General features: G+C 40.5%; 1 protein-coding gene across 2 annotated transcripts; it reads left to right on the top strand.

The window, feature by feature from the left end:
- The first annotated feature begins 23,600 nt into the window (after nt 1–23,600).
- On the top strand, nt 23,601–53,381 carry LOC147891708 (uncharacterized). Of its 2 annotated transcripts, XM_087388813.1 has the most exons (3): nt 23,601–23,993; nt 52,510–52,654; nt 53,143–53,381. In XM_087388813.1, exons 1-3 carry the CDS (start codon nt 23,835–23,837, stop codon nt 53,208–53,210), a joined length of 372 nt encoding a protein of 123 aa, XP_087244939.1. In that variant the 5' UTR covers nt 23,601–23,834; the 3' UTR covers nt 53,211–53,381. The 2 variants fall into 2 exon arrangements, with proteins under 2 accessions (XP_087244939.1, XP_087244938.1); XM_087388812.1 differs by lacking the exon at nt 53,143–53,381 and having other exon boundaries at nt 23,603–23,993; nt 52,510–53,043.
- The last annotated feature ends 18,708 nt before the right edge of the window (nt 53,382–72,089 follow it).

The raw sequence follows: 72,089 nt of genomic DNA, 5'->3' as shown, positions 1-72,089 counted from the left end.
TGATATGCTAAGTGCATGTGGATGTTTTCTTGATGGGGCAACTTTCACCATGGGCATTGTTGGGCTATTCAATGGATCCCCCTCCTATGCCTACTTTAGGATCATTTTATCTTTGGGGCTTTGGTATAATGGGCTCCATTGGCTTCATTAGGGTTTGGAGCAATTCTCCTAGCTTTTCTTATATTTCATCTCTTTGTCAATGAATCCCCTCAAAGATCGATGACCCTTTGTTAGTAAAATTTCCTTATATTTGTTGTGAGATTTTTTCTCAATATGGGAACCTTACCTAAGGTTAGGTCTACCTGGGCTCCCAAGGTCTAGATACGGTGTTGATTTGGAAATTCTTGTTTTCAATAGGTCTAGGCTCTCCATTGTGAATTTGCCCATGTGTTGCTTATGCTGACTTGCATGCTTCAGCTTCTTGAATTCATCTTTGAGTGCCTTTAATTTATGTTTTTCTTTGGAAGCCTAGAAAATTGATTGGGCTCATTCCTTGATAGCTCTTTCCCCTTCTAGTTACCATCTACCTATTTGGTTTGAAGGATTGTGCACATTGCTCTTAGTTTTTTCATATTTGGTAACACACAAAACACACATTTTTAATGGATTGAGGGAGATTTGGGTCTCCTGGCATTCATTTTGAAAAATACTTCCTGCAAACATTTTAAATGCATGTACTTTATAACATATATGGATAATTCATCCAAGAATATCGCTAGGAATTTGTTGATGCATTCTTGGAATTTGTTAGGAATATTGCTAGGAATTCGTTGATGCATTCTTGGAAGGTTTCCACCATAAAGAGGAGTGTGACTAGCACATTCTTCAACTTGAGTGGAACCACGTTGCTTGAGTATACTCCCCATTTGATGATAAGGTCATATTTTGTTGATCCTCCTTGGCCATGTGATTTCATTGTATCCGATGTATCTATTAATGAATGGATAAATATCATGCCCTACTACTTTGTGCAAGATGCTATATATGAATGGTAACAGAAATGGGTCTTTGCTTGTCTATTTTTTTGAGATTTTTGTACTCTACATAGACTCTCAGCTTGCCATTTTTCCTTTAGCACACTTATGTTTGGGAAAAAAAAATCTTCTATTTACTTTTGGTAAATAAATTCTATCCTTTGCAAGAAATGATGTGTTTTAGCCTTTAACAAGTTGGCATAGTTGGGGTTCATAGTACCTTTGCTACTAAATTGGCCTTACATCTAGAATGAGAGGTATTTGTGGTTGAATTAAACTTAGTGGTACCCCCTTCAAGTCTATGTATTCCCATGCACATACGCCATGGTACTCTAGAAATATGTCTTGGGTGCAACCAAGTAATTTGTTTGAAAGTTATTTGTTGATGTAAATCAACTTTGCTCTTCCTATGAACCCAAATTGGTTTCCTTGGTGGCTTGCTATTTTTTGATTTGGTTGCATTTTTATTCAATTGATCCAGTAGACCAACTCTTATTGTATTTTACTTTGTCCCTCTTCATCTTTGGTGAATCCCTTGCCAAAAGGCCATCTTTATATCTTCATCTTCCATTGGCAGTTGTATTGCCACCATCATTGCATCAATAATGGCTATTGGCATGATGTTCAATGTGACCAGCTTGTCTTTAATGTCCAAGTTGTATGACTCTTCTATTTTAAAGAACTTGGGCGTGGATTCCTTCTAGATGGTTCTCTTTTCATGAATATTCTTACATCTTGCTCATTGTGTGCAATGGTGAGCATGTTGCCTCCCCAATTGTGTCCACCTTAGATCCCTTCAACCATGGTCTTACTAATAGCATTGCATATCCCTACTCATTCTCCACCTTGACCATGATGAACATGACTGTGAAGTATGCTTTTTACATGTTTATGCATATGTCACTAAGCATACCCTTCAGTTTCATCACCCTCTAATCTACCAAGTGAATTTTGAAAGGGGATGGCTTCAAGTTTTTCAAATTGGGGCACATTTGAACTTCAGCATAGAGGATGTCTACTTGAGAGTCTCCATCAATGACAACTCCCTTTAGTAATTGATTCTACATCTTGACATCAATCATGCGTACCTATTTGTCCTAGGTTTTCATCTCAATTGCATCCACCATTGAAGTCAATGGCTTTATTGTAGGTCGTTTGTTGATTCTAAGATTTTGGAAGAACCTCACATACTAGGGATGAGTTCCATTAGTTTCTCGATGGAAATTGTCGTGTTCAGCTATCAAAAAAATTTTAAAGGTGAATGTTAAAAAAGTAAGTGCTCATTTAGGTCTGGGACAACAAGCTAAAAAACCATGGTATTTAATTCTTTTTTGAAAAATATCTATTAATCACCAAAAACTGCCAAGCTTTGACAACCTATATCTTTTGATTTACAAATTAAAATGGTGTCATGTAGCATATCAAATCAAATGGAAAGACATGATTAAATATTTAACATGTTTGTAGTAAGTTATATGCATCAAAATAAGCATCTTATGAAGTTATGGCTAATTTTCTCCACAAATTTAAGAGCATAATCAGCCATTTTAGGCTACCATTTCTCAAGGGTGAGTATAGTAGGATGGCCCCTTAGATGCTCTTTCTTCAAGGGGGTCTTTGAAAAAAATAGTATTTTTTATGCCACTAGAATGCCTTCTTCCTCATCTTCACTTCCTAATGCATTTTGCATTAGAGGGCATGGCTCATTTAACTTCTTCAAATTATTTTAATCTTTTCTTGTAATTTGGTGACCACTTTTGCTAGCACAACTTTGGTGATCGATGAATGTCTTCTTTGGACTTGGTTGCAAGTTTTTTGTAGCTATGTAGTTATGTTTCTCACAATTGGCATTTACTCGTGGTAGTGACCTTCATTTACTCTTTAGTCCTTGTCCTTGATAGGGACTTCTAGAATTCCTTTCACTTTATAGACCTCTGCAATCCTCTTGTGCATGTTGAACCAACACTCATTACTTGCATGGCCCTAGAATTTGTTTCAATACATTTGATACTTGGCCATCCATCTTATACTTCTAGCACCATAATTTACTCTTTTTGGGACCACATCGTATCCCCATTTCTTTCATAAGCTTTTTCAGCTCCTCTTCCTCAATCTTGGTTTCCTTTTCAACCATTGGATCACCATATTTTCCCTCTTTTCCATTAATCTCATGAAAGAGAGTCTTCTTTATTTTGGGCTCATTGATGGACCCTTTCTGGAATACAATTGCTTTGTGAAGCAATTCATTGTACACGTTCATTGGATAGGTGATCTCCAAGTTGCATAATATCATACTCTTAGTGAATCCTCATAATTTGCTAAACTACTACCAAAATATTTTATATGAAATTTAAAATCAGAAACACATTATATGGTTTGGGTTTGAGATGTTATAATATTATAATTCCTAATTTATTTCCCTAATTTATTTCCCTTTTATGTTTGTGAGTTATTATGTATGGTAAATATGTTTGCATAAGTCCTTGATAAATACCAATCTTCCAAAGATATTTAAAGTTTAATAAAGAGTCCTTTGTGGCTCACATTATTACAAATCAAATGGAAATTTAGCTAAAGACAAAAATTCAAATTAATTTTACATGTTTTTATATAGAACTGCTAGAACAAATTAATAAGTGTGAGTGTGGAAGGTTCTAGTGGATGATTGAAAGATTCATGGAGAGATTAGTGGAGTGATTTGTGGATCTAGGATGCTCTCTCTTGAGCTCACATACAATGTATCACTAGCCTATATATTGGTACTTCCTCTCATGAATAAAGTATACTTTCTCCTTCATTGTTGATCTCATCATGCCTTCCTTTCAGTTCCTTCACTTGGTATTAGAGCCACGTCCTCCTTGTGCTCCTAGCTTCTATTTTTTGCCATGTCATCACTCCTATCACCTCCTTTCTCCTTATTCACTAGTTTGCCCTCTTCTCATCCAAAATTGCAAGAGCTTGTTCTCCTTCTACATGTGACTATTCCCCAAACCCTCTGAGCTATAGAACCACCTTGCTAGGGCACACTCCCACCTCAAAGCATTTTGCAAGATTTTGCTCCTAGACAGCTTCTTCACTTGGCAACTTTTTGTAAAATTTTGCCTATAGACTTAACCATTTGAAAAACCCTCTCAGAGGAGGTTGGGCAACATTATGAGCTAGCTACTGATGAAGTTTGAGTGCATTTGGTCCATAGATGAAGGAGAAAGGTAGAAAAACCAGTCAGAATTGGCAACACTCCCACAGACAATGCCGCATGAAAATGCACCTCTTCTTCATGCTAGACACTTTCCACAGTAAGGGCTTCTATTCCACCAGAAAGACCTTTGTTTGCTGCTCTAGAAGTCTTCAATTGAGGCCTCCAACTTCAAACTATTTAGTTTGGGGAAAACAGTCAAATATATGGTCAAAGTTCAAAATTCTAAAGGGGCAAGGTGGTCAAAAGTTTCCCTGTTCATCATTTTTCACTTTTCCTTTTGGTCATCTTCTCATATAATGTCTTCTTGCATCGATTCAAGATTGGATCTTTGGGTTGTTGTCCAGTTTGACTATGTTTGACTATGTCTATGTTTGGATGATGAGCTTCATTGACAACAATTATGTAGCCTATTTGATGCTTGAAGGTGACTCAGTGATGAATGTAGTTTCTATCATGATAGTTAAAGGCTATTTGCACTTGTATGGTCATATTTTTCCTTACATTCATGTATTGCCTTATGAGTCATATGAGCCTTACCTTTGTACAAGAATAGACACTGCTCTTGTAATGACAAGTGGTAAGACCCTCTTCATATTCAATCTATTTGAAGGCATATGGGATGCAAGAAAGATCAAAGAGCAAAGGAGTTACAAGATTGGCTACACCAAGAACCTCTCCAATGACAATGAACTTCACACTATGGTAGCTTGGAAGAAAAGAAGGAAAAGGACAAGACATGCCATCAAAGGGGGGTATTTCCCCACATCTACAATTTATAATTTTTGTGTGTGTGGTCAATAAGGGTTCTCTGCCTTGGGATGTCCCCCTGAAAATATTGTATTGGGTTTTGTAAGGGTTGCTAGCCATTTTGTCAAGAAACCTCCAAGAGAGATTGTAAACCAGGGACCAAAATTGGAGTGAGATCATGTTGGAGCTAGTGTGTCCAAATGAGCCTATTGCCAATGCAACTTAGAGTGAGTCTAGGTTGGGATCATGTGTGTCACCACCAGAGGTGGGCAAGCCATGAAGTTTCCCATAGACTACTGCTAGGGGTCAAGGTCATCAATTTGTGGGGGGGTATTAGAAAAAATTGATGAAGGTATACCTATGTTTGTGTGTGCTTGTGTGTCCATGTGTGTGACCACCTATGTGGTAAGTGTGCCTGTAGTACGTGTGATTAATGATGTGTCAGTCGGTAGGTGTGAGTGTGGAAGGTTCTAGTGGATGATTGAGAGATTCATGGAGAGATCAGTGGAGTGATTTGTGGATCTAGGATGCTTTCTCTTGCTAAGTTGCATTAATTCATTCGAATTTTTTTTTCGATTCAAAAAAATGCAAAAAATCACGATTTTCCCGAATTAAAATGAATCTAACGATTTTTCCTAATTTGTTCATATGAATATGTTATTCGTATGAATAAACCTTTATTCGTACGAATAAACATAGTATAAACTTGAAACAATTGTTATTTTTGGTATTCGTACGAATACATCTAGCTATATTCCTGAGCCACCTACTTGCCTACTTGCCACCTCCCGGTTGCCTACCTGCTACCTCCTGCTTACTTCCATACCTACCAGCTCTTGTCATAGGTACCTTACTTCTATTATAGTCTTTCATTAGTAATTAATGTTTCTCTCTCTCTTGTTTTGTTTAGGACTGGCACTCATCTCTCTTAGGAGAGTTAGTCTTTTTAAATTGTTTAATATTTATTTTGTATTATATTTAAGTGTGTAGACAGGATGGCACTCATCTCTCTTGCGAGAGTTATGTGTTGCAGTCTGTTTTTCAGTGCATCCACCACAACATGTCGAACCCTGTATCCCTTTTTCCTAAGATATTTCATACCCAGAAGTTCCTCCTCCTTTTTAACATCTCCCACCACATGCATGATCACATTTCACCACATCTTTTGTGCCTCCTATTATACCTGTAGACTAGTCTTCATCTCCCATATTTTTGCCTACACCACAAATGCACAATCTATCTGCACAAGCAGATACATTCCCATCTCCTTCATTCTCTCCTGCACAAGCACCACACACATCACATGGCTTGCGTGATCATGTAGAAGTGCCAAGACCCATGTGGCCCATACTACTTCAGTGATGAGACATCTGATTTACACCTAGTGCAGCTGTGGGCACAGGCACAAAAGGAACAGTCAACATGTGCAACATTCTTGTCACTCCCTTTGAAAGGGACAAGATTTATGCATGTAAGGTGCTGAGGGTTTCTGTGTTCGTTGATGCATTGAAGGCCAATGCATTGGAAGAAGCCACATGCTTGGGCGATTTCATACATCCGGGCATCATCCGAGCAATAGGTCTAGTCCATGACGATAACCCAATGATACTATTTTTGTTTTGGAATGGAAATCATTTGGAAAGATGGCTAACCTACGTCAGACATGACAAAAAGTGACCATCTCCGGTGTTTCACAGAGATGATGCGAAAATGGCTGTTAGAGATCCACAAGTGTGTCAGCATGTATTTGATATTTTAAGTGCACTAGTTCACACTAATCATTACATGCACCAACACAATGTCCTGCATAATGATTTGCATGCGCAAAACATTATGCTACACTTCTCAGAGTCATTTGAGGAGTTGTATCTGGGCATTTGTGATTGGGGAATGATGACCCCATGCAGCACTAGAAAGCACTATCCCACATTACTCAGTGATAGCCCCAACACTGTGCAAAGCTCCATTGCTAGGTTTCATCATGTTGCTCCAGAGTGCCTCTACACCAATCCCCCACCTTTCAATGTTGCCCAAGATGTGTATGCCATGTCTCATTACATCCTGAAAATCTTGGACATTTGTGCACCATCGCCAAGTACGGGCCTTGCAGAAGCTCTAATCGAGCGTTTATGACGATTTGCGGTTCACGGAAAGTCAACCGAACTGAATAGACATCCAAGTACTATAGATTTTTGTGGGATTTTTGACATTGCTCCAAGATGTGGTATATAGCTTAGTCCAAACCAAGGACTTAGACCATCCAATGACTGAGTTTTTCTTGGACGGGATGTAACATGAGTGACCGATCATGGAACTTGTAACATTTTTAGTTTTATATATCATCCAAGTTTGGATCCACTCCATTGTTTGAACAGTTTGTATATTTATAGTGACATGATAAATGATGCGATAAGTAATGTTCAAATATTGTTTGTATAAGTAAATGATGCGATAAAAATGATGATCCAATTGTTAAATATGATAAATGATGCAATAATTAATGTTTAAATATTATTTGTATAACTGAATGTTGCAATAAAAATGATGGTCCAATTTTAAAATATGATAAATGATGCAACAATAAATATTTAAATATTGCTTGTATAGGTTTAATATTATTTGATTGTTTAATATTGTTTAAATATTTAATATTATTTATGGTTACAAATTAATTTTATCTTGTTGTCATTTTTTAGGCTAAGTATGAGCATGGAGGGAGAGAACTTAGAGAACATTCTCCCACAAGATCCTCCCCAACTAGAGCAACCTCCAGTCCAAGAGGGCCCACAAGGAGCTTTTTGCCTCAAGAGGCTGATTTAGCAGACCAACTAAATCATGCTAAGGCTCAGGCTATCTTACAAGCACAAAGAGAGATGTTGGGCAGAGAGGGGCTAGGTATTTTGCTGCTAGTCCAGTGGATGACAATACCATGCAAGGCGACCCAGTCTCTCTTCGACAAGTATAGAGACTATGCCCATCAGAGTTCGTAAGAAACACCTTGTTTCTTCATTCAGGAAGTGCTAGGAACAAATATGCACAGCCCAAGTTGTTACACTTGCAAGACAAAACCCTAGCCCACATCCTTCTCCAACGATTCATAGAGGTGGAAGGAAGCATCCCCAATAACCAGCAAATACCCATGTATTTCATCCAATAGGTGTATGTCTACAACGTCTTGCATCAACGCGTGGATTGGAATGACAAGCATCACTTGTCAAGAACAGGAAAGGGATGTCCTACAGAGCGCAAGCGAGCAAGGATAGAGAACAGAGAGCCTATGTCTCAGAGACCTCATGTGCTAACTCCCCAGGCACACAGTGATCTTGTTGACTTGGCCACATCTGCCATACCTCTCCATCAACAAGGTGTTACTGTCGAGGAGTTGCAAGATCATGTTGTATCACAAGCCAAAGAGATCGAGGACCTACAAGCACATGTACAGATGTTGGAGTCTGAGCTTGCACGCTACAGACAATCCTTTGGAGATTTGGATGCAGCTGAGGATATCGATATTTTTTATTTTGAGGACCTCATTAATATAGATTTGCAAGGTGTAGGACCAAGCACTCAGGGAATGGTAGATGTGGATCCTACTGCATAATTATGTACATTGTAAACTTCATATATAACTTTATAATACTCTTCTTCTGCAACGATGGTTCAAGTAATATAAGCGAGTTAAGTGGACTAAGTGATTTAAGTGGTATAAGTGATCTAAGTAGACTAGATTTGCAATGACTTCAGTGATTTAAATGGACTAGGTGATTTAAGTGATCTAAGTGAATTAAGTGGTATAAGTGATTTAAGTGGACTAAGTGATTTAAGTGGTATAAGTGGTCTAAGTGGACTAGGTGATTTATCTTCATCACGTATGACCAAATCTTGCCGTGCACCATGCTTTTGAAGTTTCCAAAAACAAAATGCAAAAAAAACTAATTTGAGTATACAATAGAAACATATTGCAATACACATTTTATAAAAAACAACACATATCCTTTGAAAAACAAGTTCAAGCATGCAATATATTAATTGCCATTCAATCATGCTCTTTTAAAATAATTCACATTCTATTGAAAGAATATTAAATATTCATTCAAAAGAAAGTGTAAGAATGAGACAACTCTTCTAATAACTTTTCAACTTTCAATTCGTACACTTTAAAACTCTTTGTATTCTTTCACATTCTATTGAAAGAGTATTACATATTCATTCAAAGAAAGTGTGGGAATACAAGCACAATAAAATCATATTTCTCACATGAGGGTCTAGGGAACTCAACGAGGAGATCCTAAAACTGCCACATACAAAAATTCCCACAAGAGATCTAAGGAACTCAACAAGGAGATCTTAGAACTCCCACAAATTAATTTAATAATTTCATAGACACGAAAACAAGCCCATTTCTCACAAGAGATCTAAGGAACTCGACAAGGAGGTCCTAGAACTCCCACAAACTAATTTAATAATTTCATAGACACAAAACAAGCCCATATCTCACAAGAGATCTAAGGAACTCACCAAAGAGATCCTAGAACTCCCACATACAAAAATCTATTCACATGAGATCTAAGAAACTCAACAAGGAGATCCTAGAACTCCCACATACAAAAATCCTCACAAGAGATCTAAGGAACTCAACAAGGAGATCTTAGAACTTTCACAAACTAATTTCATAGACACAAAAACAAGCCCATTTATCACAAGAGATCTAAGGAACTCACCAAAGAGATCCTACAGCTCCCACATACAAAAATCTATTCACATGAGATCTAAGAAACTCAACAAGGAGATCTTAGAACTCCCACAGAAAAATTTTATAGACATAAAAACAAGCCCATTTATCACACGAGATCTAAGGAATTCACCAAAGAGATCCTAGAACTCCCACATACAAAAATCTATTCACATGAGATCTAAGAAACTCAACAAAGAGATCTTAGAACTCCCACAAACAAATTTCATAAACACAAAAACAAGCCCATTTATCACAAGAAATCTAAGGAACTCACCAAAGAGATCCTAGAACTCCCACGTACAAAAATCTATTCACATGAGATCTAAGAATCTCAACAAGGAGATCTTAGAACTCCAACAAACACATTTCATAGACACAAAAACAAGCCCATTTATCATAAGAGATCTAAGGAACTCACCAAAGAGATCCTAGAACTCCCACGTACAAAAATCTATTCACATGAGATTTAAGAAACTCAATAAGGAGATCTTAGAACTCCCACAAACAAATTTCATAGACACAAAAACAAACATATTTTTCACAAGACACAAGAGATCTAAGGAACTCAACAAGGAGATCCTAGAACTCCCACAAACAAATTTCAAACACATAAATATCTAAATTATTTTTATCGTAAGAGATCGAAAGAACTCAATAAAGAGAACCTAGAACTCCCACAAACGAATTTCATAGACACAAAAACAAACATATTTCTCACAAGAGATCTAAGGAACTCAACAAGGAGATCCTCAAACTCTCATAAAAAAATTTCTCTCACAAGAGATCTAAGGAACTCAACAAGGAGATCCTAGAACTCCCATGAACAAATTTCAAACACATAAATATCTAAATTATTTTTATCATAAGAGATCGAAGGAACTCAATAAAGAGAACTTAGAACTCCCACAAACAAATTCCATAGACACAAAAACAAACATATTTCTCACAAGAGATCTAAGAAACTCAATAAGGAGATCCTCAAACCCTCACAAAAAAATTTATCTCACAAGAGATCTAAGGAACTCAACAAGGAGATCCTAGAACTCCCACAAACAAATTTTAAATACATAAATATCTAAAATATTTTTATCACAAGAGATCAAGGGAACTCAATAAAGAGAACCTAGAACTCCCACAAATAAAACCTAAATCCAAAGAAGAGACCTCAGGAACTCAGAATGAGATCCTAAAGCTCCCTAACAAAAGGCTATCTTATTTCAGACCTTCTAGATTGCTTTCACAACCTTGAGGACCATTCTCCTTCTTTTCCTTTTTAGATCTCTTATGCTCGGCTAAGGAACCAAGTGTGAGATAAGAAAAATAGTGAAACAATGAGGTTGTATGCAAAATCATAGGAATGTATTCATCCTAATACGAGTTTATTTGTACGAATACTTTATTCGTATGAATAAAAGTTATTCATATGAATATGTGGGAATGATGTGGTGATTTATATAAAAAACGTGACATGTCACTATTTTTTTAACCGATTTTTTCTTCCATTCAAATCATTCGAGTGATTTTCTTAAATTTTTCGAATCATGAATTCGAATTTTTCTACTTAGCTCTCTTGAGCTCACATACAATGTATCATTGGCCTATATATTGGTACTTCCTCTCATGAATAAAGTACACTTTCTCCTTCATTGTTGATCTCATCATGTCTTCCTTTTAGTTCCTTCAAAAACACCATAGCCTAATTTGAAATATTTACAATAGAGCATTAATCATGCATATAAAATTACATAAATCTTAATTCATTTTCTACAAAATATTTGTTGATATTTGTCTAGAAAATGGGGATCCTTTTTTCCTTGAAACATTTCCCATGCATAGAATAAACAATAAATTAATGGAAATTAATCCTATATGTCATAACAAACTAAATTTTTTGATATACTTGCATACTAAAATTCAAAATCCATTGGAAGCATAGTCTTTTATATTATATTTCCTTCAAAATCCATTGGAAGCATAGTCTTATATGTCATTGTTTCCTTTAACAAAACAATGTCTCCAAAGATTATTCAATGCTTAAAATGGTACATATTTAAGATTTTTCAAAGGCTTATACTCAAAATTCTAAGTAAAATGATAAAGTTAAAATTAAGTTCACTAAGAAAAACCAACTCATGGCTAGCTAATAGATTGTGTATGCCTGCAATCCTGACCGGTGGAAGGGAACCCCTTGAAGGATATCATTAGAAGACATATGTAGCCTCCCTCCGGTGAAGAGAAAGGAAACCCAAGCCCAGAGAATCCCACCCTGGTTGCACAGGCTCCGACAACAATTTTCGCCTTGGTAGACATGATGCAAATATGGCAATAGTATTTAGAGAGTCTCTCTACTCGTATGCTTTGGCTAGGAGAAGCGGGATAATTGTGAGCAGGTCGTTAGACAGTGAGAGAAAACTTGGGAGGGAAAAAAGAGCGGATTGCAAATGCTCAAAAAGCCAACGAACACAGAGATTGCAAGGGTTAGGAAGTCGGGAGCACTTAGAGATTGCCAGGCTTAGGAAACCAAGGAGCTTAGACAATGCTAGGCTCAAGAAGCCAAGGAGCTCAGAGAGACTTAGGCACGAGAAGCTAGGGAGCTTAGAGTGTGCGCCAAAGGAACGACGGGACCAATATCTTCCAATTTCTCTACTCTGCCCATAGGGGAGATGCAAAAAAGAAGAGTTCCACGGCCCATCAAAGCTTCAAATCTCGGATAGTTCAATTTTCTTCAGCATGAACCTTAAGTGTTGATTTCATAGCTCAACTAATTGGTGCACCTCACAGGGAGGTGGTCACCTGGTTGCTCAAGGGGTAGAAGGACCACTATCATGCAGACGAGAAGACACCTCATTTTGGGTGGACGGAGTTCGTGAAAGATATCATAACACAGTTTGTCAGTTCTCCAAGACGTGCCAAGGGGACACAGAGATGGTGAATCATTATGCCAATAAGGTTACTCAAGCATCTATACAAGGAAAATAGAACGAATTATTTGAAAGGACAAAAAAAACGATGCCATGTCACATTTTTAAAAGAATTCACCTTGCCATTTCGTATGAATACTTTTTATTTGTATGAATAGTTATTTATTAGTACGAATTCTCACTGCTATATGGCTCGTAGATGAGCGTTCATGGCTCGTCTCACGCTTGGTTCTCTAGTCGAGCAGGAGAGATTAAAGAAGGAAAAGAAAAGAAAGAAGACCTCATAGGCTACTCAAGCAAATCTTGAAGCTCTAATTTTTTAAATATATTTATTTTTAATCAACATTCTTACACTTATTATTGAGAGAACATACTATATTCTTTTAATAATATGTGAATGAGTGTTTTGCATCTTTGTAAAATTTGAGTTCTTACAATTACTTTTGAAAGAATATATGTATTCTTTCAATTAAATTTATGTGGATGAACTTTTACGTATTGACATTTTTACAATTACTTTTTAATGAAAAAATTTTATTCTTTCAATAGTATTTGAATGAATTTTTTACAATTTGTACTTTTACATTTAATAAAGGTTACATTCTTTCACTCACTCTTGAGGGAATATATTTATTCTTTCGATTGGATGTGAATGAATACGTTACTATTTGCATTCTTTCACTTAATTTTGAATGGAAAATTTTTATTCTTTCAATAGCATCTAATGAAATTTTTATAATTTGTATTTGTACATTTACTTAAGGTTACATTCTTACACTCACTCTTGAGGGAATATCTTTATTGTTTCAATTGGATGTGAATGAATACATTAATATTTGCATTCTTACACTTACTTTTGAATGGATATATTTTATATTTAGTCGTGGGAGAGAGCTATCCACATCAACAAGAAACTCAGAAATATATACCAAGTGATTCTTGTACCAACCAAACTACAGCTACTCGCATAATTTCTTAGATGAATACATATTGTACTTTCTTTCAAGAGTATATAATTTTATCATGCATTCTTATATGTGTGTTTGAATACATTCTTTTTCAATAGTTAATGAATGAATGCATAATATTTTGCATTCTTACACCTTGAAACTTATGATTTACTTTATATGTATGGTGCACAGAAAGGTATGGTCATATGTGACGAAAATATAGAAAGTGCATGCCTCAGTCTCCTTTATACAATGTAAATTTTGTGGACATAAGTTTACTGGTGGCTATACGGGGATTAAGCAACATCTCTTAGGGATTGGCATGGATGTTAGATCTTGTACGTGCCCTCCATCCGATGCGTTTGCCTTATTCAAGACATTTCTAGAAAAAGTAAAGAGAGTGGTGACTCCTACTTTAATAAGGAGTGATGGTAGTGTCAATGTTAGCACTAAGGTCAATGAAAATGAGGAAGTGGAAGAGCCTCCCAATACAAGACATGCACGAGCACATGTTGATGATGTATATCTATTAGCAAATGGGTCAGAGATGGTACACGATGCCTTAAATGAAAGTTAGAATAGAAAGATTAAAAAAGCAAGACAAACACTTGTGGTGGATGGTCTTCTTAGCATGATCACTTGAGACAGATGGAGATATTTGTAAAGAATGATATAGCATTCAATGTCATGAGAGACGAGACGTTTCGTAATACATTAAACCCATGTGCTAGATTACAATTTATCTTGCCAAATTATAATAAAATAAGAATGGTATATCTTGTCAAAGAGATAGTGACAGAATGCATTTTAAAAAAAAGATTCTCGATTTATTCCTATATACGGCTTTTGATGGGTGGACAAGTAAGCAAGCCATACTCGTAATAGATGTGATGTGCATTACTCATAAGGGAATAATGTTTCTAGAGAGTATAAATAGGGAACAATGTTTTTAGAGAGTATAAATACTTCTCTTTTTAAAAAAAGTATGCCGTATATTTATAACGTATACGAAAGAACAACAATTTCTAAGATTGTTGGTCGCAATAATGTTATTCCATTAGCGACAGATAATGCATCAAATTATAAAGCTACAGGTGAGATGATCATGGCAAAGTATCCCACATCCCATGTGGTGCTCATACTCTTATCTTATTGTTGAAAGATATCGGACAATTGCCATTTGTTCAACTAGTGCTACAAGATGCTATCAATCTTGTTAATTTTATAAAGAGCCATCAATATTTGCATGTTGTGTTTAGAGAGTACTTAGTGAAGCAACTACGATAATTTTGTCAGACTAGATTTGCCACATCTTTTCTTATGCTTGCTAGATTGTTGGAAGTGCATTAGCCTTTTGTTGAGGTTGTTGCTACTAGACAATGGGTCAACTGATTTGAGAAAAAGACACAATATGCACTACCTGGTAATAAATGTGCGCATTAGCAACTTCCAAGAGGTTTGTATGAAGTTGCTTCCAAGAGGACAAAGTAAATTCGCCTACAAGCAAAATGAGTAAAGTACATGAACCATGAAAGTAAATTAGCCTACCAGCAAAACGAGTAAAGTATACAAACCATGAAGGTTCATTTGGAGACCCTTGGCATATTAAGACAACCATTGCACTTACTTGGTAAAAGGAATATGGTGGAGAGATGTTAGAGTTGTTGCATGTTGCAACACATGTGCTCTATGTTACTGCATCATTCCAAGTACATGCGATTTTATTCATTCCAAGAGATGCAACTGGGTAAAACCATCAAGAGCTAATGCCTCAGTTCATAGCTTCAAAAATCTACGGCTGTCAAAAGGGTTCAATGTTGCCGCGAGGGCAGCAAGTGGATGCAATGCACCAAGAATTGGTGGCAACAATTAACTACGGAAGTTGTTGCTAAAGGTGCCTTGAGTTAAGAAGATGATGAGTTTGAGCTAATCAGCAAGAATAATGAGGTGGAAGAGATCGATGACATCGTATTTGTATTAATTGCAATATGAATATTATATGATGCATGTGAGAGGATGAATATGTGATTTTTTTAGTGTATGTGAGGGGACATATATGAGAATCTGCTGCGAGTTGATTGTTATAGTCTTTGATTCTGAGTACGTAAGCATGACTAGTTATCCCATTTTGCTTGTGCTCGGGCAATGGCAGGATTTGCTACAGGTGTGGAAACTGCTAGTGTAGCTAGAGATCCCATTGTAGATGCCACTGCTGGTGTTGTGACTATAGGTTTAGTAGAGCTACTGCTGGATGGACCGTCCCTTGTTATGGATGCAAATCAGAATGCTAGACTCTCACAAATGCAATGACTATGATATAATAGATTCAAAGAAATCATGATGGTCTTTAGGTCGCAACCAAAAGAAAAGAATAACATCCAGTTGAATGAATAGTTTTTTATGCCTAATCATCTCACCTTTGATGCAGAGTGGATGCCTCATGGATGCTAAACAAAATGGTAGATTATTCAATACATTATAAGCTTGAAATTTGAAAGGCCGCAAGAGACTTGTATTTGGTCAATCCTACTTGTGAACATACATTTGTTCATTGTGACAATGTATGAAGACAAACACAAGGAAACCATGTAACAAGGGCCACAAGTAGAAGATCTAATAGGTAGGAGACAAAATGCGGACATAATATTGGATGATCTAACAATGAATGAGAGGCAAATAAGTGAGCTAAAATCTTGGAATTATACATTTATTTGTAAGACATTTGTACCAAAAGGCTAATGATATGATCCTACAAATATATATTCTTCCACATGAAGGGACAATAGTGATGGATAAAGCTCATCAAGGAGTTATAAGAGGTCATTTATTTCTTGGCCCCAGTCATGGCCCTAGTCAAGAAGATATTTAATGCTGGAGTATGGTGGCTGTTAACAACTATAAAACCATGGTATGGGCCACTTGGACAACATTCAAGATCACCATCAGGCACATGCCTTTCCAACTAGCATTTGGTTAGGATGATGTATTGCAAATGGCACATTCTTTCAGAGATTTTAAACCCCAAAGTTTTGGACTAGTACCAATAGGGTCAGAATGAATCAACTTACTTTCCTTCCAAGAAATAAATTTTTTCTCATCTTTGTGGTCTTCATAGGATACTCAAAAGCCTCAAATGGCAAATCTCTATAGAGATTCTAACGCTTGTCCTCTCATGAATTTCCCATGTATAGTGTCTAGTCTCTAACAAGTATTCTCACATCATGAGAGTCGAAAAACACACATAACCCAATAAAATATTATATATATTCAAATTTCCAAGGGCAAGTTTCAACCATAAACATGAATCATAATCTCCTTTCATGTATGTCTCTATGTTTCATTGTTTGTATGTATGTATGTATGCATGCATGCATCCGTGCACATGCATACACACATGCACATGCATGTAGGCACGCATGTGCACACACACAGATAGACAGATAGATAGAGAGAGATAGATAGAGAGAGAGAGAGAGAGAGAGAGAGAGAGAGAGACAGAGAGGTATATTAGCATCTAGAAGAGGCCAAAGTGGCCCGTGAGACCAAAACCAATACATTTGTAAACTGATGGAGTCTCAACAGTGGAAAAAAAAAAGATGATACTAGAATCAACTCTATTCAAACTACGGGTAGAAATGGAATGAAGAGAAAACCTCTATAGATCTATACTATTTGAGATACTGCTCTCTCCCTCTCATCCTAGTGTACCCATGATGATGCTATGTAGGTCAAAGAGATCAGCACATCTCGATAGATGCCTCTGATGTCGTGCAATGATGGCCTAAATCTATCCATGGAAAGGGCGCCTGGAGCATGGCCTGGGTAGTCAAGGATGCCGTGCTTGACTGAGTGCAAGTGCTCTATCCAAAGTAATCCCGCTTGAAGAGGATGGTGGTTGCTAGTGATTGAGGGGTGTTGATGTAGAGGCTACTACTGGTGTAGGTGGCATGATATCGGGCAGAGGGACTATTCTAAATAAATCAGTGAGTGACAAGACCTTTGGCTTGGTGGAGCATGTTTGACAAAGGTCCGCTTCATCAAGATGGCCAATCAGCGATGTTGAATCTCTAGCAGGAATAGACCCAAACATCTCTGTTCCTCAAACTCCATACCTAACGCAAAGGCCTGAAATACTCTTTGAACAAGAAATGGTATCTCCCCTAGATATCATAGTAAATGGTGCATCTGCATATGTAATGCTCCTCGGTCTTAGGCTCTCTCCCACAAAACTAGAAAATTCTACTGCTCTACATCCACACGAGTCCATCTGCTAGTCTCTACATGTAGCTTGTGCAATGAGGTTCGTAGCTATCCGAGAGAGATAGAGAGAGAGAGAGAGAGAGAGAGAGAGAGAGAGAGAGAGATTGCCTCATGTTATGGAAGGTCATTTCTTGGCTGGTCCTAGTCAAGAAGATATTGAATGCTGGAATATGGTGGTCACAACAACTACTACAAAACCATGCTATGAACCTCTCAGACAAGTTTTTCTATTGTTGTCTAATTGGCCCCCTGCTACCACTTGAGCTTCTCTTTTTGGTTGGTAGAGCCAATATCCTTTGACTAAGCCTAGGATTCATTCAAAGAGGAGAGTTAAAATGCACATGAAAAAAACATTGGAGACACACTATGGCCATGTGATTGATCTACATACCTAAATTGGGTGTTGTAGTACTATATGGATAAGGTAATATCATATTGCCACTATCTCCCCTTCTCCTTTAAACATGAATACTACATGGAGTGTATTGATGATGCTAGTGGTTACTTGCTTTTGATGATGCTACTGGTGATGCTAGTAACTAATTTATTATTGTCTTTTCCAAGGAGCATATGCAACCTATGACACTTGCATACACATTGACCTTGTAGATCTATGAGGATGCTTATGCATAGCTTACATCATGGACATAAGATTTTTGGTGCTAAAATGAAATCATTATAATCAATTAGGGGACATTGCAACACGTTGAATAACGTGGCAAGCTGAAGTAATTATAATTTTATAGGACATAAATTTTATAGATATAGGTGGCATTGTGTGTGCCATCTCTCGATCAATATTTTATAGGCCGTTTAATTTGTTAAACGTCAATTGTGTTCATAAGATTGATTTCTAGGTTATGTACGCCTTCAATGTGAAGTAATAGTGACACCTTGAACTAGAGTTACTCAGGCATAGATTGGTGATGACAAGGTGTATGGCTCTAGACTAATTGTTTAAGGTGGTATTTAGTTTTGGATTGCAACGTGTGGAAATGTGTGCATGTGTATTTGTGATGGATAGGAGGCTCAGATGGGATTCTATACTGCAACGGTAGATTTGGTGTGCTTGATGGGCACTAGTTGCATAGGAGAAAACTTGTTACTTATCCTTACACTAGAAGGGGCTCTTACTTCTTCTTCTTCTTCTTTTTTGGCGATCAAGATGATGCTGAATGATCAATTTGAACCCTGGACCTTGATAATAGAGCACAATGATGCTATTTATTGTTCCTAGCTCGCTTCAGTGGTCGAAGATCACGTGATTAAAAGAGGCATTCTTGCAAGGTTGAATAGTACCAGCGAGAGGGTTCTTCTCTATGCTTGATTATCCACTCTAATCAAAGTCTAACTCTAACTCCTATTTGTTTTGGACCATGGAGGTTAATTAACTTATGTTTGTCCATGGATTAATTTACTTATTTGGGTTAATAAATTTATTTTAAGCTATGTCTAAGAGGAGTGCACATTATTTAAGAGGGTAGGAATTGAACCCACAATGTTGTCTTTCCCACATGTGAGCCCCACCACTAAGGTATAGAGTGAAAGAGCATACCTATTGCTATCTAAACTAGATTTGTGATAGGAAACCTTTCGGTTGTGGAGCATGTAACTACTAAAACAAAATTGAACCTAAATCCTAGCATTTTATCAAATTTTAAAGGGAAAAAGCGAATGAGTAAAAATGTGGACATGAGACATGACACAAGGTCCATTAGGACCCAATCCTCCTTGCAAATGTCAGGGGTGGTGATTTATTCTTGACTTGGCAATGTCCATACTGTTTGTGCAATCTGGGAGTTTGAGCCCAACAAACACATGAATGAGGCGATGCTTACAAGAGCTCATAGCTGATCCTCATTGTTTGCAGTCTATATAATATTGTCTCATGGACTACAATTATATGAATAAAGGTGTCGATATCTTTCGATCTTGCATCCAGCTTGGCTTTCCTTGCTCCCTCGCATCGAAGAAATGCATCAAAAGAGAGGAATGTTGTAAGAATTCAGATTGAAAACAAGTAATTTTGAATGGACGAGCTATTGAAAATATTTGTATGATAATATAATTGTTATGACCACACATAGTGTGGGTGGGGAGGTGTCACACTTCCTTCCCCAAAGAGTTATAAACTGAAACGCTCTAGCCCGCTCCATCATACATCTCCTGCTTAGCCGCCACAACTCCTAGACCTACGCAATAGTTGTCTTCATTTGCAACATCTCTCCAGAGCTCATGACGTTCCTACAAGCCTTCGACACCCAAGCAGTTCTCCATAAGGTAGCGTCAACACGACTAAACAGCTCCAGATTAACCTCAAGGCTGCTCTGAATGGCAGAGGAGGTCGACCTCCAATGACCCCAAGGCAGTCTTAAGGCTCACAGCTAGCTCCTTCACCAACAGCTCTCGTGACGGAGACAGAACATGCCATCAAACAAAGCTTGGCTAGTGACCTCCAAGATCACATTGAGCTTTAACGAAGGCTCATGGGCTCCCTACGACATTCACAAAACTACAGCACCATCGCCAACGAAATCCCAAAACTGACTCTGAGAACACCTATGACTAGTGGCTGCTCCAAACAACGCTACTGTAAAAAGCTCAAATGCCTTTAAGCGGCTCACTCCTGCTCTTTCTTGGCTACCTCACTGCCGTCGACAGCTTACTGTGCATCTTTCTTCCCAAAGGCTGAAACCTTAGTCCCGTGGTAGATAAGGGTGGTCAAATTTACCACTATGGTAAAGATTCATTATGGTTTGGTTACAGTGCCACATAAGCACAAAGGCCTTTACTAAGCACAGTGTGTCTGTAGCATATGAATAGACTCTACCACATCATTAATTGCCCCTCTTCTTCACAAAAACTTCGACAAAGTGTAACTTCCAATCTAGGAAGAATCTGCACATGCTCCAAAAAGGAAAAGTGATCGTCTTTTTGAGCTCTACGCGCCTATCAAGCCAAAATCATTATTAGCAATTAGACACTACTATTGAAGCAAAACAAAGCTCATGGTAAGACCTTTGTAATAAATGGAAAAGCGATGCATGAATGCAAAAAGCATGCCAAAAGCACAAGTGCGTGAGATGACCATAGCCCTGAACCATAGCCCTGAACATGGCATCCACACATAAAGCATTAAAAGCACAAGATGAACAAAGCATCATGCATCAAGCTACATCAAGCAAAGAAGAGAATGCCATCGACATCAAGCATTGAGAAGCAACAACCTTGCCGCCTTTAGCCCACACATTTGTAAATCAAACCTGACCACTTGAGAATGGCTACGTAAGCACCCAAGGGAGGATTTGATCTTGTAATACCCACACTTGACCACCTTAAGTAGCAATGTGTGCACTAAGTGGAGGTGATGGAATGTAAACTCACATCTGACCACCTTGCAGTAGCCAATGGATCATGGCACCAAGGGGAGGTGTTGAGATATGGTGCCATGAGCATATAGATTAAAGGCTAAGGTATGGTATAAGAAAGAATTAAAGTAACCACCCTAGGATGTGGACTACATGATGTGGAGATATGGATCAAGGATGTCCAGAAGGAGAGATGTGGATCAAAGGATCCCACAAGTGTTGACTATTCAAAGGGCACTCTCTATATAAGAGGCCTATCATGTATTATTGAATAGAGAAATGCACATTCACTCAAGATTCTATTTATGAGTCCAAGCTAATCTATCTTTGAACCTAATTGACTTGAGGTACATGTCATGAGCACTCTCTTCATCATGTCTCCACATAGGTTCCATCCACCTTAGAGCGCTCCATCGATCTTGAGGCATGCATGTTTTGACAATTCTGTCGCTTGATCTCGTTTTGGCTGCACAAAATTCATGACACTCTCTCTGCCCATTGCCTTTGCAAACATTGTCATCTTGAGTTTCTTTCCCACAACCTGACCTGCATACACGGGAACCCCTATTTCCCATGAAGTGGTATCATATTCAATTGAGAAAGTTGTTAAGGTTGAAACACATATCACAACAAAGTTTCAAGATCTAGTCTTTCGTTACATAGGGAATAGATAGCATGAATGGCATGCTCTTTTCTGAATGGAATATATCACTCTTTTCTGTAAAATGGCGTGCTCTTCCCAATGTTGCGATCTAGCAAACAAATGTTGGCTGACAAGCATTGAAATGCAAAAAATTTAGCTTCAGTGACTTTCCCACTTGTTGAAAAACACAAGATTCCTCTTTCAATAATCATCATTTTATGTTATCAATCCTCAACAGCTTCAAAAAAACATGACTTGACCTAGAACATCCACTTCGCGCAGCGGGTGCTGAAAAATTGAAAGATCATGTTTCGCAACAAGCACTAGCATTGAGACTCTTTGCATTGCAAAACACTCAAGTGTTGAGCTTCTTTAATTCATAGAACATCCACTTCGTGAAGCAGGTGCTGAAAATTGTTTCGCAATGAGGACCAACATCGAGACTCTCCATATCGCAAAATGCCTTGTGTGTTGTACTCGTAATTCTTGGTCTGCCCTGATCTTCACTTCTTTTGATCGCCATCGAGCTGGCAATATGGAGTTTGATGAATATGGGAAGAAATGGGCAAAACACATCGTTGATGGCAATGCCATCGAATCCAAGAGAGTGTTTGTAGGAATAAAGTCCAAGCGATGATGCTACAATTCTAGAATCGCACTTATGGGGGTTCCTTTTCTCAGATCGCCCAACTCAATCTCTATATTCTGTTTATCATGTGTATTCTCGAGAAGAGCGTGAAACCACTAAGCGGGCATGATAACTTTGCCAGCTCCCTTGAACATTCCGTTGTGTGTAGGTTGATCTTTGATCAAACATATCTACTTGCCAGCAGGTCTTAGTGTCTGAATGCGCTCATAAAAAGTCAGTTTCTCATTCACAATGTCAATGTTGACCTTGAAGTCGAACCGATGAACCTCAATTATGCAACTTTTATAAGGTTGAAGGGGATAGAGATCTTGCTATTTACATTGTCGATGACACAAATTGGGATATTAGCACAGAGTTTGTCTCCTATACTACAATTATGTCTTCACAGATTTTTTGGGTTATCGTAACGTCCCTTATATTGAACCTGTGAACTCCTCACATTTGGACACTGACTTGCTCTACCACAATTATGTCTTCACAGATTTTTTGTGTTCGGTTCTTCTCCAAAAAGATGCAAGAATCAATCTTAGCACACAAACTTGTGTACGCTTTCCAGTTTGGAATAGAGTGAAAAGCATGATCTACTATAATTTTAGGAGCTTTTTAGGCTTTCCACTTTGGAAGAGAGTGAAAAGCATGAATTACTACGATTTTAGGAGTTTTTTTAGAAAACTTTCTAGCCCTTAGGATCAATCCATGATCAAGGGTTAAGAATGGTACTCGTGGCTCAAGGAGAGCTGAAAAAACATTGACGTGCTCTACCACAATTATGTCTTCATAGATTTTCTGGGTTGGGTACTTCTCTAAAAAGACGCAAGAATCAATCTTAGCACACAAACTTGTAAATATTATAAATGGTCACTCTTTCCCCTTCCCCTTTAATACGTGCCTTCTTCTTTAAAGCCCTCTTCAAATGGTCCCTATTCCTCCTCTCCCTTTAACACTTACATTCTTCTTCTTAAGTGGTCCCTCTTAATTGAAACTCCTCCATTCCTCCTTTATCCCTTAATTTAATCATGCCTTTTCCCTCTTTATCCCTTAGTTTAATAATGCCTTGTCCCTCTTCCTTTTCACTTTTCCTCTTCTCCACAACTAATTAATGCTCTAATCAAAGTCTAATTCAACTTCAAAGGCTGATTAGATACTCGAAGTAGTATGTTACGAGCACCTCTCCCAGGACTGAGGCCTGAAAAATTGAGTATCAGTTGGCCTCATCACCATTCCCGAATCTAGTAACGTTTGGAATTGCTCATGCAGTGTGGATATATCACAGATAGATGGCTTGAGAAAACTTTGTCTGAATATGAATCCAGCAGATAGAGGATCGTTCTGAGGAGGGACGCCACATTCTTTCGTACGATCTCGCAGGATACAGCACCCCGTCCTCAATGTTTGGACTCAGTAGAGAAAAGCTCAGAGTGACAATGTTTGCTACTGGCCTGAGACTCTTTTCAGAGAACGCCGCGACACGCCCCACCAAAGTTGTAGAGAATCTTCTGAAGCAGCATGGACCCAAAACAGCCAATGACTGTTGGAAACTAGCACAGGTGAGACATGTGCACTTTCCTCGCCTTCATGTCTATTCATGCATTTTGTTGCATAGCATCTATCCGTGGACACAGTTGAAGGGGTCGTATCACGGAGTAAAGGAAGCATGTGATAAAATTTACAAGCTTGTGCCGTGTGTCCATATTTTTGGGAGGTAAAACCAGTGGGCATTTTTGTCCATGTTAATCAGCTATCGTTACTCTATGCCCCGGTGCAGTATGGATGCGTTGCTTTCTGGAATTATCCTGCTCATTTACACTCTATTATTACCGAGGGGCGTGGAATTTGGCAATGTATTAAACCATATACAGGACTAGAAGAATCCACACCAAAGATGTCGATCATTCAGCCTTTAAAAAAAATTTAAATTGCTTGTATGAAAATGAAATACCGCAAGTTTACAAGCCTTTGCAATATGTGGCAGTGGGAGAAGACATATGACTGAAAAAAGATCTCCATCTTCTTTATATACATACATACATTCATACATATATATGTGTGCGCGCGCGCTTATTTAGCATTCAACTTTTCAAAAGGGAATTTGAAATGCGAAGTGTTTGCACGCTGTGTACTTTTCTTCATTTCTTTGTGGTTGGTCCTTTTTTCATTGTTCTTGAGTTATCTTATCTAATTGGCTCCAAGGTTATAATGAAAAGTATTTGTATTTTGTGAGCCATTCTTTTGCGACCTTTGATTCTGTGTCCTGAAAATGATTGAAGTTTTATTTTATTTCACCATGTTGATGCATAAAACGCATCAATACTTTAACCATCCATCTGCAAAGGACTTGCTAGTGTCCTAAATTGTCTGAGAACGGATGAGGTTGATTATAAGTTCTCTCTGCTTGAACAATGGAAAGTTCTTCCATAGTTAGATCAATCTCAGTTGAAGTTCATAATGGATGTATGAAATCCTTGTTAAAATAATAGAAGGTTCTGCTCTTCCATTATAAAGCACTCTTATGATACCTAAAGAAGAAATTGCATCAATAGATTATGAGCATCTGTTTAGTGAACGATCGGGCTACAATAAATTGCAAAGATGAGAGAGGTAAGCAGCCTTAAGGCAACACAAAGGAAAAAGGAGGAGCAAACACCCCTATAACATGGTTCCCATTGTGTCAAAAAGCAGGTGCTAAGCACCTAAAGGATGTGTTTCATGGTTTGAACACATGGTTAAGGGGTGTTGTGACTATTATTGGGCCAAGAGCTGTGCCAAATGGGCTCTTGCTTGTGTCATGAAGTCCAAGGTAGAGTGAGACAACAATATTATTAAGCCTCAAAGAACATGTCTTAAGTATGGTCTACTTTCAACTAATTTAACTCTACTTTATTAACTTATTTCGAACAATCCATCTTCTGTTCTTTTAACTTATGGGTGTTGGGTGTTGGAAGCAATGGAAGAAAGATGGAGAAAAACGAGATGTTGTAATAGATTGCTGCAAAACTGAAGTGTGGAGGCTCAACGGAGAGCCAACATAACAAAACCCTAGAGCTAAATGTCCTAATTGGACTAAGTGTCCTAACTGACCTAGATGGTACATAAACTAACTGTACCAATAGTCCTAATTGACTATAACTAGGCCTACAAGGATAGCCCATGAGATGGCCTACAAACCCCCCTCTATGGTATGGGCTGAAGTATCTTGGACATGGCTCAGGAGACCTAAATATCTAGTGTCACGGTTGCACATGTTCGTCCCGTAGGGATATAGCAACTTATGACTGTATAGAGTACAACAGATCATGTTACAAAAGATACTAAGCTTGCTGAAAAGCCTCAAACTAAGGTCGAGGTAGCCTTCGTAAACAGATCTGCCAAGTTGTCTTCAGTGGGAACATAGGACAACTCAATATCACAATCATTTTGAAAGTTATCTTGATGACATAAGGGCTCTTCATTGCATGATGTAGCAACCAAAGCATAAGCAACAAAACTAGCATGCTCTCATACGGGCTGGCAGAGGAGTATCTTGTTTGTTGTCTTTTAATGTGTCAAGGAGCCAACGGGGTACCTTTTTGGGCTCTTGAATTTCTGCTCTTTCCTGGTCAAGAGTCCTGTGCAAATGATCCTGATCAATGAGAGACATATCAGGCTGAATTTCTGGCTGCACATGTGACTGCAAATGACCAACAGATGGAGGAGGTACAACCTCAGATGGAACATCATCCCGAGCATCCGATGGAAACAAAGGCATCAAGCTGTCAAATATGTCAGGGGCATCAACAATGGGCTGTTTTTGGCAATCCAAGAAAGGCATAGTGGAAGATTCATCAAACACAACATCCCAATTGACAAAACACTTACCCATGCGGGGCTGATATAGCTTATAGCCCTGCTCTCTGAACTATACCCAAGAAAAATGCATTTAACATCTTTATTATCCAACTTAGTGGGTCTCTGTGAAGGCACATGAGCATAAGCTAAGCATCCAAAAGTCCTTATGTGGGAAATGTGAGGCTCACGACCCATCCAAGCCTCATAAGGTGTGATAGTCTACAATGCCTTTGTAGGACATGTATTCAAGATGTAATTTGCACACATGACCGCATCCAACCACAACTTATTAGGCAAATGTTTGCCTTTCAACATGCATCTGGCCATTTCCATCGTTGATCTATTCTTCTGCTCAGCCACGGGATTCTGTTGAGGAGTATATGGCACCGTGCATCGATGATTGATGCCACGGGAAGCCCAAAAAACAGCAAACTCCTTCGACATGTATTCACCCTCCCTGTCTGTATTAAGGTGAGCAATGTGCAGCCCACTCTCATTCTCAGCCAAGGCAATAAAGTGCTTGAAGCATGAAGAAACTTCAGATTTGGATTTCAATGTGAAAATCCAAGTGTACGTGGTGAAATCATCAATAAAAGTGACAAAATAGTAGAACTCCCCAAGTGCTGCAACCCTCATGGGTCCACTAAAATCACTATGAACCAGATAAAGCTTGCATGAAGCACCAACTCTCCCATCCTTGGGAAACGCAGTACGGTGCATCTTACCAAGCAAGCATGGTTCACAAACATGTTTGGTAGGCATATGCATTTTGGGAAGATCCACAACCATATCTTCCTTATATAACTTCATCAGGGCTCCAAAATTGAGGTGTCCAAACCTCTCATGCCACAAATGAGTATGTGCCATGGTAGAATCAAGAGCAAAGGCTTGTGCATCGGCAAGTGCAGCATCATCATCCAAACATCTGTCATAAGCATCAACTCTATAAAGACCTCTAGACAATGTGCCAATCAAAACCATAGTAAAGGCATGTGTAGCATCATACAATGCACACCTCACACCATCAAAAAGAACCTGAAAGCCATATGTAGTAATGGATGAAACAGAAATGAGGTTCTTACGAATGCTTGGAACAAGCACATGCTCTAGAGTAACAATACCACCAGAGACAGAAGTAAGAGCAACTTGCCCAATACTTTTCACGGTATATGATGCATTATTGGCACATGTGACACTGCCCCCCTGAGATGTAAGCTCCAATGAGCTGAATAACTTCCTACAGGAAGTGATGTGCTTGCTAGCACAACTATCAAAGAACCAGAATATCTGAAACTGCCATACAAGCATCATGAACATCAGGATTATACTGACATGTAATAAAGAAAACCCAATGCTGGTCTTGTGCAAAATTAGCGGACTCATGTTGATCTTTTGCACTAGAAGAACCAGATACTGCAAGACCAGACTCTTTCTTCTTCTTTTCAGATGCTATGCTTTTCCTGCATTCAGAAATATCATGCCTAGGTTTCCTGCAATAATTACATCTCTTCTTCTTTTTGTTATTCCCTGAAGAAGAGGCACCATGTGAATGATCAGCATGGGAATGAGAGGGTTTTCCAGCTGAAACCTTGCCTTTACCTTTGTGTTTGTGATGAGCAGCAAATGCTTGATCACTAGCGATAGAAGCATTTCGATTCATATGACTTTGCTTCCGCCTGAAGAAGAAGAGCAACCAGCTGGTCAAATGAGAAATGATTGGCATCACCCTCTGCAACCAACCTCAATGTAGTAGCAAAGCCTTGATATGAATCAGGCAACCCATCAAGGGTATTAGAAACAAGCTGAGAATCAGGCATAATCTCATCAATGTTGGCCAACTGTGCTTTCAAATCTTTCACATTAGTGAGATAGGCATCCATGTTACCACCCTCATCAAGCTTCAAATCTTTCAACTACTTGCGGAGATAGGCAACCCTTGCCTCATTCCGCATTTGATACAAAGATTTAAGTTGATCCCATGCTTGCTTAGCTGTCTTGCAAGAGCGAATATGAGGGACCCGTTTCACTGAAAGAGCAATCAAGGCATGTGCTTTGGCATCACGACCATCCCATTGAATTTGCTCCTGTGAAGGAGGCAAAACACTTGGAGCAGGAGGTGCAGGTGTCCTAGCAGTAGCATTAGAATCATCACCTGAAGAAGTAGAGGTTGTAGGTATAGCACCAGAAGTAACAGTGTGTGTAGGCCTGGCCTCATGACACGACCCCAACACTCCTGAAACCTCTAATCTGTAAGCAAACACAAGAATACACCAAAAGTAAGGAAACTGAGCAGGTTGCTCACCATCCAACCACGACATCTGCGGGATGCGATCCTGAATCAGGAGATGTCCCCTCCAAGCCACGAGCTGAGCTACTGGCATGAACTCCCAACCAGATCCTAACCAGTCTGGTGTCCCATACCACCAGGTGGCGCTATGAAGCTTGGGATCTGCTGCTGGGCCTTGGGCTACGCTATGATGTAGGCGTGCATCCGCAACTCACCTAGCACCTGGGATTGAGACTTGCTCCCATCAGCTCTCTGAGAACTGAACCTCTAGGCCTCTTATATAGACTCGGGCCCCAAGCGCCAAAAATAGTGAAGACCTCTATTTGGTTCGTATCCTTGCCACTCAGCCCGAGAATCAAGCCTGCCTAGCTCTAAGCTTCCCCAGGCTACCTAAGCTAGTCTTGTGTACCTAGTACATGTCAGATACCAATCCGTGCACATGACATACTTCCCCTCCTCTAAGAACTCACTCCTGAGTTCGCTAAAAAACCCGGGAATGTCCTCTGGAGGTTTTGTAATGTCTCCCATGTTGCATCCTCCTCAACACGATCCTTCCACTTGATCTTGTATTCTGTGATAGTTCTATTATGAATCTGTCTTTCACGAAATTCAAGAACACTCTCGGGCTCATGTGGAATAAAATTCAAATTTGTAACTTTATTATTTCTTGAGGAGAAACAAGTTGATCATCCGCACCCAGTAACTCTTTTAGTCTACTGACATGAAATAATAACCTTGAACGGACCATAGTATCTGAGGGATAACTTCGGAACCAAACCAGTACTTAGGCTCTTGGATTCCTTGGGAATACACAAATATACCATCGTTCTTTCAGAGAACTCTCTAGGTGAACGATGTCTATTAGCATAAAATTTATCCCGATCTTGGGCACTTCTAATAGATTCCTTGGCAAACTGCAACATTTCTTGTATGTCTTGCAAGGATGTCTTTGCAGCATCATTTTGGATTCCCTTTAACCCAACCATAACTGGTGACTTAGGTTGAAACCCGTACATAAGCATAAAAGGACTGTAACCAGTACTTGAATGCTTTGCACTATCATAAGTGTTAGAAATGACCCAACAGAGGGTATGCACAGCGGAAGACTGATAGAATAGCCCAGGAGCTCACACAATGTGATGTGGGGTGTGGAATCACAAACTTCTTAACTTACGTGCATAAAATAGATGTGCAGACTTATCAATAGACAATGAACCAGCCAGATAGAGAAACCACCAAAATAATATATTTCCGTCCAAAGCTATGGACACAATACAAAAGAGATAGATCTAGAGTCCCACCAATGGTGTGGTCCTTTGATCTTACCACAAGGTACTTCTCCTATCTGCTGGCTATCTCTAGACTCGAGCCCGCGTGCTCCACCTTGAGCGTAAGTAGACTTTCTATCCAGATCCCTTCCACCTTGCTGTCTTTGCACCAGCCTAGGTGCGCAGCACTCTGAGCTAGGTCTGCAGCTCTACAGCCCACTTGAATCCTCCTGGATAGAGGCCCACGGGTGGCTGTTCTGCTGCTCTTTCTGCTCCCTGAATTGCTGCTCCAAGTGATGTAGAATGAGGCCAAGGGCCTCTGCTTTTATAGGCCCCAAGGGGCTGGGAAAACCTACCGACCCAGGCCCCTAGATCTGGCCAACCTGGTCGGTTCTTCCTGCCCCCCTTTGCCCACTTTTCTGGCCCCTCCTGGGCCGACTTTACTGCCCTATATAAGGGCTGTTGCTGGGCTCTTTTGGGCTGCTGCCTGGCCCCAAGGGCAGCCCCATTTGGTCCTACTCTTGGGCACATCTATGACCAGGTGGCTGGCCCACCATAGCCTCCATCTCTGCCCCTTCTGTCCTGCTGGTTCTGCCCTCTGCCAGGCTCTCTCCAGCCACGTGTGCAGCGCCGTACTGATCCATACTGCTGCTGAGGTCAGCTGCCATGTGTCGCCATCATGCAGCCACTCCTCACCTCTGTCTGGAGCTCCAAATCACCACTGATTTGCTCCTGTACCTTCTCTAGATGTACTGCCCACATGACAGCCATGATGCTGTCTGTGTGGCAGCCCCTTTCTCTCTTTTCCTGTGGGGTACTGCCCTAGGTCTCCCTCCCCCATGCTCTCCTCATATGGGGGCTTACAGATGGGGAGGTGGCCATTCCAACAATAAGCAAATTCTATCATAGGTAAATAATCTTCCCATGAAGAGTGTCTCTTAGAAACATATGCCCGAAGCATATCTTCAACCAATTGGTTGACCTTCTCTGTACTGCCATCAGATTGTGCATGATTTGAGGAACTCATACTTAGAGTGGTTTCCAACTTCTCAAAAACAAGTGTCCAGAAGTTACTTGTAAACTTTGAGTCCCTGTCGTTGACTATGTCAGAGGGCAAACCATACGGCTTAAACAAGTGGTCCACAAACTCGTGAGCTAGCTGAACAGCTTAGATGGTTGTTCTAGTAGGTAAGAATCTAGCCATTTTTGTCAGACGGTCCACTATGACCCAAATGGAGTCATGACCCTTGCGTGTTCTAGGCAAACCGGTAATAAAATCCATGGAAATACTTTCCCATTTATTACCCGGGATTTGCAATGGCTGTAATAAACCCGCGCTTCCAAGGCGTTTTGCCTTAATAACCTTACAAACCCGGCAACCTACCACATAGTTTTCAATAAATGCATGCATCTTAGGCCAATAAAAGGTATGCTTCACAAGACACCGAGTCCGATGTATACCTGGATGTCCAGCACTAGGAGCATCATGACACTCCTAGAGAATCTTGGATCGAAGATCCGAAACATCTGGTACACATATCTTTCCATTCCAGAACAGCAATCCGTTCCTAATCATCCACTGAGCTCCCGCCGCCCGTACCGTAGGGGGCACAATCCCTGAGTCCTGGTCAACCATGGAGCTCCCATCTTGGACTTTCTGCCAATAAGAACAAAAATGACTATCAGTTGCACAAAGCCCTCTCAAGGATTGAAATAGGTCTGAGGATATTTTCGTAAATGACATAGCATTTACAAACTTGACTTGACTTAAGGCATCCGCCACACTATTCAACGAACCCTTTCGATAACGTATTTCAAAATCAAAATCTTGCATTAACTCTGCCCATCTAGCCTTCCTTCCTCTCAATTCAGACCCGTCACACACATACTTGATTGATTGGTGATCGGTCAATACAAGAAACTTCGAACCATACAAGTAGTGTCTCCACACCTTCAGAGCATACACAATTGCATAGAGTTCTTTTTCTAGTGTGGGTCAATAATATTGGGTGTCGTCTAGCTTCTTACTCTCAAAAGCTACAGGTCTGCCCTCTTGGAATAAAACTGCGTCAATCGCAAAATCACTCGCATCGGCCTCTAAAACATAAGGCTAGGTAGGATTGGGTAATGCAAGAACGGGTGCTTCCTTGATATTTAACTTCAAGGTTTCAAAAGCCTTGTTCAATGCATCATCATTCCAAGAGATCGGCTGTGTAGACCTGCGTCCACGACCTTTCAATATGTTGGTCAGGGGTGGCGTGATGGGTGAATAATCACGCACAGACTTCCGTAGAAAAACCCGTGAATCCTAGAAAAGAACGAAGTTGTTTCACAGTCTGAGGGATAGGCCATTCTCAAACCTTCTGGATATGATCGAGATCAATGCTAATACCTTCAGAAGAAATCTTGTGTTCGAAGTAAATGATCTCCTTCATAAAGAAGTCACATTTACTCATCTTGGCATAGAGCTTATGCAAGTCTTAGGATAACTAAGACAATCCGGAGGTGTCTAATGTGATCCTCTAGTGTTCGGCTATATACCAAGATGTCATCTAAGAACACGACAACGAATTTGCCCAGATAAATCGTGCATCATTTGCGGGAAGGTGGCAGGAGCATTGGTCAAACCAAAAGGTAATACGAGAAACTCGTAGTGGCCATACCTAGTTCGGAATGCAGTTCTATCTATGTGTTTAGCATAGATACGGATTTGGTGATAACCCGTACACAAATCAATCTTAGTAAAATACTTCGCTATGGTCAAACGGTCTATGAAATCATCGGAACGAGGAAGAGGTTATCGATTCTTAATTGTCACTTTATTCAATCGTTTATAATCTATACACATTCTCCACGAATTATCTTTCTTCTTTTTTAAGAGGACAGGTGCTCCCCAAGGTGATTTACTTGGGCGAACATAGCCCATATTCAGATAATCTTGTAGCTGTGAAGCTAACTCATCCTCCTCAAGCTGGCTCATCCTATAAGGTGGAACACTAATAGGTTGAGTCTTAGGTACTAAATCTATGCGATGGTCTACTACCCGTTCTGGAGGTAAACCTTCCGGCAGTTGAGCAGGGAATGCATCCATGAAATCATCCAACGACATTCTCAATTCATGGTGTTCAAACACGCTTAAATCATTTTTGTTATTAACAGAGACAACAAATGAAGAAAGCGGAATCAAAACACACTGATACACATCAGAATGAGAAGTGTTTATTATATTCCGAAGCTGCATCGCAGATACAATAGGTGCCTGAGAAGAGGAAATATAATCACACTGAATAGAAAATTGTGTGTCCTTATCCAAAAAAGAAAGGGTATGCTCTTTCCATCCAATCTGAATATTGTGGGTTTTAAACCACTCTATTCCATTAACAAGTCCACATGTTCCAAGTGCATGACATAGCACGTAAGAACAGCTGTGTAGTCCGGATAGAAAGTGCCTCAATCTTGCGATCCCAAAACTGCTTCCCAGTTGGAAGTTGTACCTCGTAGGTGTGATCGCTAGGTATCATGGACAGCCCCATCCTCTGCACAAGTTTGTAATTAACAAAATTGTGAGAGCTGCCCGGGTCAAAGAGAATGTGAACTCTTTGGTCCCTTACTTCTCCATAAACTCGAAAAAGATCATGGGAACCCAATAACGAATTATTAAAAGTGCAATTACAAGAAAGTGGGAAGGTAATGACATTTACATAAATACCTGTCATCGAAACTTGATTAGCTCCCTTAGCTTTGGTACTTGGACCCGCACGGAGCTTTGGTCCTGTTGCTTGCATTTGGTTCTTGCGCTTAGGACAGTCATTCCTAGTGTGGCCCTGCTCCTCGCATATGAAGCAACATCCTTCTGTCTTTTCTTTTTTTTTCAAGAAATAGACTTCTATTAAGTAAGAGAAAAAACCCGCGAGAGCAAGCTCTAAGCGGAATACATCATGAAATCATGAGGATAAATAAACCCCCTCAAAGTGAGGTGGAAAACAACCAAGGCTGAGGTTGTAAGTGCCACCTCAACCCTGTAGGAGTCTTAGAGAAGAAAGGAGAATCCTTCTATTCCCTGAAGAAAGAAGCCCTCCTAGCTGAGGCTACGCGGGAGTCTCCCTGCATACTTGTCCATACGGCCATCAAAGTATGTTTGGTGTCTGTCCAGATACTAGCCAATGTGTGCGAGGGATGAACCTGAGTTCCCTCCAACGCCTCTGCGCATTTACAAGAAAGTGGGAAGGTAATGACATTTACATAAATACCTACCATCGAAACTTGATTAGCTCCCTTAGCTTTGGTACCTGGACCTTCACGGAGCTTTGGTCCCGTTGCTTGCATTTGGTTCTTGCGCTTAGGACAATCATTCCTAGTGTGGCCCCGCTCCTCGCATATGAAGCCACATCCTTCTGTCTTTTCTTTTTTTTTCAAGAAAGAGACTTCTATTAAGTAAGAGAAAAAAACCCGTGAGAGCAAGCTCTAAGCGAAATACATCATGAAATCATGAGAATAAATAAACCCCCTCAAAGTGAGGTGGAAAACAACCAAGGCTGAGGTTGTAAGTGCCACCTCAACCCTGTAGGAGTCTCAGAGAAGAAAGGAGAATCCTTTCATTTCCTGAAGAAAGAAGCCCTCCTAGCTGAGGCTACGCGGGAGTCTCCCTGCATACTTGTCCAGACGGCCATCAAAGTATGTTTGGTGTCTGTCCAGATACTAGCCAATGTGTGCGAGGGATGAACTTGAGTTCCCTCCAATGCCTCTGCGCATCTAGCTCTCCAGATATGCCAGGATGCTATGCTTGCTAAATCTCCTAAGAGGTATCCACAGAGGCATGTACAGCTGCAAAAGGAAGGTGTGGTATCACATCCAACGAACAGGACTCAACCTGAAGACGTCGAATCGAAATGGCCCGAGAGCATAGTTGCACGAAACGGCCGTTTCGTGGCAGGAAACGGAAACGACGTTTCTTCAAAACGGCGTTTCTTCAAGAAACACCGTTTTGTAAAACTTGTTTTTGCCCTAGACCCCAAAAATCGCGATTTCGCCGCTTGGCTCCCATGGGAGGAGCTGGACATATACACCATGTTGTATGAGGAGCTGTCAGCACCAACACACCACACACGATCATACACTCAACCATCTGGAGATGGTGCTAGTACTTCAGCTGCAACCGATGGTCCTGATCCTCATGTTGATGATTCTTCTTCAGGTAGTGACACAGATGCCTTAAGCTCATCTGAGGAGGCAAAGGATCACGATGACGAGGAGTCCATGGATGATGCAGATGATCAGTAGTGATGTGCCTTGGTCCTTGTCACCTGACTACGACTGTATAGACTACAGTGCTAGCCTACTCCTAGTCATGACACTTCAGATGCATCATGCATGCAGCCTGCAGGCTGCAGCATGATGCATCTTGATTCCTAGACTATGTTATTTCTTTTTTTATGATAGTAGATACAGTACTTACTACTGAGTATACTTTGGACCTTGGTGCCAGGTGGCAGCTGCTTTTTTTTATATCATCCATGGGTGCTTTTATTTTGAGTCTTGCATGATTCATGAGTCATGATCATGAAATTTGTGGATCATGAATCATGATCATCTATGGATTCTGGACATTGGATGCTTTCAAGTTTCAAGTTTCAAGTTTCAACTTGTGTGCTAAGTTTAAAGTACTTCAAACTTCTAAATTTCAGATTCTTGTAATGCCAAACTTGTTAGTCATGATACATGTTGATTTCAGATTATTGAAGCATCATTCAAGAATTTAGAATTATAGAGGCATGAATGATGCATTGATGCTTGAAGCTTCAAGTATAGATAAATTTTTATACATAAATTGTATCATATTGCCGTTTCTTCCGTTTTCGTTTTGGCGGGGGCCGGAAACTCCGTTTCTTCCGTTTTCGTTTCGGTTGGTAACTATGCCCGAGAGGAGCCAAGTCTCTCATAGAATATGTGAGACCTTGTAAGAGAAAGCCAAGCCACTGAGCCCCATGTCATAAAGAATGGGGAGTGGGCAAAGTGACTGAAAATCTTGGCTACCCATATCCAAATCATCCTCGCCTGTCTGCAATCCCATAAGCAATACTAAATAGTCTCCAAAGCAGAGAGGCAACGAGGGTAAGTAGGGTCGGCTTCGAACCTGGATCTCCAAAGGTTGACTGCAATCCCACCATGGATAGAAAGCCAAAAGAAGAGAGTGATATTTCTATTCTTGTGGGATTTCCAGAGTCTCTTCCAGAAGCACCTTTGCAAATCCGCAATAATATCAAATGTCTCCCAATAAGGAACTTTGGAAGGTCTCCAACCTCTACTACTGAGCTGGAATCTCTTGGCATTACTGACTGTGTAACAAAAGAAGGGGATGCTCTTCTCTCGATGCCCTGTGTCAATCCACTCCCACTCTCCAGGGTCCCATTGTAAATACCTAATGGGAACTCCCTCGTAGAGCCAAAGCCTCCAAGATCCGGTGGAGAGTAGCTGGGGGTCTGGGTCGAAGAACCACTTTGAATCTGATCCCTGTACCAAAAGCCCTACAACCCTAATAGGCTGAAAAGCAGACTCAAACAAGATGTCCTCTGTGGACTTGAGCAATCTGCCACCATCATGCAGACTAAAAACTATAGCATCCTCATGTGCATCTTGAAAGGCGAAAACCTGAAGAGGAACACCACCTCTCGTAAAAGTACCTGCCCAAGTGGAACAAGTGAGTGGCATATCATCTGTGTCTACCCAATCCACTGGAAGGGCTGCCTCAATCTGCAAGATCCTCCCTGCACTCCCTCTAAGATGTCCTGTCAACTGAGATTTGGTCTCCTCTGGAAGCCTGCGGAAAGCTTTCCATGACCCCAAAGATGATGCGGGTCCCCTCTCCCACCTGGACCACTACATGTTGAGTGAGGCACCAAGTGGTCTGCCATGATCATCCAATATACTGTCATTCCACATGATCGGTTGCCTATCAATCTCTTCACGAGAGGAAGGAGGAATCCGTCGAAGAGTGCTCCTGAAACTGGCCCATGCTTTCAGTATGGCAACCATGAGAGGGGACGAAGGTGATCTGAGGTGTGCTGTGGTGAAAATCCACCTAATAATACTCATCCAGTCTCCTCTTGAAGAAGGTGTGCACGTCTGTATGCTGCTAATAAGAAATGCCTTCCACGGCTCCTGCCCTGGCATAAGTCCCCGCACCACCATCTTGCAGAGTAAGGCTCATGGAGGCTGAGTGGCTCTGATACCACGTGCTTCTTTCTTTAACTTCAATGTGCGGAGGAAACGGGCACGGCCATTCTTTGTCTGAGTCGAGTTCTTCTTGGAGGCATTGTCTATAGACTTCGACTCCCCGGTACTAGTGGTAGACTGGAAGAACTTCCTCTTGTTCTTCCCACCCATGTCGGCAATGGTGGTTCCCTTTGCGCTGGCCATGGTATCATGATAGATGTGCACGTAATTCATGGCCTCTTGCAAAGTGGTACACTTGTTGTTCTTGATCTGTAGCTTGTACGAGTTAGGCAAACCATCCACAAAGAAACCTAACAAGGTCACTGGATCCATCTTTGTAGCTCTGGTTTGCAAATCCCGAAATCTCTGAAGATAAACCTCGAAAGTCAGATTCAGCTTGGACATATCGAGGGCTTTGAGCTTGCCTACAATATCGTAATCTTCCTCCTCTAGAAACTCTTTCTTGAAGACCTCTTTGAATTCTATCCATGTTAGAGGCTTGGGTCGGAGTTCCTTCCACCACAATAAAGCCTTCCCTGACATAAACCCTGCTGCAAGCTGCATTTTCTTGTCATTTGGTTAAGGGTGAAACTAGAAGTGTACTTGCCACTTGTGCAACCAAGTGTCAACCACCTCCTTGGTACGAGACTTCTGATCTCCGGGAAAAGGATTTGGAGTGATGTTCGGACCTAACACTGAAGCCAAGGCATCCGCATGTGTGAGCGCCTGAACAGTGCTAGTCAAAAGTGAGAGTGAAGTTTGAATCCCTTGGAGTTGTTGTGTCAACCCCGTTTGATTCGTATTAACCCCCTCAAACTTTTCATCGAGAGCAGTGGTGAATTCACTGAAGGTAGTCTTCGTAATCAAATCCTTGTAGAGACCCTGGTCATCATCTGCATGGTAGTTCATATCCTGGTCTCCCATCGAAAGCCGGGGGTCTACAGAATCAGCCATGACTTAAATCTGATCTGAAAAAGAAGATGGGCTAGAGAAGAGAAACAAGCAGGTGGCCTTGGAGCTAGCAGGTAGAGACGAAGTGAAAGCTGGCCAGGGAGGAGACGGCGGAAGAAGGGAAGGCTGGCCGATGAAGAAGGTAGGCTGGGCTGAGCTGACGATCAGCTCGGATTCCTAGACCCGGGAGTCCCGCTCCTGGCTGTCTGTACAGATTTCTGCAGCAGGCCATACAATGTTTTTGGCTCCCGAGCGTGAAGACGTAGAGGGGCTAGAAGGCTGCGCAATCCACAGGCTAGGAGAGAAGGCAAGGTGGCCGAATTAATAACGGGAGAGCCGGCTTTCAGTAAAGCCCTACTTTTCAAAAGCTCACCCTCTTGGATGGGGGTAGCCAGGATTTTCAGTCACTTTGCCCACTCCGCATTCTTTATGACATGGGGCTCAGTGGCTTGGCTTTCTCTTACAGAGCCTCAGGTATTCTATGAGAGACTTGACTCCTCTCGGGCCATTTCGGTTCGATGTCATTGGATTGAGTCTTATTCGTTGGATGTGGTACCACACCTTCCTTTCACAGCTGTACATGCCTCTGTGGATACCTCTTGGGAGATTCTAGCAAGCATAGCATTCTGGCATATCTGGAGAGTCAGATGCACAGAGGCTTTGGAGGGTACTCAGGTTCATCCCTCGCACACATTGGCTAGTATCTGGACAGACACCGTACATACTTTGATGGCCATATGGACGAGTATGCAGGGAGACTCCCGTGCAGCCTCAGCTAGGTGGGCTTCTTTCTTCAGGGAATGGAAGGATTCTCCTTTCTTCTCTGAGACTCCTCCAAGGTTGGGGTGGCACTTTCAGCCTCAGCCTTGGTTGTTTTCCACCTCACTTTGAGGGGGTTTTATTTATCCTCATGATTTCATGATGTATTCCGCTTTGAGCTTGCTCTCGCGAGTTTTTTCTCTTACTTAATAGAAGTCTCTTTCTTGGAAAAAAAAAGCTCACCCTCCAAAAACGGAGGGATAGTGCTTTTTAAAGCTCTAGGCCCCCCCAAAAAGCATTTGGCCTTGCGCTCCTCTTCTACTTGCCATCACATCCCCTGAGCAGTCAGCCACATGCGGAATTTCCCTCTGTTCGCCCCAGCTCTACGCTCTCTCACGACTCCCTTCTCACTCCTCTACTCAGGGGCCGGACCTCAATACCTCCTCCTAACTACTCCTCTCTCCCTCTCTCTCAGCTGGTCACATCTTGCAACGAAATCACCCTTCTTACTCTCTCTCTCCTCCTATCCCAATCCAGTACCACTTCCCTTAAACGATGAACCAGCAGTCACTTGCAAGGCATGAACATGAATTTCGAAATTGAGGCATACCTGGAGAAAAATTCGTCCGAAATTCTCGCAACAGAAATTCCCACCTGAGGAGTTGGCTCTGATACCAACTGGCATGACCCCAGCATTCCTGAAACCTTTGATTTGCAAGCAAATATAAGAACACACCAAACGTGAGGAAACTGAGCAGGATGCTCACCACCCAACCACGACATCTACGGGATGTGATCCCGAATCAAGAGATGTCCCCTCCGAGCCACGAGCTGAGCTACTGGCACGAACTCCCAACCAAATTCTAACCAGCCTGGTGTCCCATACCACTAGGTGGTGCTGTGAAGCCTGGGATCTGCTGCTGGGCCTTGGGCTACGCTATGATGCAGGCGCGCGTCTGCGACTCAATCCAGGAGTAGACCTAGCACCTGGGAACGAGACTTGCTCCCATCGGCTCTCCGAGAACTGAACCTCTGGGTCCCCTATATAGACTCGGGTCAAGCGCCAAAAATAACGAAGACCTCTATTTGGTTCGTACCCTTGCCACTCAACCCGAGAATCAAGCCTACCTAGCTCTAAGCCTTCCCAGGCTACCTGAGCTAGTCTTGCGTACCTAGTACACGTCAGATACCAATTTGTGCACATGACACCTCAGAACTTGAAACAATATGCCTTAGATTCTTGCCAATCAAAACATGTCCCATCATGTATGACCACATGGGATAATTGGTGCCATCAAGCTTGTCATCAGCCCCAATCATCCCAAACAAATCATCTTTGCCACCAGACATGGTGCTGAAATACAAGACAAATGCACCAACTGGCAAAGCAAATGAGAGAAAGGCAACCCCTCAGAATCAAGTAACAAAAATCTGCCCAAGCTTCAAAGCTTATGCCTGCAAGAGACTCTGCTGTCCCAAGGTGTACGTGTTGCAAGAAAAATCCCCAAAGGCAACACAAGGCCTTTCCAAAATGCAAATGAAGCAAAAATTGGAAAGAGCCAATGCAACAATGGCTTACCCAATGATGTAGCCCAAAAGGACAGTAGTGTAAGGCTTTGAATGCGAGCAAAAGAGGGCTGGAAATGAGAATTACAGCAAAAGAAAGTGCTCCCACGAGGAGAAGAGCACTTAGAAATGAGAGAAGAGATCCAATGGAGGGGAACTCTCAGCCCGAGGCAAAGGAATGCCAAATGAGGAAGAATGGGCTCAAGGAGTGGACTCCAGATCACTTCAACATGCTCCAAAAGGCTCCAAATGTCGGCGCGCAGTTCGAGGCAGCCCCAAAATGTTGGCACACAACTGAGGCAGCTCCACAATGTTGGCACGCACTCCAAAACAGCTCCAAAATGCTGAGAAATCTTCAAACTAGCCAGCACGCATCCCGATACAGCCCGTACAGCATTAAATGTTGGAAGAAGAAGAACAGGTCCGTACAGACAATAGATGCAGCTGCTGATTGTTTGGTGTGGATTGGGTTTCCCAATCTCCCTTCATGGTTGGGGGAAAGAATCAATTATCCGGCGACATCCTTGGGGAGAGTGCTGCAGATCCCGCCGGAGTCTAGACAACCGGGGGGGAGGAGGAGGGCATGGATCCTCTGGGACAGGACCCAGGACACACCGGATTTCGTCAATATCCAATTCTTGGATATCCCACTTATTGCACAGCACGTCAAGTTCAGCCCCTTTCCGGATGCGTGCTATGTTTGTAAGTGCTTGGGTCATTTTGCTAGAAATTGCCCACTTAGGACCGCAAACACGACGTTGGCCGTTGGAGAAGGGGAGACGGAGGGGATTGAGGTGCCACCTCGACTTGCGGAGGGAGCATTCAAGGAGAAGACGAGTTTCCATGAAATCTTTTTAGCTTTAGGAAATATTTACCCACTATAGAACTATTTTGTTCAATGCTTGTTCCAAGGCTGTACCGCTTTAAATGCAGTAATAAATGCCGTTGCCAGTCCGTACAAAGGCCGTACTGCAATAAATGCTCCACCAGCAGGTCTGTACAGCACCAAAACAGCAATAAATGCGGGCAAAACTGTTCCGTACAGTCTGTACAGGCTGTATGAAATCACACGTGTGGAGCCGCCTCGCAATAAATTCACTGTACGGAGCAGGAACAGGCTGGAATGAGGCGGCTGCAGCAGAAAAATGCTTCAAAAAGCTCCAAAATAGGTCTTCCTTTGTAATGGGCACTCCAAAATGCAAACTTCCTGCGACAGAAATGCTTGGAGAGGCCACAGATGCTCACAGGTGTGTAGAAAACCAGCAAACCAGCAGGAAACAGGCTGTCAAACAGCTCCCAATGGCTCGAGAAGGGCTCCGGATGGCTGGAAATGGCTAGAGGGTGGATCCCTGACCTGCTCTGATACCACTGTTGGGTGTTGGAAGCAATGGAAGCTCAAAAATGGAAGCAAGAAGGAGAAAAACGAGATGCTGTAATAGATTGAATGGAGAGTAGTGCTATGCTTCATGACGAGAATGGTGTTTTGTTGCTACAAAAGGTTGCTCAAAATGGTGTGTGCATGCTTGAGGAGAATGAAATAGTTTCGGTCTTTAATTTGATTTCTTTAACCATCAGGATTCACCAGTGTATGGATGTGTCACAGCAAGAGGTTGTGTTTGAAGTGCCATTTGCAATGAGAGGAGATGGGAGGGAATATACCTTGGACATTCAATTCGGGAATAAGTTCATTGTGATTGGGGATAGATTGCCTTCAACAGAAAGAGACAAAGATAAGCCATTTCATAGTGTCGTTGACTTGTTACGTAAATTGCCACCTTCTAATTCTCTTCTTATTTCTTTTCAAATGGTCTCTTCAATTAAATTTGTCAAGGAGCTACCCAAGTCATATGATGGAAATATTCTGTACCTCCAACTTTCCAGGAGCAAAAGACAGTAGGATTGGAAAACAAGTTTGATGGTCATGTCTAGAGTGAGGATGTTACAACAAATATTGCTAGCTTCAATGGGATAGTTAGATTGAGGAAATGTGCAGGTCGATTGCAATGTGATAGTAAGATGTGTCCTTTCTTTCTGAGATCAGGTGTTAGAAATGAGAGTCATTGGAAGGGACGATTAATAAAGATTCTAGAGATCCACTAAGTCACAGGTGGTACTCTCAAATGCTATCATTGCAAGACTAGTCCACTTTGCATTGCCAGCGTGGAGGCTCAAGGGAGAGCCAACATAACAAAACCATAGGGCTAAATGCCCTAACTGGACTAAGTGTCCTAAGTGACCTAGATGGTACATAAACTAACTGTACCAATAGTCCTAACTGACTATAACTACGCCTACAAGGCACATACCAAGGTATAAGTGGCATCTATGGATAGCCCATGAGATGGCCTACAATGGGCAATCCATGTTTTATATTTTTTATCAAAGATGGAGCATTTATCAGCAGTATCTTCCTACTTTGTAGGGCCTTGAGGATGAGTGTGCGCACTAATAAGATCATGAAGCACAAAATGGAATGTGGCAACCACAGCCTTAGCAAGATAAGTTATTGTATCCAAAGAGGGAAAAATCAAGAGTCAAGTACGACTAAGTATGATTACTTGTCCTAGAATGGAGATTTTCACAATCCCTTTGCAGTTGCTTGCAAAATTTTACTGAAATATCCATAAACTTAAGCGCAAACTTGTTGAAAACTATCAGAGAAAGGTCAATGTCATTTTGATGAAATTTTCAAGTTGCACCTTAAAGGGGTCGCGCAATCGTTGGCCCTCTGACTGATCAGGCCTGTCAGCAGTAAGGTGCCATTAGAGGGCCCATAAGGAGCCCTTTAGTGGCTATTTAGGACACTTCCAGGCATACATGGAGGGTAGAATGAGGTAGGCTCCTCGTGAGCTCTCTTTGAGGCTATTGGCTGTTTTAGATTGCTGCTATTGTTTTCAAATTGGGCAGAGGCATGTGTGGTGCACGTGCATGTGTGTGTGTGCTTCCCTTCTCCCCACTTTTTCATGATGTTTTGTTGGCCCAATGCTTAGTCTTTGTTCCACTGTGCTTAAATAACACATGAACTGCCATCAGATTTAGTCGTTTTTTCATGTTGATTGATGCATGCTATCCTGCTGTTGTTACTGCAATGGACTGCAGAGCTGCCAACCATGCCTTGGTCTACAGATGCCCATGATTGATTTATTAGCACTTTATGCAGGCCGAAGGATATGTGGCACAATGGACAGCCAGCCATGCCATTTACTCGATAAAATAAGGAAAATAAATTTGAACCTTGTTCTATTGGTGCTGCTTGTTGCGTCATCAGTTTGGCTCTGTAGTTTGTCGTTGATGTCATCTATCTCATGTGTGGTTGAGTTCTTACTATTTGCTCTAGCATTGAGTCGTTTTCTATTATGAGCTTTGCCTGCGTCGTTTGTTTGAAGTCTCTGTTTTGAGTCGATGTAGCTTCCCTACGCCACGCATCAGCTACTATAGAGCATGATTGCTTATAGGTTGTTGTAAACACATTGTAGTCAGTTGTTTATGTTGGCTGAGTGTTGTTTGTAGAAGTCTTGGTTGAGAGTCTCGTGGATGCCCTTTGAGAATCCAATAGAAAGGCAGGGGGGAGAGAGAGGGAGAGTGGAACCCCTCTTTGAGGATATAGGATCAAAACCATGATCTCTAAGGCAAGGAGGTAACTATTTAGGATATCGGGGTAATTTAGGTCTGAGCTGAGTCTAGAAATCACAAGAAAAGGGCTGTCCTAGAATAAGGACTTGGATCTAGAAGCTGAGAAAAGGGGCTGCCTATCTTTGTCTACTCTAAGGGAGTTACGTCGTGCGCTGGAAGAGGGCTAGATTGGGACTATGAGGAAGAGGTCACAGCCATACCCTTGCTCTTTGGCCTTGGCACCAAAGGTGATTGAGACTTGGGGGAGGAGCGTGGGAGGATGAAATAGGAGTGAACACTGTAGAGGTGAAACATGAGGGGCCGTTGTAGAGGTGGTGGAAAGTGACGTGGTGCACAGAGGGCTGGTGGTGAAGGTGACTGTAGAGCATGAGGGACAGGAGGAGGCAAGGGTCCAAAGGTAGGCGAAGGGGGGTGTGAGGGGAGACTCGAGCAGGTGGGGGTAGGAGGGAGATTAAAGAAGACCTTGGCCTCAAAGTCTGTTGTCCTGAGGGAGATCCATCTGGCTGCTTCCCTTGAGACGCGGGAACTATTACCCATCCTGCCATCACCTGTTGTCTAAGTCTGGCTCGTTGCCTGTGATTCTTTGCGGCCTCTTGCCAGGCTTCTTCCTATTTGCCCTGGTCCAAGTCCCTTGGGAAGGATCCATGCAAAAAATATTTATATCTCAAAAGGCAATGGCCAATGTTATGTAATAAAGAGCTAGGGGCACCTTTTAAGGTTTTTGACCCCTAACCTCAGTTAGAGGTTGAGTTCGTAGGTGAGTTAGTCACCACACATCTTTTGACCCCAGTTAGGGTTCATTCTAGGGCTTCATCTCTATGACTAGCTTCAACTCCATTCTCCTGCGTTCTCACTTCCATTTCCAACATTCGGTATTAGAGTAGGTTCACCCTCACTTCGACTCCTCTCCCCGTGCCTCCCACGCCCTTTGGCTTCAATTCTGTCGTGAAAAACTTCACTTTGTGGCGAAGAACTTGGCCAAAACAGCTCGTTTTTGCTTGCAGCCACCTCCTACAGGGTCCTCTTGCTTGGGCACGACTTTTGGAGAAGTTCTAGTACTGTTCTGGACCTGGGCCATTAGTTTTTGGAGGCTTTTTGCTGATTTCGACTTGGTTTGGACCAGCCACTGCCTTCTACTACATGTTTAAGGTTGGGTCCCTCTTCTTGAGCACTTTGGGAGCTTCTTCTGGGCTGGGCGATCTCATTGTTGACCCATTTTCAACAAAAACGGTTAGCTGAACCTGTTTTTGTGGGATTTGTTACTGTTTGAATGCAGCAGTCATTCCTAGGCTGGGCGTCTATTTCTTGAGGGCTGGACATGCTTTTCAAGGTGTTTTTTAGGACTGTTTTACTGTTTTCAAGCTTTGTTGGCCCTCATACTTGGGGTTTGTCTTTGCAGGTACAATCAAGCATTTAGTTGGGATTATGCCTTGTTGAGCCAAGCGTTGGCTGGTTTTTGAGGGGAAATTCTGAGATTATAGCACATATCTCAGCACAGGATTTTTCTAGTATATTTGAGGGGCAACCTCCAGCCTAGTATAGGCTTCGGCATTGATATCTATTACTTGGGCAAGGTGTTCACAATAAGTGACCTTTGTTGAGATTTCTTTGCCTTTTTTCGTTTGCTCAAATGGCACAGTAAAATCTGAATGATGTGTTTCCGTTGCTTGCCCATGAGGATTGGTTGGATGGCATCAACTATCCTCTTTGGAGTTTTTTGATTCGCAATCTATTAGTTGTCAACGGCGTCTGGGATTATGTTACAAGTGATGAGGCCCATCTCAGTTCTATAGCACCAGGTACTACTCCACAACAAGGAGGGGGGGGGGGCGGGTTTCCTGGTGGTGGCGCAGGTCGTGGGCAACAAGGACAACAAGCTGCCCAGTTGGCAAGCACCTGCTGTTAGAAATGTCACTGCCCCACCTGTGAGCCCCCGTTTTGAGGGGACAAGGGGACAGGGACTGTAGGGGGGTAGGGGATAGAGGACCTACCAGGCTGGAAACCTGCGCAGCAAAGGAGAGGGGTGTGGCCCTTCCACGCAGCTCATGGAGCAGGAAATGGCCCGGCAGCAGCAACCCATGTGCTGGGCACATGCGCCCTTTTATAGGGCTCGGCCAAGCCAACCGACCAGGTTGGTGGAGTTCAGCCTACAGGTCGGTGCTGCAAGCAGGGGGCCGACCCCCTGCTTGTCAGTTTTTATAGCCCCAAGCAGGGCCTATATAAAGCCCCCTCTCCCCCCCTCATTTCTCATCACCTGCACAGACAGCCTTGCACAGGCAAGTGCGTAGAGGGAGAGGAATAGGCTCAGCAGTTGACAGCATCACGGAGCTGTTTGTACACGCTCATCCTTTGAGCTTTTGTTTGCCCACGTTTGTGGAAGAATATATCTGAGTTTTCACTATCTCTTTCTCCGTCTCTTTGAGTGTTGTATGAGCTAGATCGGGAGTGAGGTGTGAGTGATTCTATCCTCTATTTCCAACATCTGCAGGTATTACTTGTGAGCAAAGGAGTTGGGATACATGTAATGCTCACGCCTTGTCTCTGGTTTCGCTGAATATCAAGAGGTTTATTGGCCCTCATCTCATGTCCTGCTAGACTGCTAAAGATGCCTGGGATATTTTGGAAAATATGTATCAAGCTCATAATGATGCATGAACATGGACCAGCATTCAAGATTTGCGAGAGCATTTCTTGAACATTGATGAGGTCATTCCAAACTCACAGCTTGTTACCATTACTTTGAACTCCTTACTGGAGTCTTATCTTTCTTTTCATACGTCTCTCAATCTTTTGATGCGAGGGAATCAGAATTGCCTCACTTTTCAAGACCCTTGTTATTTATAAGAGGAGAAGTTGCGAAAGAATATGGCTTCACGGGAGCATGCTTTTTCTTTTTTTTTTTTCCAAAGAAAGGAACCTTCTATTAATGCTTGAAAGATTTCATACAAGACAGCCCCAAAGCAGAGTATGGAAAAACTTCACTTGTCATGATATACCTGATAAATGAATGAAAGCCTTCATTATGTCTTCATTTGAGTATCACTTCTTGACTCCCTAGCCTCTCTCTCTCTCTCTCACACACACACACACCATGTTTCTAACATTCACTCTGGCAATATCCACAACCAAGTCCTTTGCTTGAACAATGGGATCCCGTGGCTAACACAGATTTCCAAGGCCTATTGTCTTTCCAAAAGTTCTAGACCATGAGCTCCAAATGAGCTCTCAATTGAGCAATCCTCTGGCAACAATGTGCTCCTTTGACTTGTAGATGTCTTGTGTCCACCATGAAGGTTTCAACAAGCTCACCATGTTCCATTTTGTGTAACTTGCAGCTGGGTTTTGTAGAAGCAACAAGACTTCCCTCTCTATCTCATGGGAAGTCTTTCACCCTCCAGTCCCTCAATACCTGAGAAACACAAAGCAAAGAATTTGCCCATCACATGCTACAAAAGTTTGGACTCTGAATGTATGCACAAAGAATATACATACTGATGAATCTACCTGTTTTGCAACCTACTTTGAAAACAAGCTAGGTAGCTACTAGAGGCATCCACAATATTCCTATGTAACCTTGTTTTGATCCTTGGGGTCCCTTTGAAGACACCTCTCTTATGCAAGTGATGTCGGCTTTGTTCTGAGAACAACTTGGGCAAAGATGGCTCTCTTTACCCTTCACAAAGGTCTCTGGTCCGTCTGACTCATAAGACCATCTCTCAATGTCAGACATACACACACGTACACCCATTTTTGTAGACCTAATCTTAGCAGCACTTGGAGTTCACCAAAAAAAGTTCCCCTATTTGTATTACCACATTGGCTCGTGGAATTTGACTCCTTTGAGTCTTTGATCGGGCTCCTCTTCTAGTCAGCCTTCTTTGATTGGACTACTCCTTTGATTGGATGCCTTCCTCCTCTTCTGTTTAGCCTTTCTCGTTCTGTTGCAGTCCTTTGCAAAATGTCCTGGCTGTTCACAGTAGAAGCATTTCTGCTTTTTCTCGCTTCCACTAGGTAAAGAGTCCTCCTCGTTATCAGGTTTGTTGTTCCTTTTTTTGTTGCTGTTGGGCTTGCCCTTCCCTTATGCCTTGCTTTTGTCTTGTGCAACAAAGATTGTCCTGCATTCTATCGTATTCTCTCTCCCGAGCTTATTTCTGCAGAAGTAGAGGCATTAGCTCCTCAAAAGTAACGGGTGCCAACCGTTGTCCTGCAATCATGGTTGTTACAGACCCTTTATAACTCGTGGGGAGCATGCCAAGCAAAAGCCTAGCAATCTGCGCCAAATCTGTTTGCTGACCAATTGTTGACAGTTGATCCCTCATCAGCTTCAATTTAGTTCTATTGTGTCACCTTCCTCTATCCTCATGCTATATAGTTTTGTTTCTAGGTCGAGGATTTTGGCTGCATTGTTGATCTCACACATATCCTTCAGTGTCGTCCATGGACCAAGTTTGTAGTCATGCCAATAATTATGGTCAGGGCCTCTGCATCTTGCATTACCCACTCTCTGTCTGCATTTAAATCCACTAGTGTCACCACTACCCCAACCGCATTTTTGTTGTCTTGTGGCCTTAGCTCCACTCCCTTCATTATCTCCCAAATCATCCGAACCAGCGCATGGCTCTGCATCTTTCATCTTCCAAGAGGGTAGTTGCTTCCATCATGCTTACTTGATTGCCCAAAGTTTGGGATGGGCAATCTAGCAGCCAAGACAAGGAAATGAAGGGCTTAGGAGGTGTACACTTGTCTGAGTCTTGATCACCCTCCTTGCAAGGGTACATGAGAGTAGAAGTTGAGTTCTACAAGCTTGAACCGAGAACTTCTTTCAAAAGTTCTTACCTTTGAGCTTCGAACACTTTTGAGTCTTTTCAAGGCTCCGATACCATGTTAGAAAACAGAGGTGGAGGTCGCTTGCTACAGGCAATGCTCCCTGCAGCAGCGGAAGATAATGACTCCTTATGCCCAAAAACCACACGTGCTATTTCAAATCTCAGTTCTTTCCTTAATGTGTGCAGAGAGTGCTGGTAGTTATTTAACTATGCTCAAGACAGAACAAACAATAAATATTGTTCGAAAAATGTACCAAAACCTTGTACAAAAGATATGCACAGTGTGCCACCATCTAGCAGCAAGCTGCTAGTCCTGCTCATGTGGGGGATCACTCTATTTTTGTGTCTCATAGACCATTTGGTCTTTCGAAGACTTAAATTAATTTCTCTCTCTCTCTCTCTCTCTATATATATATATATATATATATATATATCTTGCATTTCTTTTTCTTATTTTCTTTTTGTTTCTTCCATTTTGCTATCAAGTTTTATTGTTGGGGTTGGGATTTCAAAGCTTAGGAAGCATTGGATTTACCCAAGATATCTCGGAATCTTTAGAAACCTAGGTGGCAATGTATGTTTGGGTACTGATGAGAACGTAAGCACAGTTTTACTTAGTAAGTTGTTTTTTTTCTAATTTACTTACAAGTTTGTTTAAAGTCGTTACAAGTTTCCTTTTCCCCTTTTCTTTCACTTGCTTTATACAAATTTTAATTTGTAGTCTTATGAAGGTATATGTATAGTATTTGTCAAAAGACTTTGCAGCACCTCGGACATATTTGAATATATGGGAGCCATCAGGTCCCATGGGGATTTGTTAACGAGACTTTGCACATGTAATGCTAAAGCCAAGGCTATTTCATTGTAGAGATAGGACTCAGTCTCTTGAAAAACCATGTCCCTTCTCACCAATGTCCAACCAATAAGCTTTAGACTCCATTGTATCCGGCAAAGAATGCACTTTTTGTTAGAAATGGAAATCCCAACAGAGGGTATCCTGCAACGAAGACTGATAGATGAGCCCAAGAATTACACGCGGAAGTGTTTCACTATGGAATCAAACTTCTTGATATATTTCGGTCCATCCAAAATCAGACACCGTACAAAAGAGATGCGAAGCCCCACCAAACTGTGGTCCTCCGATCTTACCAAAAGTCCTCCTATCTGACTGGCACCTCTAGATTTCTAAGCCCGTGTGCTTCTCTGAGCTTATGTAGACTCGTCATCTAGTGATCCTTCCACCGTACTGCCCGGGCAGTCAGCCTAGATGGGCAGTCTTTCTTGAGCTAAGTCTGCAGCTTTTTGTAGGTCTCCTTCACCTCCTGAATATAGGCCCAAGGAAGATCCTTCTGCTGCTCCTTCCTGCTACGTGGATTGGTTGCTCCAAGTGATGCCTAGTGAGGCCCCAAAGGGCCCCTTTTATAGGGCACAAGGCCCTTCCAAAATAGCCGACTAGGAGGGCCGACTCTTGGGACTGTTTGGGCCGACCCTGGTCTGTGGAAATGCTGGCTGTTGGCAGCCCTTTTTAGGGCCCTGGTGGACCCCGCCTGACCATGTGGCATCCAGCCGATGGCCCAGGCTCTGCAGCCCTAGATCCTGCCGACCACCTGTGGGTCTCCTTTGCTGCCCAGAACCTGCCCATATCATGCGCCTTAAGGTCTTGCTGGTTCCACCTCTGTTCATCCTTCTTCCAGCCCTAGAGACACCTGCCCATGCTCCGTACTATGCCCTCAGGCCTTCCGCACCAGTCCACACACAGGCGCTGACAGGCCATACACATCTGCAGGGTCCTGCGACCCAATGGGGCTGATCCAGGCTCCTAGATCTGCCTTGTACTTCATCGTACAGTTGTAGGCTCCTGCATGGCAAATCCGTACACCCACATGCCTCCAATGGACTCCCTTCTTCCTAGGTACCCTCTTTGTTGTGCTGCCCACATGGCGGCCCCTGTGCTGCCCATGTGGCAGCCCAAAACCTAATACTAATGTCTATGGTCCACCCCCTCGACGCACTTCTCATTTGGGGCCTCACAGGTGGGGAGGTGACCATCCCTAAGCCAATACTTTCCTACTCGGGTCCAACACATTGTGAAAGAAGATGATACAATGTATTGAAAGATTCTGGGGGACTCAGGGGGACAGAGATCCTCTGAGTAGTTCAGAGGTGTAGAGGAGGTCTTGATGAGTGTAGAAGAACGACACTGTGAACTACACATTCAAGGCTCAGATTTGAGTAATGAAGGAGCCAAGAACCTTTGATGAAGCAGAGGATGTTCTAGAGCTGCAGATTGCAATGGAATCAGAAATAAAGGCCATTGAGAAAAACGACACATGGGATTTGGTGCCGAGACCAGCCAAGAGTAAGGTGATTGAGACCAAGTGGATTTATAAAACCAAGTACACTTCAGGTGCAATGATACGTCCATGGAGACTGTTTGGATGTTCATGCATTGGCTGGCCATTACAGTAGGCCCGTTTACCAGACGAATGTGAAGTCTGCTTTCCTCAATGTAGACTTGGAAGTGGAAGTCTATGTGGAACAGCCACAAGGCTTTTAGATGGAGTGGAAGATTATGCATTGACACCTACTTCTCAGAGATCGGTCTTTCTTGTAGTCCACAAGATGTCATTTTTTACCACTGTTTAGAGGGGGTAGGAGTATGTTGGTGATTCTATTAGTGGATGATTGTCTTGACCATGACCTGAATGAGAAGATTAAGAAGGTAAAATCTCTTTTGAAGGAGTTTGAAATGACAGATCTTTGGCTTCATTGTTTTATCGGCATCGAGATGTGGCAGAATAGGACAAGATTTTCTTTTCAAAGATAAAGATCTGTTTGGAGATCCTTGAACGATTTCAAATTGCAAGGAGGCGTCTACTCCAATGGAGGTTGGGACTAGACTGAGCAAGGAGAAGATGACTAAGCTGGTGGATATGCAGAAGTATCGGCAGTTGGTTGGGAGTCTTCTCTACCTAAGCAACAACAGGCGCGACATTGCTTTCTCAGTTGGATTCCTATGCTAGTTTTCTTCATATCGGGGGAGACTCACTAGAAGATGTGTTTGTATGTAACGAAGGTGTCTCAAAGGTACCACATATTATATTATAGGATCAATTGCCAAACAGGAATTCACTATTATGGGTATTGTGATTTCAGTTTGGTGGGCTCGAGACTGGGACAGTCAACATTCCACTTCTGACAACAGTTTCTTACTGGGTTTAGGAGTCATTTTGTGAATGAACAGTGAATTAAAGTTCAAATATTAGTAAATTTAAAGGTGCTGCTTCACTAAAATAAGGATATCATACCTAGTATGCATAAAATACAGGTGGACTTCGAGAGAGAGAAGAAGAGGAGGCAAGTTTTTGTCTTGGCTGAATGTACTCAGATGTGTGAGATGGATTTTGCAAGGACTTTATAATTCAAGTAAATCTTCTTGTTTTCTTCTACTGTTGAGGATGGAGGAAAACTCGAACCATGGAGCTTATAAATATTCCTGTGTGATACTTTGTTCTTCTCTTCTTAAATATTTCTCGTTGCTTTCTTCCTTGATGTTCATGAAAAGGCAGTTTTATCTTCTTGATGAAACATAGTTGTCATTGATGGCCATGATATTGAGTCAATCTTAAATGGGTAATGGAAATTTGTATTGATGGAGTTTTTGAGATAAGATCATTGTCAGGAGTTTTAATAGCTACCATTTTCTCTAAATGTATCTTTTTTTTGGAATGCTTAGCCCGCTGGGATAAAGAGCAAGTCGCACATGAAACTGTTGCTGCGGTGGTTGGTTGAGAGGGACCGAGTTCAGGTCAAATGTAATCATCTAAAACAGGCAGGTGGCCAGCATAAAGGAGCTCAACAGAAACGTGGCCAGCACAAAGGTGGTTCCCATGGGGCCAAGGAATTCCTTTTTTCTATTCCTCAAAAGCCAGTCAAGGAGTCCAAGTCTAATATTCCTGAGAATGTTACTTCCACAAGTCCAGAAGATGCTTGAGTCAAAGTAAAAGAATGTCTGGATCTTTTTACTTAGGATAAGCTTAGCTGCAGAATCTCTCATTTTAGAAAATAATTCTTAATCATAAGTTTGTGAATCAAAAGGAGATTTTGTTCAAAGAGCAGCATTAGTCGTTATGCTTTCTTTGAAGTTGACTGGTCTTCATTGATCTTCGGTAAAGGCAATTTGCTGTCAATGGGATAGAGCTGCTCCGCTGAAACTCCCTCTAGATTTATTTTTTAGAACTACAATGGTGCCTTCAATTACGAATTGTCATATTTGTCACATAATAGGTCTTGACTAGAATATCATCTTAAGAAACTCAGGTTCATGACATTTACTGGAAACTGAAACTGTTCTGTGCATTGTGAGTAGGTGCTGGATTGAAAATTGAGGTGACATGCACAGTCCCTCATACACTATCAAACCCTTATTTTGTGTAAGGGGTAAGCGGTAGATGCTCATATAGAAATTTAGTGGGGAAAATGGCATGATCTAGGCTTTGTGACTTGAACAAGTATTTGTCAGCCGAACGTCAACCTTACTTATCTTGACCCGTCATTGTAGATAAAATTGTTATAGTCTGACAAGATTTGTTGGTAGATAAAATTTCTTTTGATTCTTGGTTTCCCGCCATGACTGATAACATAATCGAGGCTCTTTGTTTCATCTATCCTTAATGGAGCATGTACATGCAAGTGGCTCTTTGCTTTTATCATTTTAGAGAATGTATATGCATACTAGAGGCTTTAATCATGAATTAAAGAGAGTAATTCAAGGGTTGTTGAATTCAACATACTATACGTGGTATAGTTCATTATCATGTAAACTCCAAATTTTTGTTCAATTTCAACACTGTGAAAGTCACCTACACACCTTTATTTAGTATTTGATAATGAAAATGTGAAAACATGTTGCTTACTAGAGACTTTAATCATGACTTAAACAGAGTAATTCAGGAGTATATTGAGTTCAGCCGAGTATAGGTGGTGTAAAGATACACCTTTTGTTTGGAATATAGAAAGTGTCTAGATACACCATTTGTTTGAAACAATGCCCTTGTCATTCATTATATCAATGTCAATCATACTCCTTTTCAGAATGTCGATTTCCTAATGATACCACAAGGGAAATAGTCCAAGTTACACATTCAACCACCTTAGAAAAAGGAAGACAATCTACCTAGTTGCTCAGCCAAATATTAAACACAATACATTGAGACCATTGAATTTTAGCTCAATCCATACATTTGTTGATCTACTTCATCAACTCCTATCAGGATTGCTTTTGCTTTGTCATGTAGAATAGGTGGTTTTGGACTTCTTGGGATTCCTTCCTTCTTTTATTGTCCAATTCCATACTGTTGAGTTCGCTTGCTCTACATGAATATGATCCTTATCATTGCGTATCTAGAACTTCTCCCAACAATTTGCATATAGTTCTTCCTAGTTTGCATTCTTCTTACGTGAACACAGTGTCCAATATTGTATCAACACATTTGTAATATTTCGAGAGAGTGTTGGCTTTAATGTTTGACTCGGCACACCCAACCAATTGGATATATTTTGTCACTTGGCAACACAAGAACAAGGTCATCCTTTTTCACTTCTAATCAATATTTGGGCTTGTTACATTGTGGACCATAGAAGTGGTCTTCGAGTACCTATGAATGTCAAATCTTCTTTGTTGGCTTTGGTGCTTTGTTCTATTACATGTGGTGTCTATGGTTGAGAGACTTTACATGTACTCAGATTTTGCATTTTTGATAATGTCTCGATCAAGTTTTTCCAATATAGCATCACTTGCGTTATGTATATAAAATAAGGGTCTGATAAGTCTTTCTCAGTCCTATGCTTGTATTAGTATTTTATACAATCCTTTATGCCATTAACTGCTTGTGCAGTATCTTCTATGTACTCCATTGAAAGTACCCATTGGTTTCCAAAATGACAACAAAGGTTTCTAAGAGCATTTATTTTTTCCAATTCTATTTGACTACCCATTGGCATCCAATGATCTTGTGTATGATTTATTTTGCTGCATTACTTGAATTCCATCTTGCATGGAAAAAAAAAAAGTTTATCTTGGTCTTCTCATAAGTAGCCATCAATAAGCCATTTGAAGTCTAGAACTTCCATGACTAGAAAAGAGGCAAGCCTTGAGCTTGCACATTTGTTGAAGGTTTTCATAAGATGAGGGTGAGTGAGTGTGTGGCTTTTCTTAACTGCTTAGAAGAACAACTAAAAAATGCATCAATGTCTTTCATGGGTATGACCAACCATTAAGAAAATCCTCTTTATGCGAAGAAAATCCACCTCGCCACTAGTAAGATAGGTATGCAAAAGCATATCTACTTTTATTCCGCGAGACACAATTGTCTAGTTGCAGCATGAGGCATGGTGGAACTTGAAGTAAATGTGTTAGATGTGCTTCAATGCATCTATTGGCAGTATGGATTTGAATTTTCATTTAGTAATATATGAATATCTAAGGCTTTCCTTGAGGTTACACAATTGATAAACTGGCATGTAGTATTCAAAGCACCATGTACAAGATCACCATATTCATGCTTATCTTGTTGTTTCAAGTTTTGGAAATACAGTGCTAATGACTCCATGGTAAATTTTGGGTTTGTGGAATAAAGACTAGGTGAAAAATGTTCATATGCTTCTTTTGCATTCCCATGTATCAACATTCTAGTCAATGATATTGGCAATTGATACGCTTTATTGTTATCTTCCGCGCTTTGGTATGGGTATCTTGTACTGATTCATCTTATCATGTATCATGCACAAGACTTGTTGAGGGCCCTTCTTTGATTTGTAATGCCATGAAAAATATTCATGTTGACAACTCATTCGTCATTGTTTCATATGCTCTCTTTTCATCAAATAGCTTTTCATGTTCTATTGGTATCTAGTTATGCCACTTTGAATTTTACAGCACTTAAAACATTATACTTTGAGAATGTTCTTGTGTGAGAAATTGAGATGTACTTGAACTCATGTTCTAAATACTATTGGAGGTTGATTTTAGCAACTTCTTGTACCCCAGAGTTTTTATTGTCAGATTGATCCCATGCATTATGTCCACTTATTTGTACATATCTGGAATGATGAGTTATCTTTCTCTCTTGCCATCCAATATTCTTTAAGATTTATGAGGCATCCTTTCAAAATTATTGTCAAAAAAGTCACGTAATATAGCTTTTTCATTTCCACATGATCCCATCCTTTTCTAATTCCTTTGTTTCCATGCACTTTGTGTGTGACACAGCACCTTTTGAATGAATTCATGTATATCATTAGTGAAGCTAGATTGATCCCATGCACTATGTCGACTTGTTTGTACATATCTACAATGAGTTGTGTTTCTCTCTTGCCATCCACACTTGTTCGAAATTCATGAGGGATCCTTTCAAAATTATTATTTACAAAGTCATTTAATATAGGTCTTTCCATCTCCATATGATCCCATCCTTTTTTGTTTCCTTTGTTTTCATGCACGGCCTTTGTGCATTTGGCATGAGATTGTTTCTCTTACCTATAGTATGAAGTTTTAGAAATTCCATGCAATTTGTACTTCAGCATATATCCCTCTTATGAAAGATAAATATGTGTGACATAACATCCTTTGAATTAGTCCGTGTACACCTTGTACACCTTGTACTAATCACACTAACATAGAGCTATATTAGCATTATAGACTAATTGTATCACGAATTGCACTAGCTTTCACAATTGACTACTGCTGCTTTTGGGCATTGGCATCCAAACCAATGGGATTTTATTTTTGGACATGTTGATGGCAGAGTCAAGGGTTGCCCTTTTGCCTCTAGAATGTTTTTAGATTGGAAAGAAATCTCAAATGGCAAGGTCACGAATCCCTTGATGGTATGTGTTGAAAGTATGCATTGGTCAAAGGTGTTTGATCCTCCCCTTGCCTTGCAGGAACCCAATTGCTCGTATTTCATTTTATCCAAAAGCATACAATTAAAGGGTGATGTGCTTCATGCAAATGGTACATTGATATCTTTACCATCAACAACTAGACAATATATATACTAAATGCTGATTGAATTCAGTAGCCTTACGCTGATTGCACTAGCATATTAATATATTCTAATTCTACTAGTTTGAGTACTATGTATACTAACGGTGATGTGTTAGATCTTACTTTGAGACTAATATATTACAAATATAACATAATTCTAGCATTAATTTAGTAGACTACTAATGCCATACTAATATACTACTGGCATAGTACTATTACACTGCCAATATAGTGCTATTTGTTTTATTCCAATACCAATCTAGTAAAGCACTAGTATAGTACTAATATAAGGCTCATATAATACTACTACAGTACTCATATAATACTAATACAATACTAATATAGTAGAGCACTAATAGTACTAATATAGTTTCTATAGTAGAAATAATATAGTACTAATACAGTACTATATGTTTCTTTGTTACAACAACTCTAGTGCTTTATGCTCGCTTTAGTACTAAACTTGTTTCCTGTAGTAAATGCATGTGGTATCTAGTTAGTTAGTACTAATTAGTTGTACATGGTACTAACTGTATTTGTGGTTGTTTTGGTGATTAAAAAACAAGGAAATATGCATGTCTTACCAGGTAAATGATATACGGATCACATAAAAATTTATAAGCATATAGATATTATGCACGTCAAGGCCTTTGCAAATCATCATACTTTACGAGTGCATGCATAATATTTAGGTTAAGGCCTTTACAAAGTATGATTACCATTGGACACATGTTCTTTATGGTTGAAGCACGCCAATGCATATTCTTCGACACTTATGCATGGTGCATGTCTTGCCATGAAATGAAATCCAAATCACATATAACTTTGTGAGTGCATGGATATTACTCATATTAAGTTATTTGTAAAGTATCATGCTCATCAAATACATACGCTTGATGGTAGAAGCACACCGATGCACATAATCTTGACACTTATGCATGATAAACAAACACAAAAATATGCATATATTACCATGTGAATGATATAAAAATCAATTAAACTTTGAGAGTGCATGTATATTCCTAATGTTAAGTAATTTGAAAAGTATCATACCCATTAAACACATATTCTGGATGGTAGAAGCACATCGTTGCATTTTTTTTGACACTCATGCATGGTGCATGATAAAAAAACATAAAAATATGCATGTCTTACCATGTAAATGATATAAAACTCACATGAAAATTTGCAAGAGCATGGATACTATTCACATTAAGGTCTTTGCAAAGTATCATACCCATTGGGCACATACACTTGATGGTAGAAGCACATCGATGCATATTTTCTTGGCATGTACACATGGTGCGTGACAAAAAAACAAAAAAATACACATGCTTTGCCATGTAAATGAAATAAAAATCACATCAAAATTTACAATCACATGGGTAGTACTCAAATTAAGGCCTCAACAAAGTATCATACCCATCATACAGATATGCATGATGATAGAAGCACACCAATGCATATATTTTTTATACTTTCGCATGGTGCATAATTAAAAAAACAAGGAAATACACATGCCTACCACGTATATGATATGAAAATAGTATTAAAATTTGTAAGCACATGTATAATTACCCAAATTAGTTCCTTCACAAAATCTCATATGCATCAGACACACACACTTGATGGTAAAAACACACTAATGCATATTTTCTTGACATGTACACATGGTGCATGATAAGACACAAAATACACATGTTTTGCTAAGTAAATGAAATATGAATCACATAAACTTTGTGGGAACATGTATCTTATATGGCCTTTACAAAGTATCACACCCAGTGGGACACATATGCATGATGGTGGAAGCACACCATACTTATTTTTTTGACACTTTTGCATGGTGCATGATAAAGAAACAAGGAAATATGAACGTCTTACTATGCAAATGATATCTAAATCACATAAATCTTTGCAAACACATGGATATTACTCACATTAAGGCCATTTCAAAGTAACGTACCCATAGGACTTGTACACATATGGTATTCTAAACTATACATGTAAATTTTAATATAAAGAAATATTAAAAGATCAAACTACACTCAGTAGTAGTTCTTATAATTTGATTTTTAATCATTTGGACTGCTTAACTACAATTTGAGTCAATTGAGCGGTTCTTATTCTTTGAATCAATTTAGTGGTCCTTATAATTTGATGTGATTTTAATCAAGTTGCTTAAATAGGATTTGAGGTGATTGATTAGATCAAATGCTTATCAAGGTGATCTTAATCAAGCCATATTACTATAGTTAATCAAACTATATAACCATGCTATATGATTTAATCAAATGCTTGAAATGTTATTTCTGTATAATGTTTTTTCATGTTAGTATAGCTTGCATGCATCCCCCATGCATCCATACAGATATAATGATGTGTCATGCCATGATGCCTACAACTCTTTATGTATGCATGATCTCATGCTCTCCATGCATGCATGATAATGTGGCATGCATAGTGATGATGTATCAAACTACCTTGATGAAGTGGCTTATCAATTTATGGACATGTGAGGGATGAGGTGGCATGTAGGGATTTGCATAGATGATGTGGCACCAATCAAGATGATGACATGTCCCTCATGATGCTTTGACTTATATGACATGGCAAGATGAGGTGGCAAGTGGGGCATTGCATTAGATGATGTGGCAAGAAGCACCTTGATGACATGTCTTTCATGATGTGTCAACATGTATGAGATGGCAACACTAGTTGGCAAGGTGATGACACATAATGTGTGAGGTGACAATAATGTGTACAGTAAGAGGTGTACACATGTCAGGTGTGGCAAATGAAATGTGCTTAATTACATGTTTTTAAAAAAAGGTGGTAGTATGAGGTAGCAATTGAAGTTGGTAGCCATGTTGATTGTGTATGATGATTTGGTAGGTTAATGAGCTACTCACCATTACTGATGTGGTAGTTGGAGGTGGCATGATCATGTGGCAAGAGGACATGGTGCATGATAAGACACAAAATACACATGTTTTGCTAAGTAAATGAAATATGAATCACATAAACTTTGTGGGAACATGTATCTTATATGGCCTTTACAAAGTATCACACCCAGTGGGACACATATGCATGATGGTGGAAGCACACCATACTTATTTTTTTGACACTTTTGCATGGTGCATGATAAAGAAACAAGGAAATATGAACGTCTTACTATGCAAATGATATCTAAATCACATAAAGCTTTGCAAACACATGGATATTACTCACATTAAGGCCATTTCAAAGTAACGTACCCATAGGACTTGTACACATATGGTATTCTAAACTATACATGTAAATTTTAATATAAAGAAATATTAAAAGATCAAACTACACTCAGTAGTAGTTCTTATAATTTGATTTTTAATCATTTGAACTGCTTAACTACAAATTGAGTCAATTGAGCGGTTCTTATTCTTTGAATCAATTTAGTGGTCCTTATAATTTGATGTGATTTTAATCAAGTTGCTTAAATAGGATTTGAGGTGATTGATTAGATCAAATGCTTATCAAGGTGATCTTAATCAAGCCATATTACTATAGTTAATCAAACTATATAACCATGCTATATGATTTAATCAAATGCTTGAAATGTTTTTTTTGTATAATGTTTTTTCATGTTAGTATAGCTTGCATGCATCCCCCATGCATCCATACAGATATAATGATGTGTCATGCCATGATGCCTACAACTCTTTATGTATGCATGATCTCATGCTCTCCATGCATGCATGATAATGTGGCATGCATAGTGATGATGTATCAAACTACCTTGATGAAGTGGCTTATCAATTTATGGACATGTGAGGGATGAGGTGGCATGTAGGGATTTGCATAGATGATGTGGCACCAATCAAGATGATGACATGTCCCTCATGATGCTTTGACTTATATGACATGGCAAGATGAGGTGGCAAGTGGGGCATTGCATTAGATGATGTGGCAAGAAGCACCTTGATGACATGTCTTTCATGATGTGTCAACATGTATGAGATGGCAACACTAGTTGGCAAGGTGATGACACATAATGTGTGAGGTGACAATAATGTGTACAGTAAGAGGTGTACACATGTCAGGTGTGGCAAATGAAATGTGCTTAATTACATGTTTTTAAAAAAAGGTGGTAGTATGAGGTAGCAATTGAAGTTGGTAGCCATGTTGATTGTGTATGATGATTTGGTAGGTTAATGAGCTACTCACCATTACTGATGTGGTAGTTGGAGGTGGCATGATCATGTGGCAAGAGGACTACCAATTGATGATGTAGCATCTGATGTGTCCTTTTGTGTCAACCAAGAAGGTCCTTCTACATGGACAAGTTGCCCCACCCTTTGCTTGCACTAGGATTAGTATTCCCCCAAACATGGATTTCCAAGCCTATGTAGCCTTGGTATTTGGCTAGTGAGGCCTTTTTTCCCTCTATAGAGAAATTTTCATGTGGGGAGGGCATAATTTAGGATTTCCTTAAGCTTCACCAAATTACTTTTCATCACTTTATGACATCAAGGACTATGATACTCATGATTTTGGATATGCTTGGAGTTGTTTACAAATGACTACATTTGTTTTCAATTTACCTAACCAACCCTCTAACAACTTGAGGAACAAATTAAAATTAGATCTCATAAGATCTAACTATTGGATTAAGGATTTTGATACTTGGGCATCTTAAACTTAAGTTTCCATGAACCCTCTATATATTGAAATGTGTGTAAATTATAGTTTTAGTACCTTTAATTAGGGGACAGCATATTTTTCTCATACTTAAAACACTTTTAATTAGAAAACAAATTAACCCTGGACAAGCTTTGTACTATACATAGGTAAACAAAGAATACGTATCTTTTATCTTCAATAACATGGTAATTTTAATTGCAAAACTAGATTTTTAATCTTTCATTAGAAGACTACCAAATGATATTCTTTAAGGAACTAGGTAAGATTAGCCATTAAATATCTAAAAATGCCTAAAATTAGATCTCACAAGATCTAACTATTGGATTAAGGATTTGATATTTGGGCATCTTAAACTTAAGTTTCCATGAACCCTCTATATATTGAAATGTGTGTAAATTATAGTTTTAATACCTTTAATTAGGAGACAACATATTTTTCTCATACTTAAAACACTTTTAATTAGAAAACAAATTAACCTTGGACAAGCTGTGTACTATACATAGGTAAACAAAGAATACGTATCTTTTATCTTCAATAACATGGTAATTTTATCTGCAAAACTAGATGTTTAATCTTTCATTAGAAGACTACCAAATGATATTCTTTAAGGAACTAGGTAAGATTAGCCATTAAATATCTAAAAATGCCTATTTTTTCCCTTCAAATAGGTTGGGCAACCAATCTATGTAGGACACCCTTAGGTTACAACCACCCAATGTCAAAAAAGCGTCAAATAATTTGCAAATTTTGACACTTTTGGATCATTGTGGATTTTACCCCTGCACCTTGCAAACAATAAAATTAAATGTAGATGTTTTCACAACCAAAGTATTTTCATCAATGTTGCCCTCCATTCTTTAACTAATCAAAGCCTCACATGAATTTTCCAAGTTGCCTTGAGAGATTGATGCTCATTGCCTCAATCATCCATGGCCAAGTCTCACACATATTCAACATGTAAATTGGGTTCTCATCATTAGAGTCTAAGAAACCCTCTAAAGAACTCAAACTATCTTCACATTTCAAAACTCTCTTGTAGAAGGAAGTTCTAGCTTCCAACACATTTTATTTGTTGATCTTCCATTTACATGCTTCACTTCTACATCTTTGAATTGTTTCTACATGCAACTTGAATCACAGTCACCATGGTTGTCCACTTGATGGCATTGAAAAACCACCTAAGATATAATTAAGAAAAAATTCATGATATATGAACAAGCTTTAATGAAATCTAGGTGGGAGATACCAATATAAGAAAAATCTAAGTTGCTTGCAGTGCTAGCGTAGAACATATATTTTAGTAATTTCATCCCAAAATTTTGTTTAGTGAATGGTAAAAAACTTGCTTGGATCCTTCCTAAAATTTGGAGCTTGAGCACCTTTGTAGATGAATTTGAATGATTTCACATCAAATATAAATACTTTTGATTGTCTAAAATACAATTACAAAATTTCTTGTATGGTTCCAACATTATCCGTTTGTTTTGCAATGAGATTTGTATGTGTTGCACTAGCTCCACTGTCTTGCAAAAGTTTGGCCATGACTTCTCAGTCAAATGTGTTGTGGTTTACATCAATTTTCTACACTCAAAAGTGAATATGAATATATTGCATTTAATGAATGGTATGTTGAGATATCAAGCTCTACCCCCGATATATCTCCTGGATGACTATCATTTATGTCACTGCCTATGTTAGTTGTACTCGTGGTGTAGTTAGACTACCACGTATGTTTTTGGTTTGGGTTCACATATGAACCACGTATTCTAGGGTTTGACATATAGGGTATTTCCCTCTTCTATTGTATTGTTGTTGTGTGTTGTGAAGAAAGCTGAACTTGAGTCTCCTATCTCTATCCCTTATTCTTTACATGGTATCAGAGCCTTGTTCGTGGTAAGGAGCTCAAGAAAGCAAGCCAAGTTTGTGGTGTCCTGGTAAGAGGACTAGTGTTGCTTTCCTATTTCGAGTTTGGGAGCAAATCTCTGCAGGTAGCACAGCCAGAAGTGCAGGAGTGCACTGTTTCAGATTGAGAGGCCCTTCGCGGTGTGGCGAGAGCGCAGTATATGCTCTGGGAAAGGGTGAAGCCCTCGGTGACTTTATTTTTTTGATTTGAGGCCGTTTCGGGGCCCGTTTTGAAGGCGCAAGTTCTTCGCAGGCACTCAGAAAAAGGCCCTGTTTTTCGCTGGTGCGACCACTGCGCGGCTAGTCGGTGGAAAGGTGCCACAGAAATTGCATCGTATGCCTGTGTGCAGAGATATTGGGAGATGCAGATTCATGCCTGTTGCCTGTTGATGCAAAATCGTCACTAGGAAGTGACTGTGTGGTGAAATACCACTTTCGTCAGTGTTGCAGATCTGCCCCTGTGAGGCTTTTTGCAGAAGTTTTGCTATTTGCCCCTGTGAGGCATTTGCTGTGTTACAGGTTGCTGTTGCAATTCGTGATTTGTAAAATGTCTGAGAATCTGTCTACCATTGTCAGTGAGAAGCTTGACAAGAACAACTTCCAAGCATGGAAGTTCAGGATGACAAACTTCCTTATGGGAAAGGGAGTTTGGGATTACATCAGTGGTGAAACTGCAGAACCAGTTTTGGGTGCCGCTCCCACTCCTGCTGAATTGAAGGCCTTTAAAGAATGGCATGAAAAAGCCAGAAAATGCTTGTATTGGCTGTCTGTTAGCATTTCAGATTCTATGATTGTGCATATACAGGATGTAGAGACGCCTAAGGAGGCATGGGATACATTGGTGAAGCTGTATAGCACAAATACCAAAGCACGAAAGATGCAGCTAAAGTAGGAGTTGCACAATGTGCAAAGGAAAAATCTGAATATAAATGAGTATTCCTTGAAGGTGAAAGGCCTTGCAGATTCTCTTGCCTCCATTGGAGCACCTGTTGATGATGAGGACTTAGTGTCCGTGACCTTGAATGGTCTTGGGAAAGATTATGCACAGTTTCGGACATCCATTGGAGTCCGTGAAACATTTCCTGATTTTCAGGAACTTATTGCTCTCTTGCTAAGTGAAGAGCAAAGGAATGGTGGTTCAGCCACCTCAACTTCTCAAGAGACTGCTTTCTACTCGAATACAGGTAGAGGCAGGGGTAGAGGAAGAGGCCGTTTTGGTGGCCGTGCAGGAAATCAGAACCAACAGCAACAACAGGAAAACCAGTCCTATGGAGGAGGACGTGGTAGTTCTAGAGGCAGGGGGAGCCAAAGAGGCCGTGGTTCATGGCAAAGGAACCAGCAAGTAAATAGCAGCACAGAATGCTATTATTGTGGAAAGCCTGGACACAAGGAGAATACATGCTATAAAAAGCAGAATGACATCAAAAGTGGGAAGTTGCAGCAAAGCAACTATGCATCATCAAGTGGGCATGGTGACGACAGAAATGAGCACCTTTTTGTGATGCAGCATATGGTTAAACAGGTCATGTAGAATGGATGCAGGATGCAAGGAAAATGGAAAGACCAGGATTTGTGGAGGCTGGTGATGATACTGCACATCCTATTGTGCAGATTGGTAAAATTCTTTTGTCTATGCAGGACGGGAAAAAGAAATACCTATCTAATGTATTTCATGTCCCGAATATCACCAAGAACCTAGTTTCTGTTGGTCAAATGGTTGAGCAGGGCTTGTAGGTCAGATTTAATCATCATGGATGCTTTGTTGAGTATATGAAAAATAAAGGTCGCTTGATAGCAAAAGGGAAGAAGAAGGGCACTATGTTTACGTTAGATGCGGACATGCCTGAATTGAGTGCATCAATGTTTGCACATGGGACTGATGTAGTTGCAGATATTGATATCTAGCATAAACGCATTGGTCATGTTAATGTACAACAACTTAAATTAATGCAAGCCCAAAATATTCTTGTAGGATTACCTAAGTTCAAGGTTGCAGACATGCATAAGGTATGTGAAGCCTGTCGATTTGGAAAATAGGCAAGAAAACCATTTCCTAGATATGTTCAAGAGAGTAAGAGGCCATTAGAATTAATTCACTTTGATGTGTGGACTACTAAAGCTGCATCTATTGGAGGCTGTCATTATTTTGTCACTTTTATTGATGACTACAGCAAAAAAGTTTGGGTGTATTTTATGAAAAAGAAAAGTGAAGTGTTTGGGCATTTCAAAGCTTTTAAAGCTATTGTTGAAAAAGAAATAGGCCTACAAATAAAATGCCTAAGGTCAGATGGAGGGGGAGAATACCTCTCAAATGAGTTTGCAAGTTTCCTGCAAGAGCATGGCATAAAGGAGCAATATTCATGCAGTCATACCCCATAGCAAAACGAACTTGAAAAAAGGAAAAACAGGCATATTGGAGAGGTATCTCATGCCATGCTCAACGAAAAAGACCTGCCAGATTATTATTGGGTTGAAGCAGTTACTACAGTAGTCTACATAATGAATAGGACTCCCACTACAACAATACATGGCATGATGCCAGAGGAGAGGTATACTAGTAGGAAACCAGATATTTCTCATTTGAAAGTTTTTGGTTGCATTGCCTATGTTCATGTGCCAAATGAGTTTGGATCCAAGCTAGATCCAAAAGCTAAGAAGTGCATCTTTATTGGTTATTCTCCACAACAAAAAGGGTATAGATGCTATAACCCTTCTACTCATAAGTTTATAGTGAGCAGAGATGTTGTTTTTGATGAGATGAGCAGCTGGTATAAACCAGTAAATGTGATTAATGATGTAGATGCACAAAATGGTAATCCTGCATAGAGTTCACAATAGTAATCACAAAATATTAGTGGACCTGGAGTGTCCTCTAGCAATGGTTCACATACTTTGCCATCGATAGGCAAATTGAGATTAGGAGAATCTCCTCAAAGCAATGCAAATAGTGGTATGTGGGTATCATAAAAAGGAAAAGAGAAAGTAGATCAGCCCATGTTTCATGTGAATGCAGGTCACTCTTATGTGGATGGTGAATCAAGTGGCTCAAAACAAAGCCTTGATGATGAGTTGGGTATTCCTTCTATTGTTACACCTGGAGTAAGGAAGACTAGGGATGTTTTGAGAGCACTTGGCAGTGAGCCTATCTTGTGCAGGTCTACTAGAGCTAGGTATCCTATTGATAGGCGAAAATATGATGGATTTATAGCCATTCACTATGCCTATATGGTCAAAGTGATACATGAACCAGAACCCACTTCTTTTGAGCAAGCCATGGGAAAAGAAAATTGAGAGAAAGCCGTGGATGCCTTGGAAGCAAATGCTACATGGGAATGGGTGCCTTTGCCTAAAGACAAGAATGCAATTGGCTGCAAGTGGGTTTATAAGGCAAAGCACAATGCAGATGGTTGCCATCCTTGCAACTGGAATGAATGTTTCTTCATAATCAATGCCATATGTCTGTGCATACCCCTTGACAACTAATCTTGCCTTGTATTTGTTCATAGAACCTAAGAGCAGTCATTGCTATGGCTGCATCAAAGGGATGGTCTTTACATTAGATGGATTTTCTTGCATGGTGATTTGCAAGAAGAGGTCTTTATGGAGCAGCCACCAGGTTATGTTTATGCTGTTCATCTTGAGTTTGTTTGCAGGTTGAAGAAAGCCTCATGTGGTTTGACACAAGCACCAGAGCATGGTTTGACAAGATAGGATAATATCTTGTCACTATTGGCTTTCATATTTCCAAGGCAGATTTCTCACTCTATGTGAGAAAAACAGAGAAAAGTATTATGCTGTGTTGATGATTTGATCATCACAGGTGATAGTGATGAAGATATCCTTCAGTAGAAGTTTGAGATGAAGGATTTGGGAGAGCTATGTTACTTCTTGGGCATTGAGGTGATTAGATCCACAAGTTTATATGGCTCTTATAGAGGCAGATTGGGCATGCTGTCCAAATATGGGATGACAAGCTGTAAGCCTATTTCAATTCCTTTGGAGCAGAATGTGAAGTTGTGTAGGTGAGCTTCTGGAAGACCCTACTATGTATAGATGCATAGCAGGAAGTTTGATTTATATGACTATTACCAGGTCAAATTTGAGCTATGTTGTTGGTTTGGTAAGTCAGTTTATGCAGGGTCAAGGAAACCGCATTTGGATGCGGCTAGATGCATACTGAGGTATGTGAAGTCCACATTGCAGTATGGACTATTTTATGAGACTGGCGTTCAGATGCAATTGCATGGATACATTGATGCTGATTGGGCTGGTAGTATTTCTAATAGACGATCTACCAGTGGATATATGTTCTCTTTTGGGAGTGCTGCAGTCACTTGGAGCAGCAAGAAATAGCCTATAGTTGCCTTGTCGAGCAAGTGGCTGAGTACATGGGTGCAGCAATGGCTGCATGTGAGGTAGATTGGTTGCATAAGCTACTTTATGATATGCATCATGGGCCAGTTGTCATTTATTAGAGTTCTTTTGGCTTTCACAATCAAGAAGAGGAAAATTGTTTTCAGCCTCCACCTTTGTGTGTATTCCCCCATTGTGTATGTGAGAAAGCCGCAAGTGAGACTCCTTCCTTCTCTCCCACTCTCTTCACACTTCTTGGTCTTCCTCGGGATAACTCGTTGTCAAATTCTACACTTCAAATTAAATACTGTAAAAGGGCTTCTGTCAATACACCACCAAGAATGGAGTGTGACATATAAAAACTTTGAAGGATGTCTTACAATCCCATAAAGCAATCGGTAGTTTCTTATCCCAACCTGCTCATATGAGACAAAACCTATTTCCAAGAGCTTTGCATAGCATCCCATTAACACTAACTACCAATACATTACACTAGGGAAATAAGAAGTCGAATGTGTTAACCTGAGCTTGAGTTAGGCCATCCAAGATTCCACCACTTCATTTCTAAAGCCTATCCCTTAGTCCATGAGTAACCCCAAAGGCACTATAAATCTAGCACAAATGTTTTTGACTAGGAAAGATGCCACTGTCAATCCCTTCTACTTTGATGTTGCCTTTTCCTTGGCCCATTAAGTGGCATAATCATTAGCTACCATGACGTGGGTGTTTTCATGGGAGATCCTAAGTTAAGGCCCCACAAAACCAAGTCCTTGACACTTGAAGGGTCCATGACCTATCTCTATGTGCAAAGGGTCCTATTATGAGATTCTTATTTCTAAACTCATGACATTCTTTACATGTTTTACACCATTCATATTGTGACGCCAAAAATTGATATCTTTTATTTTTGGTATTGATTTGGATGCATGTATCCTCTTTCTCCTTTTTGCTTAAGAATCACTCTAAGAGCACGACAAGTGACACTATATTTACAACAAAAATCAAGTCATTAAAAATAGGGACTCTAAATCATTTCTCCTTGCTAATCATTTTCTTCACAGCCTAGAATGACTCATCTTATATCCCAATGAAAATGTGATAGAGCTCTTAAGTAAGACTTGATAGGATAAGTTACCTCAATAAACTACTCCATAAACTACTAATACTACTTTGTCTGTGTTGAAGTAGGTGGTGGTATACCAAGAATTGCTTCACATTTTGTGGGACCTGTCTGCAACCCTTCTTAAAAAACACATGCACAAGCTATACTAATGTGAAATTTTTTGGGATTTAAAATTCAAAATCCCATTAGTAGCATCCACTCACCCAAGTGTTAAAGATATCTTATTGCATTGATCTTCACAAGAGGAGAAGTGAAAAAATCATCTAAAAAGGAGTCAGATGAACTTTTCAAGATAAGGTTCAAAGACTATGCTCATATATTGGTAACCCATTTTTTACTCTAAATGGCAATACTTTGTAAGGTAACACTGCTCTGGGTGTAATAAATGGCATTACTTTGTAATGAAATGCCCCAAATGGAATTACTATCTAAGCATTATTCTTCAATACAAATGGCATTACTTATTAAGATACAACCCTCAAGATGTAATTATGTCTTTAGATAATCCTCATCATGTATACTTACATGTTTGAAAATATCTTGCATAGCCATTGCATACCAATTACATTTCATGATGTACTACTTAGTCCAATATCTAATCTTGAAAGGGTAGAGGGAGGTCTTTCTTGTACACTATTGAGAGTCCTAAATTTGACACAAATTCACTAATTATTTCCCTTTTTTAGATTGACCATGACTAATCACATCCCAATTTTGACTACATGTGAAACAATGACTTTTTTCAAACCAAGGGATGCTCACATCCAATTTTTGTGCATGCGAGGGATGGATATGAGAATATGTTAAGTGACTAAAGAGTGCATAGGCTCATATCCATCTTGTCTCTCTTGATACCTTGTATTATGGTGCATGAGAATATGTTGAGTGACTAAAGAGTGACATGCTCATATCCAATTTTAGTGAATGTGAGGGAATGGATATGCGAATATGTTAAGTGAATAAAGAGTGCATATGCTCTTATCCATTAGGTACTGGCAGATTCACACTGAATCAACATTTCCATTGTCTAGTTTCCCTCCACCTCATGACCTAGTACATCTTGAAATAATGGTCCTTTGCCACTTTTTCATATGTGCTCCATTTCCTTTCGGTCTATGGCATTTCTAGCTTTGTAATTATATCCAATAGCATCATTCAGTGCCCCATCACCAGGACAGATCGGATCCAGTTTTCTTTTTAGATTTGTATCTTCATTTTCGGGTGCAGGACACCCTAATCTTCTTTTTCATTCATTAATATATGTGTTTGAGTATTGTACATAACCGGGGTAAAGGCACAGTGACCTTTAACCCCCACAACCTCCCACTTAAAGGACAATGTGCCTTTAAGGGAGAACAACCAGTGAGCATACTATCTAATGCCCATCAATACATGACAATACTCAAACCGTTGACTAGGTAGACTCTTCATTAGCATATCTTCAGGGTTATCATCTGTATGAACCTTGACAAGCTCTATGCGCTTGTCCTCAAGTACCTTCCTGACGAAATGGTACATGACCTCAATGTGTTTGGTCTTTGCATGAAAGACCGGATTCCGTGCTAGTTGAATAGCACTCATGGAATCACTATGCAATGTCGGTACACCTATATGAATCCCCAAATCTCCCACTAGCCGATCAAGCCATATAGCCTCCTTGCAACCCTCTGTGGCTGCAACATACTCAGCCTCTGTGGTAGACAAAGCAACGCACTTCTGTGCATGAGACATCCACGACACCTCACCACCTGCAAAGGTGAACACATAACCAAAAGTGGATCTCCTACTATCCACATGCCCTGCATAGTCTAAATATGTGTACCCAAGCACATGCATGTCTCCTTTACCAAAGTAGATGCACATCTCCTTGGTACCCTTCATGTACCTCATGATGCACTTAACTGCCTTCCAATGCCTCTTTCCTGGATTAGCCATATATCGGCTAGCAACTCCCACTGCAAATGCAATGTCTAGTCTAGTAGCTATCATAGCATACATAAGACTCCCAACTGCTGATGCATAAGGAACCTTGGCCATCATGGCCCTCTCCTCATCTTATTTGGGACTATCTGTATGACTCAGTTTCACATATGGAGGCAATGGAGTACTCACTGCCTTGCCCCCCTCCATATTGAAACGTTGCAATAGTTTTGTAACATACTCCTTCTGTGAAAGCCAAAGGAGTTTCCTACTCTGATCACCGTGATGCACATACCAAGAATATGACCTGCAAATCCCAAATCCTTCATATCAAAGGCCTCATGCAACTTGGCCTTTAATGCATCTAGCTCATAAGTATTCTTGCTAGCCAATAGCATATCATCCACATATAGTGCCAGGATTATCAGGCTATTATCCTTAGCCCTTTTAGTGTAGAGGTAGTGATCAATTTCACTCCTTCTAAAACGCTGGGACCGAATGAAAGCATCAAAATTTTGATACCATTCTCTAGGCGCTTGCTTAAGACCATAGAGACTCTTCTTCAGCTCACAAACTAAATGCTCTTTGCCCTTTTCTTCAAAGCCTTCCGGCTGCACCATGTAAATTTCCTCATGCAAATTCCCATGCAAGAAAGCTATCTTGACATCCATCTGCATAAGCTCCATATCCTTTGATGCCACTAGTCCAAGCATGCATCTAAGTGTGGTCATCTTCACAACCAGAGAGAATATCTCATCAAAGTCCACACCCTTCTCTTGCTTGAACCCTTTAGCAACCAAATGGGCCTTGTACCTAGGCACATCATCACCTGTGACCTTCATCTTGTAGACCTATTTACATGGCAATGCTTTCTTTCCATGTGGCAAAGAAACCAAGTCCTAAGTCTTATTCTTCATAAGTGAACTCATCTCTGATTGCATAGCATACTCCCACTTATGTTGATCCTTGTGCATCATAGCCTCTCTGTAGCAAGAAGGCTCCCCATAATCAGTAAGCATCACATAGTCTACCCCTGGAACAAACCTATCAGGTGGTCTAGACACTCTAGATGATCTTCTCAAGGGCATTTTAGCTTGCTGTCCCACCTACATATCAGCCACATTTGGATCATCATTTCCACCAATAGATGATCCATCATCTACCCTTGATTGTATACTTGTGGGAGTATTTGGTGGTACCATTTCTTGCACATTTGGTGCATGGACAGCTTGTTGTCTATCAACATATGTAGGTGGATTCACATCCTGGAAAGTGATTCTCCTCATTTCAA

This window comes from Dipteris shenzhenensis, chromosome 17 (genome assembly GCF_047967505.1).
Source record: "Dipteris shenzhenensis isolate YYH24624 ecotype China chromosome 17, Dip_SZ_1.0, whole genome shotgun sequence".
NCBI lineage: Eukaryota > Viridiplantae > Streptophyta > Polypodiopsida > Gleicheniales > Dipteridaceae > Dipteris > Dipteris shenzhenensis.
This window is presented reverse-complemented; position numbering and strand designations above follow the sequence as displayed.

Excerpts from the sequence above, each read along its gene's own strand:
- LOC147891708 (XM_087388812.1), top strand. The coding sequence starts at position 23,835 with ATGTTTGGACTCAGTAGAGAAAAGCTCAGAGTGACAATGTTTGCTACT. Across the intron at positions 23,994-52,509 it reads ACTGTTGGAAACTAGCACAG|CCCGCTGGGATAAAGAGCAA; the intron begins GTGAGACATGTG and ends TGGAATGCTTAG.